At 43.6% G+C, this 60,948-nt stretch overlaps 2 protein-coding genes and 1 long non-coding RNA gene across 6 annotated transcripts; 1 reads left to right on the forward strand and 2 right to left on the reverse strand.

The window, feature by feature from the left end:
• Positions 1–7,214: 7,214 nt before the first annotated feature.
• Positions 7,215–12,422, reverse strand: LOC139411220 (serine-rich adhesin for platelets-like). The gene is made up of 5 exons (XM_071157230.1): positions 11,744–12,422; positions 11,326–11,636; positions 7,897–10,915; positions 7,633–7,714; positions 7,215–7,460 (listed from the first exon to the last, which is right to left on the reverse strand). Exons 3-5 carry the CDS (start codon positions 10,105–10,107, stop codon positions 7,342–7,344), a joined length of 2,412 nt encoding a protein of 803 aa, XP_071013331.1. The 5' UTR covers positions 10,108–10,915; positions 11,326–11,636; positions 11,744–12,422; the 3' UTR covers positions 7,215–7,341.
• Positions 12,423–46,308: 33,886 nt separating this feature from the next.
• On the reverse strand, positions 46,309–56,017 carry LOC139411223 (uncharacterized). Its single transcript, XR_011634581.1, has 6 exons — positions 55,814–56,017; positions 54,856–54,960; positions 52,796–53,434; positions 51,415–51,486; positions 50,284–50,430; positions 46,309–48,980 (listed from the first exon to the last, which is right to left on the reverse strand). It is a non-coding gene; the product is annotated as an uncharacterized lncRNA (long non-coding RNA).
• On the forward strand, positions 53,236–60,378 carry LOC139411222 (serpin peptidase inhibitor, clade D (heparin cofactor), member 1). 4 transcript variants are annotated; one of them, XM_071157232.1, is made up of 8 exons: positions 53,236–53,513; positions 55,509–55,560; positions 56,016–56,303; positions 56,501–57,144; positions 57,416–57,564; positions 57,752–57,876; positions 59,403–59,547; positions 59,644–60,378. In XM_071157232.1, exons 3-8 carry the CDS (start codon positions 56,017–56,019, stop codon positions 59,833–59,835), a joined length of 1,542 nt encoding a protein of 513 aa, XP_071013333.1. In that variant the 5' UTR covers positions 53,236–53,513; positions 55,509–55,560; position 56,016; the 3' UTR covers positions 59,836–60,378. The 4 variants fall into 4 exon arrangements, with proteins under 4 accessions (XP_071013333.1, XP_071013335.1, XP_071013334.1 ...); XM_071157234.1 differs by lacking the exon at positions 53,236–53,513 and adding an exon at positions 54,185–54,387; XM_071157233.1 differs by lacking the exon at positions 53,236–53,513 and adding an exon at positions 54,923–55,072.
• Positions 60,379–60,948: the final 570 nt, after the last annotated feature.

Below are 60,948 nucleotides of genomic sequence, written 5' to 3' on the forward strand. Positions count from 1 at the left end.
CACAGACAACTTTAGCTAATTAGCAAACTTTCAACTACTTACCACTTTTTAGCTACTTTGTAACTACTTAGCATGTTAGCTAACCCTTCCCCTAACCCTTATAGCTAACCCTTCCCCTAACTCTAACCTTAACCCTTTAACCTAACTCCTAAACTTAACTCTAACCTTAACCCTAACCCTAACCCCTAGCCTAACTAACTTTAACCAGGTAATTTGTTTTTGATGGAAGAGGGAGGTGCAGACATGGGATAGATGGTAGAAGAGCAATGATAGACGCTGCCATCGGTTTTCTGAAAAAAAGTGCCTGATTTTTATTTTTATTTTATTTCACCTTTATTTAACCAGGTAGGCTAGTTGAGAACAAGTTCTCAATTACAACTGCGACCTGGCCAAGATAAAGCATAGCAGCGTTGTTACGGATACAGGTATCCTGTGTCTGTGTGTATCCTGTGTGTGTTTCTTTTCTCTCCTTCTCCCCTCACAGGTGAAAATCAACACTCCCCAATCAGTCAACAATCAACCCATCAATCAGAAGACACACCTCCTCCTGTTTCCTACCCTATCACAGTTCCTTCCCCATGGTTTAAAAACCCCATCATTTGTTTGTTCAAGAGCTCAATCTCTTTGTAATGCCATGTTGGTAGATAGCTGTTCTATATAGATTTCAGTAGCTCAATCTTTGTAAATGCCATGTTTGTAGACCTCTGTTTTGCACGCGCTCTCTTTGTGTATTAATTAACCTCTTCTTTTGTTTGAGCACCTCCAAATCACTTTGTCATCTCCTGTGAGTATTGTTTTTGCTTATGGTGTTTGCTGATGGGAAAAGGGGAAACCAAGACAAGTCGCCCATGGGCATACACTACCCGTAGGTAAACTTTGTTATAACACACTAGTTAGAACTGGGCGGACCACCCACTGTATTTTTGGTTAGTTAGTTAGCTGTTGTTGAAATAGGCTAGTCTAGCTTAGGGGTGTTTTGAATACTTATTGTTTCTTTCCTTGGGTCCAGCTCAGCCTCTTTTTCCTGCTCCCCCCCATTACCGTGTGTTTTACAATAAACCCTGAGTTTGACGGTATTATTTCAGTTGTCCTGGTTATTACGTTCACACTTTTACTTTGTCACAATTATAATTTACATGAGTTATGTTACGCGTCTCATTACCATCCCCCCTAGACTGTCGGGCCAAAAAGGGATTCGCAACATAAGTGGAGCCTCATCCGGGATTTGTCTTTACTGACACCCATGCCGCTCATGTAGATTGTTGAAGTGGTATAGTTCAGTGTTGAGCGTCATAGCTGAAGTAGCATTAGTGTTTGCTATTTTCGTTGGCTCTTGTGAAGTAGTGTAAGATGGCTACTTTTGATTTGAAGTCCTTTTTGGATAATCCTTCGTGGGAGGTTTTTGATAAATGTCGTAGAGTTGATTTAATGACCTTGGCTGACCATTACTCAATATCGATTCCGCAGAGTGTAGTTAAGGCGGAGGTTAAACAGCTAGTGTTAAATGTATTGTTGGAAGAGCAGGTGCTTGTGTTACCGCTGCCTGAGCATACTACCACTGTAGGGGATGTTACTGCTCCTGTAAGCCCATTGGTGTCTGATAATGAGGGCGAGGCTAAAACACCAGCCACATTGTCCCATTTTGAACCACTCTCCCCACTGTCAAACGGTGATGCCAGGAGGGATGTCCGTTTAGCACAGTTACAACTAGAGGTGGAAGAGAGAGCCCAAATTAGGCGAGAGACTCTCCAGTTGGAGAGTAAAATTGAGGCAGAAAAAGAACAGCGGCATTTAGATTTGGAGATGGGTAAAATTGAGGCAGAAAAAGAACAGCGGCATTTAGATTTGAAGATGGGTAAAATTGAGGCAGAAAAAGAACAGCGGCATTTAGATTTGGAGATGTGTAAAATTGAGGCAGAAAAAGAACGAGAACGAGAACAGAGGCAGATGACGTTTAAAATGCGCCAGATGGAACTGGAGGCAGAGACAGCGAGGCTAGCCTTCGTTCCTGCTGTCACTGTTAGTGAGTCGTCCTCACCAGCTGTGTCCTCAAACACGTTTGACATTAGTAGGCAGATAGCCTTAGTACCTTTGTTCAGAGAGTCGGAGGTTGACTCCTATTTTTGTGTATTTGAGCGTATAGCCGTAGCATTGAAGTGGCCTGAAGAGGTATGGTGCCTATTACTTCAGTGTAAATTAACTGGTAAAGCCCAAGAGGTTTTGTCAGCGCTACCTCTAGAGGACAGTTTGAATTATGAAGTGGTCAAAGCTACTGTTCTTCGTGCCTATGAGCTTGTGCCTGAGGCATACCGACAGAGATTTAGGTCTCATAGAAAGTCTTCTAGTAAGACTTATGTGGAATTTGCTAGAGACAAGGGAAATCTGTTTGATAAATGGCATGCTGCTAGTAAGGTAACTGATTTCAACTCTCTCCGGGAGTTAATCTTGTTGGAAGAGTTTAAAAATTGCTTACCCGAACGCATTGTAGTTTACCTAAACGAACAGAAAGTATCCTCCCTGGCAGAAGCGTCTGTGTTGGCAGACGAGTTTGTGTTGACGCACAACAGTGTGTTTTCGGCTCAAACAGAGTAGAACCACTGAGTTTCCTACCTTTAGCCCTAGTCGACCAGCAGTAGTATATCAAGCACGGCAGAAGAATGAGCGTTCCTGTTTCTATTGTCATAAAGTGGGACATATGATTAATGATTGCTTCCTGCTTAAACGCAAACAAGGGATGCCTCTTCGTGCCAAGCCACCAACAGGTGTTGCTCTAATTCGTACGGTTGTGAGGTCTACAACAAAACAGGTGCCTCAGAGTAACTGTAGTTTGAAAGACCCAGTCCCCGACCGCAGTTATGAACCATTCATTTCCGATGGGTTTGTGTCCCTAACGAATGACGAAGCGTCTCAGCGTCCGGTTAAAATCCTTAGAGATACTGGTGCGGCGCAGTCGTTTATATTGTCTGATGTGTTGCCCTTATCTGACGATACATACTGTGGTTCCAGTGTGTTAGTGCAGGGTATTGAAATGGGTTTTGTCCCAGTGCAGTTGCACTTTGTGAAAGTACACTCTGAGTTAATCAGTGGAATATTCAGAGTGGGGGTACGTCCTAAGTTGCCAGTGAAAGGTGTGACCTTTATAATGGGTAACGATATTGCCGGAGGAAAGGTAGTACCCGTATTGGAAGTATTGGATAAAAGTGACCACTCTCTCTCGAATGAGTTGGCACAGAGTTATCCACATGTGTTCCCCGCTTGTGCTGTCACTCGTGCTCAGGCACTACAAGAGGGTGACGTGATAGATTTGTCGAACACTGTTCAGTTCAAAGAGGATGATCAAGAGGATGGATTGTGTGATACCTCTGAGAAGCTGATCACCTCTGACAAACAGCCCAGGAAAGAATCAAAGAACGTTGAACTTATTGCTGATGCAATACAGTTACCAGTCACTTGTGAGCAGCTGATTGCTAACCAAAAGGTTGACAACAAACTTGCTAAATGTTTTTCTAGTGTTGTCTCGTTAGAAGAGGTGAAGAAGAAGAATGTGGCTTACTTCATTGATGGTAATCTCCTCATGCGTAAATGGAAATCCCATGTTGACGCGGGTGGAGATTGGAATGCCGTTTACCAAATAGTGATTCCTACAGCCTTTCGACAAAATGTGTTATCCCTTGCTCATGATCACCAGTGGTCTGGTCATTTAGGAATTACAAAGACGTATGATCGGATCCTTCGACATTTCTTTTGGCCGGGTTTAAAACAAGATGTGGCGCAGTTCTGTCGGACATGCCACACCTGTCAGATAACAAGAAAACCAAATCAGGTTATTCCTCCCGCTCCTCTTTGTCCAATACCTGTCATAGGTGAACCATTTGAGCATGTGGTGGTTGATTGTGTCGGACCGTTACCGAAGACAAAATCGGGTAACCAGTTTTTGTCTTGTGTCTAATGATTTTTGTATGTTTTGCAAGGTTGTTGCTTTGTGAGTATTATTTGTAATACTGTGATCGCAATCCCCCCTAGGGTTGCTCTTTTAAGGGTGGGAGTGTTACGGATACAGGTATCCTGTGTCTGTGTGTATCCTGTGTGTGTTTCTTTTCTCTCCTTCTCCCCTCACAGGTGAAAATCATCACTCCCCAATCAGTCAACAATCAACCCATCAATCAGAAGACACACCTCCTCCTGTTTCCTACCCTATCACAGTTCCTTCCCCATGGTTTAAAAACCCCATCATTTGTTTGTTCAAGAGCTCAATCTTTGTAATGCCATGTTGGTAGATAGCTGTTCTTGGTAGATTTCAGGAGAGCTCAATCTTTGTAATGCCATGTTGGTAGATCTCTGTTCTATATAGATTTCAAGCTCAATCTCTTTGTAAATGCCATGTTTGTAGACCTCTGTTTTGCACGCGCTCTCTGTGTATTAATTAACCTCTCTTTTGTTTGAGCACCTCCATAGCACTTTGTCATCACCTGTGAGTATTGTTTTGGTTATGGTGTTTGTTTGTTGCTGGTGGGAAAAAGGGGAAACCAAGACAAGTCGCCCATGGGCATACACTACCCGTAGGAAAACTTTGTTAACACACACTAGTTAGAACTGGGCGGACCACCCACTGTATTTTGGTTAGTTAGTTAGCTGTTGTTGAAATAGGCTAGTCTAGCTTAGGGGTGTTTTGAATACTTATTGTTTCTTTCCTTGGGTCCAGCTCAGCCCCTTTTTCCTGCTCCCCCCATTACCGTGTGTTTAGAAATAAACCCTGAGTTTGACGGTTTCGGTTGTCGTGGTTATTTCGTTCACTTTTACTTTGTCACTGTTATAATTTACATGAGTTATGTTACGGGTCTCACTACCATCCCCCCTAGACTGTCGGGCCAAAAGGGATTCGTAACAAGCGTGAACAGACAACAACACAGAGTTACACATGGAGTAAACAATAAACAAGTCAATAACACAGTAGGAAAAAAAGAGTCTATATACATTGTGTGCAAAAGGCATGAGGAGGTAGGCGAATTATTACAATTTAGCAGATTAACACTGGAGTGATAAATGATCAGCTGGTCATGTGCAGGTAAAGATACTGGTGAGCAAAAGAGCAGAAAAGTAAATAAATAAAAACAGTATGAAAACAATAGAATCTCACCATACCTTCTCTGCTATGCAATCTGGTTTCAGAGCTGGTCATGGGTGCACCTCAGCCACGCTCAAGGTCCTAAACGATATCTTAACCGCCATCGATAAGAAACATTACTGTGCAGCCGTATTCATTGATCTGGCCAAGGCTTTCGACTCTGTCAATCACCACATCCTCATCGGCAGACTTGACAGCCTTGGTTTCTCAAATGATTGCCTCGCCTGGTTCACCAACTACTTCTCTGATAGAGTTCAGTGTGTCAAATCGGAGGGTCTGCTGTCCGGACCTTTGGCAGTCTCTATGGGGGTGCCACAGGGTTCAATTTTTGGACCGACTCTCTTCTCTGTATACATCAATGATGTCGCTCTTGCTGCTGGTGAGTCTCTGGCCCTTCTTTGGACACTGTGTTAACAACCCTCCAGGCAAGCTTCAATGCCATACAACTCTCCTTCCGTGGCCTCCAATTGCTCTTAAATACAAGTAAAACTAAATGCATGCTCTTCAACCGATCACTGCCTGCACCTGCCCGCCTGTCCAACATCACTACTCTGGACGGCTCTGACTTATACGTGGACAACTACAAATACCTAGGTGTCTGGTTAGACTGTAAACTCTCCTTCCAGACCCACATCAAACATCTCCAATCCAAAGTTAAATCTAGAATTGGCTTCCTATTTCGCAACAAAGCATCCTTCACTCATGCTGCCAAACATACCCTTGTAAAACTGACCATCCTACCAATCCTCGACTTTGGCGATGTCATTTACAAAATAGCCTCCAATACCCTACTCAACAAATTGGATGCAGTCTATCACAGTGCAATCCGTTTTGTCACCAAAGCCCCATATACTACCCATCATTGCGACCTGTACGCTCTCATTGGCTGGCCCTCGCTTCATACGCGTCACCAAACCCACTGGCTCCATGTCATCTACAAGACCCTGCTAGGTAAAGTCCCCCCTTATCTCAGCTCGCTGGTCACCATAGCATCACCCACCTGTAGCACGCGCTCCAGCAGGTATATCTCTCTGGTCACCCCCAAAACCAATTCTTTCTTTGGCCACCTCTCCTTCCAGTTCTCTGCTGCCAATGACTGGAACGAACTACAAAAATCTCTAAAACTGGAAACACTTATCTCCCTCACTAGCTTTAAGCACCAACTGTCAGAGCAGCTCACAGATTACTGCACCTGTACATAGCCCACCTATAATTTAGCCCAATCAACTACCTCTTTCCCTACTGTATTTATTTTATTTATTTATTTAGCTCCTTTGCACACCATTATTTTTTACTTCTACTTTGCACATTCTTCCACTGCAAATCTACCATTCCAGTGTTTTACTTGCTATATTGTATTTACTTTGCCACCATGGCCTTTTTTTGCCTTTTACCTCCCTTATCTCACCTTATTTGCTCACATCGTATATAGACTTGTTTATACTGTATTATTGACTGTATGTTTGTTTTACTCCATGTGTAACTCTGTGTCGTTGTATGTGTCGAACTGCTTTGCTTTATCTTGGCCAGGTCGCAATTGTAAATGAGAACTTGTTCTCAACTTGCCTACCTGGTTAAATAAAGGTGAAATAAAAAAAAATATTAAAAAAATATAGAAAGCATCTCAGAGGGTTGATCTAGCTGCAGATAGCTAATTCTCCTCTATGTGTTTTCCCCTTGCTGCTAATAAGCTCTTACCAATCTAACTAAATTAATAGAGAACATCTGGTTATCTGACAGTCTATGCAGCAACTATTGTATTAGAGTCAAGCTCTGGTTATTTTATTTATTTTACTAGATAAGTCAGTTAAGAACAAATTCTTATTTACAATGACAGCTTAGGAACAGTGGGTTAACTACCTTGTTCAGGAGCAGAACGACATATTTTTACATGGCCAGCTCAGGGATCTGACGCTAGCAACCTTTCAGTTACTGGCCCAACGGTCTAACCACAAGGCTACCTGACGCCCTATGTCCTGCCAACTCAAAAGCTGAACAATAAATGTGTAACCAAGGGGGAACTAGTGCATTTCTCTGAGAAAATCTGCTTCAGTATTATCAATCTTCCAAAACACTTGAAATTCTTGTAAAATCATTGGCATTTATTTGATCAAATAGACTTTGAAAGGTTAGACATGCAGAAATTCCTCTTTCCTCATGGATCTCTGATGGTGAGCTTGCTGTTACAAAAGTAGTTCTTCATGCAGCGTAACAGGTTACAGGTTCTTCTTGGTGAAGCGCCTGAACGGCTTCATCATTGCTGAAAAGACCCTGACAATCAAGGATCGTTTTTTGACAGGCTGAGATATGGAGGGAGAAACCTCTCCAACTGGAGCTAGAAACACAAGATAAATGGATTGGGTGAGAGAGAGAGAGAGAGAGAGAGAGAGATGCAGTATAGTAACGTTGAAAAATAATAGTGCTATGAGTTTGGTAGGCATTCCTATGTTTCTAACACACACCTAAACAAAACTACAAGCTATAGCAGAGCTCTAAAACATCCTTACCTATGCAATGTCCATCAGTAGAGGGAATCTCAGTCTGGTCTTGGACTGAATGGCAGTCCTTTTTGTTTCCTCTCTTGGAACGCTAACAGAAGAAAGGTAAAGAAAATGGTACAGAGAATAAATAAATGGAACACTTCTGAATCTAAGGCAACAATTTAGTGGTGAATAAAAAATATTTATTTCATGTATTTGTCTTATCATAGCCACATCAATAACATAAGCACCTAACTGGAACAAAAAACAAATGCTAACTCCCTGCTATACCTTGAAGTTGATCCTGAGTTTGGTCATTGAAAAGCAAAGGAAGCTCCTTCTTGCTTTCTGCTCAGCCCCCCTCTCAATCTCAGCCTGGTCTGATGGGTTTGTTGCAGCAGAAGCTGGTCTTGACGCCTCCTTGCATCCCTGTACCAGCTGCTGGGTCAAGGACTTTACCAGGACTCTGTCAAATGCAGGGTCCTGGGAGGACATAGCTGCTTGCAGGGTGTTATAAGAGCCAAACTCCTCCATGAGGTTTTTGTGTACACCTCTGAACACCCTTTGGATGTTCAGGTTCTGGGAATATGCCTGTGTCCTGGATAATCTGGATGCAGCACAGAACTCAGACAGGACTTGTCTGATGAGTTGCTGAGATGTTTCTGTCAGATCTGCTGCCTGTTGGGAGGGTCCATCTAGGGCTGAGGGTCTGATCTCCGATAGAAACCTTATCACCAGTATGGTGACAAAACAGATGCCATCATCTTTGCTGGAGTCCATCAAGTACTGCAGTGGGAATGCAGTGGCACTGCTGATGTCCGGGATGATTAAGAGCTCCCTCAGATGGCCAGAGCTGCTGGGGATACACACCTCCTTCTCTTCAATGTCAATCCCCTCTCCCTTTGGTACCAAAGAGGTTCCCTTGCTGGTGAAAGACGGAGTGGAGGATCGAAAAGAGACTTTAGCACTCGGTGGTCGGCTGCTGTCAGTCATTGGACTGTTACGATGCAGGGGTTCATCTGTGTGTGCCATCATCTTTGTCTTTAGGTCACTTGTAGAAATCTCTGGCATTTTAGAGTCCCTGGTGTCGATGCAGGAGCTCCTGACGATGGGGCAGGTCAGATCAAAAGGCACTTCGTCATGGATGGGACTGCCAGGGAGGTTGATCTCTAACTCACACTCTGACCTAGGACCCTTTGAAGAGCTGGACAAGGAACTACGACCATTTAAAGAAGTGGATAAAGATGAACAGGTTCGAGGGATGTCTTGGCAGACTTGTTCACTGTCATCCTCACTTTTCTCAATCTCCTTCAGCATAGTTCCTACCATATCATTGATCTGAAGGAGCTCCCTGGAATCCTTCATTCGCCCGAAGTTTGAGATTTCACTCTGGATAGCAACCAGGATTTCCCCAAGGGTCTCTTTGGAAGAAGCCTTTTCTGTCCTTTCGGATCCGGATGGCTTCAGCCCTGTGAAGAAATCCTTAAGTGTGTTCTTCATACTGACGCAGATGTTCTTAGCTGTTGACCAAAGCTTCTCCTCTGATATTTTAACACTCAATTCAGTATAATCCAGTTGGGAGCCCCCGTGGGAGCACTGTGAAACTCTCCCACTTCTTTCCAGTAGCACAGTGTCAGTGGACTCATTTTTCTGGAAAATAGTCGCCATTCCTTTGACAAAGGTTTCCACTAATCCAGAGGCTGTATTCTCAGAGGACATGGAGGACATGGATTCTGAAAGGACATGGATCTCTGATGGTGAGCTAGATGATAAGCCAGCCTGCAGACTTTTCTGAAGACCAGTATGGCTGATCTGTGTGATAAAGGAATGACTGGATCTCATCAGCACTTTACTCACTGCCTCTTCTGCCTGAGTCTGAAAGTCATTGCTAGAGAGCTTCTTAATGCTCTGAATCAGACTAGTTGAGGACTCTGTGATTCTGACACTCTCTTCTGAGCTCAGTAGATAATATTGAGTACTCACGCTCAAGTCTTCATTAGGTGAGGGTGACTGGGAAATAGTATAGTCATCAAGCTTTGAAAGGACATCAACAAACCAACAAGCCTCTAGGGACTCATCAGATGAACTGACAACGGCTAAGGATTTACTCTCCACTTTTGATAACTCTGACTTGTAGATGGAAAAAACACTGCTAAGAACTTCTTTAGTACTGGTATCCAGATTGGAGAGACAGAGAGCTGGTATTGGTTGGCTCTCTCTGGGAACTCTACTGTGTTCGGTGCTGGGTAACTGGACCACAACAGTTGAAACAGTTGCCTTTTCCAGGGTGTCTGAAGACTCCCGAAGAGAAGCATCCTTTGCCACACCTTCTTCTCGAGCGGCTAGAGTTAAAAGGTCCCTCAGCTTTGCTCGTATACGGCCATAGAGTGTGCCGGCTAGAGAGAAGGTTATCTTCTGTGAAGACCCTGTTTTGTGGTCATTTACAGGAACTGGCCAATCAACTGCTTCACATGTGTCTTCAAATGATGCTATCGTCTCCATGCCTCACACAAATGCCTTAACAATCACTGTGGCAGTGGAGGTTACAGATGTCAGGGCTGTGCAGCTGGTATTCAGCGGGGCTTCAGTAAGGCTAGGAGCAGCACTAGAAGGCCTAGAGGAAGGAGCCATGCCAGAAGAGCTGCTGACTTTCCTTGTAAGGATGGTGCTCACCGCCTTCAGGGCTTTAGACTGAAAGTCGGGGCTAGAGAGGGTCTGAATCTTTCTGGCCACCACACTGGTAGAGGATCCAGTCTCTTTGAGAAAGTGAGTGGTCCCTTCCTTCCCAGATGGACACTCAACATCTAGGTCACATTGAAGATTGGTCAGAAATTTAGACCCCAAGATTGTCATCTTCTTGGCCAGATCCAATAGGATGTTGAAGTCCTGTGCCATTTTGTCCATTGTGCCGACAATGACCTCCAGCACATCATCGGTCACAGGGTCCATGAGGGGCTCGATAAACCCTACCCACTCTGGCTCAGATGTTTGGCTCTGTAGCTCGGCCAGGATCTGAACCGAGGCTACCCGAATGACCTCCTTGCCTGCTGCTATGTCCTGACTGTCCATAGGGGGGCAACTCCCCGGGCTGGCTTGAATGGCCACTGAGAGGCCAGAGTTAAGCTGGTGTACCACCTCCCCCACGATAGCACAGCTCAACTCGGAGGAGCTGGAGGAGGTGGGGTTGGAGTGACCCTCAACCAGGGATATCAGAAGGCTCTCTTCCGTTACCCCAAAAAGAGCCTTCAGAGGCTCCTCCATGAGGGGAGCCTCTCTAGTTGCAGGCAAGCTCTGCAATGAGGTCTGGGACCTTGAAGATAAACACACAATCACCACTTAAGCCATGCAAATGTAACCAACTGTATCTAATCTGGGTCATTAGTGAGCCTGAAAACCAAATTAGAGCAATGATGGATTACTTCTCATACCACCGTAGTTCTAGAAGCCTAAAGCCAACTGACACGATTTTTTGCCTGATTTTTATGTTTGTACGACATCAGAATATGATTATTTCTGAAAGGCATGTACCTGATCTATTTATTCATAGATGACTTCATGGCTTACCCAGTTAAAAATGACTTTCACCTGGACCCACCCCCCCAGTGGCAACATTTCTGACCAGAACTTAAAACTACAAGGTGTGAATTCCAAGTTAATAATTTATGATAAGTATGGATCAGGTCTTGCAATTATTATGTTGAAATATTGCTGTGAACATACCTCTTAGGCGAACAGCATGGTGATGAGGTTCTGCGAGTGGATTTTTGGCGTCATCCTGCACTGCCATTCCTCCTCCTCTCCTTAGTCCAGTAGTTCATCTCACTGATCAGCAGCCTTTTCTCTCTCTCATCCAGACCGCCTAAGGAATCCTCAGACCCTGTCAGAGAGCACTGGGATTCTGGGGAGGTTGCCCCACTCCTCAGGTTCACCCCCATGATACGAGCTAGCGCTGGTAGGAGAATGCGGAGGGCTGTCTGGGTCACGACTTTAACAATCTTCAGACACAGCATGGAGAGCTGCTCGAATGTGAGCTATGGCCAACAAACAGAGTAATGTTTTTGTCAATCAAGCAATTCCATGACACCATTCCCTATATGGCGCACAACTTTTGACCAGAACCTTATGTGGAGAGACTTACATTATTTTTCATGCCCTGCTGAATCACTCTCCATTGGCTAGAGAAAAGAAAAGAAAGGAAACATATTTTACCTGCACACTGGTGTTGAGTTAGTGGAGTCACTGGATAGCCATGTCAGGGAAAATAAACGTGTATTTATTTAAGCAATTAGCAAGTCCATGAGATCTTTTGTTCTTGATTTACAGGAAGAGTTAGGTGTGTGGTTACAGTGATGTTAGGGTTAAGTGTAGTGTTTGAAATCCCATTTGTGGTTAGAAGGTGCACTATGATTATAAATTCAGAGTTGTTGTATGTGAGGTTGGAAAAAGACATGGGACTTGCTCATCAGTTAGACTCCTCAGGAAGGAGAGGAGGATTGGGGCACAGCATGTTCCAATCTTGAGAGAAGGCATTAGAGTCCTCTGAGCCTCCTTCTCCAGCTGCTCAATGATAGATCCCCTTTCCCGGAAACCACACCCGGGTGTCTGAGAAGACTCTGGGAAACCGCAAAGAGAAATCTAAAGTTGAATCTGAACTTGATCCCTAATTTCCTTCACCTTTAGGGATTTGATTGCACTGGACAGGTAAAAGCACATCTCTCTGCGGGCTTCCACTATATTGCTTTCACCTATATAGATACTATCTACGCAGATCGGTGCTGATGAATTTGAACACAACCTGCACCCAACATGAAGTAATCTCGGACCTGCACCAATGCTGCTGTCCTCCTCCACGGAAGTCTTCTTGGCACCGCCACTGGACTTGAATGACAACAGATGACAACAGATTATAGGTCTAATAGCAGATCTAAGGTCAGTGTAGCGTCTCCTCCTAATGCTTTAAGGCTAGGATTTAGTGATAGTAAACTAATCCCAGATCTGTGCCTAAGTAGGCAGAGCATGTGTAAAGGACAGCATATTTCTTACCTTGCCTCCTGTCCTGTTCTTGTTGGTCGCATGTGTCTCTGTTTCATCCTTCATGTTCTCCACGACTTTATTTTGGTCACCCGGGGGATCCTCCCATTTCACGCTCTGGTGGATAAATAAGAGGTCAATATCAGTCCTAGGTTGTGACTTTATGAAACAACTTATTCGCTCCTATTTTAAACAAAACGGGAATAGTGGTCAGATTTCAGGCCATGGATCAAACCAGTGAGACCTATTGCTGTGTTAGTGATCTACTATATTTTGTTAGTAATTTCTCCTCTAAACTCAAAATAGGCAAATGAACCATACCTTGCTGTCATCTGACATGTGTAGCTTATTGTTGTAGGCTGTTTAGAGGAAATACTAATACCTCCTTTGAAAAAACGTCAGTGAACCATCGGCAGACAACTGAAGTGAATATGAACGTCCTTGAATTATGCCAAAGCATTGTTGAATACTCGATTCCGATTGGCTGAAGCCAGAGCATTCTTCAAAGATGTCATACACACATGATGTCACAATTAGGCCTAAGTCTAATATCTATATGATTTGTCAATTTCATTAGAAAACAAATCAAAGCTTGTCAAAGTTCTGCCAAACGAAAATATGTCTAAGTGCACGTTTTTGCGTTTAATTTATGGTTTATCATGCATCGTCATTCGTCACCATATACAAAAACGTAACTCGCTGCCATCCATTAGCTATAATTCTGAGGTTGTAGAGCTGCAAAACTAGGGCGTGCAATAAATTATAACCACTTGCAGAATAATTTCAAATCAAAGACGTTCCGCTGCATAGAGCTGACACGGTTCTTGGCGTCAGGGGACAGTGCCATGGTGCTGAAATGGAGCAGGGCTCAGTTCTATGGATATCTCATGCGGATTTTCCTGCTAGCCTATGTATAACGATACTATAATTACATTATTTTCATCCATCCGTCAACACAAATGGCATGTCAACGTTCCCCAAATAATAATGCAATGAAGCCAAGCCGAGATGTATGGTTCTTCATCCAGAGGACGAAGCACCACTGTATCATCTAAAACCTTCAGAGAGATCCCTTAAAACTGTAGTATAAATTCTCCACGGCTGTTATGGTAGCTAGGTTAATTTAGCGAGACATGGACAAATCCAACACATAGCGTTTCTACTGAGTCCTGCTTAGAGGTGACTGACCGTCATGTTGCTAGGTGTAATGACGCTTTTAAAACAAGAATAGTTATTTGTAATTGCTCTGGGAGCTAATTATTGCAGAGCCCAGCTACACATCCTGCTCGCTGGGCTCATTATGGACAGCCAATGAGCAGTTCAGGTGAAAAAGTTAGCCAGATCTGATCCCTATAACAGACATGATACTAGGATCCTGTAGCAACCTGCCGGCCTGCACAATCCTCCATGGCACGAATGCTACACGCGCAATATGGTATGCTAACATCCCACAACAATTCCCCAATTGGAATTACTTGCCTAAACTTCCAATCATACTTATTTTCTAATATCAACCATAGTTTCTGCACTTAAGGCAGACTTGCCATTCGAACAAGATGGGATTAGGACAACTGTAAAGCTCATTAAACGTAGGCTAAAATGAACCTTACCTGGCTGTCGTCAGCCATTATGTGTAGCCCGTTAATTAAGGCTCTGCGCCTCTGATACTGCAGCTGTTCTGATAGGCTACTGTAGCTGTTCTGTAACTGTTAAACTAGTCTAATCGTATCCGTTGGAAACTGGTCAGTGAACCGTCCTCAAACACAATGAACTGATGTCAATATGGACATGAACCTTCACATAAAGATATCAAATACATGACGTCAGATATGCCTAGAGGTATTGTTGACTTATCATAGTGTCACAGTACGTGCTGTTGACAGCCTGCCCCGAAATCAAAAAGGAACATGGATTTTGTGAAATCTGTTGTGAATGTATCGGGAATGTTTTTACAATTATATAACTGCCTTCATTTTACTGGACCCCATGAAGAGTAACTGCTGCAGCTAAAGGGGATCCACAATAAATACAAACCCAATGCACCATGTATCAACTTGTTTTGACATATCACATGGGATATGACAGTTCCTGATTCTGAGATACTGTAAATCAACAGACCTTGAGAGGAGATAAAACATCATCTGTTGATCTATTTCACAGGTTTCTGGTGGTTTCTAAGCATTCTACATGTGTTGGGGAAGGAGCGTGGGATCTCTCCAGAGCATCTAATTACATCAATCATGTCTTGCCATACATGTGATATGAGATAATGTTATGCACCACATAAATATACATTGCCTAAGGCTGCAGTGCTATACTCCATGGAGACAGTGCTCAATGTTCATTTTACATGATGGATATATGCTACTCCATTTCATACAATCAATCATCAATCAATCAGTACAATTTATTTATAAAGCCCTTTTTACATCGGCAGATGTCACAAAATGCTTATTCCGACACCCAGCTTAAAACCTCAAATAGCATGCAATGCAGATTTAGAAGCACGGTGGCTAGGAAAAACTCTCTAGAAAAACAGGAACCTAGGAAGAAACCTAGAGAGGAACCAGGCTCTGAGGGGTGGCTAGTCCTCTTCTGGCTGTGCCGGTGGAGATTATAAGCGTACATGGCCAGATCGTAAGGCCAGATCGTTCTTCAAGTACTGTAGTTCAAACATTCTTCATAGATGACCAGCAGAGTCAACAAAATAATGTGGTTACAGAGGGTGCAACAGGTCAGCACCTCCGGAGTAATTGTCAGTTGGCTTTTCATAGCCGAACATTCAGAGGTCGAGACAACAGGTGTGGTAGAGAGAGAGAGGGAGAGAGAGAAGTGGGGGAGAGGGAGAGAGAGAGAGAGAGAGAGAGAGAGAGAGAGAGAGAGAGAGAGAGAGAGAGAGAGAGAGAGAGAGAGAGAGAGAGAGAGAGAGAGAGAGAGAGAGAGAGAGAGAGAGAGAGAGAGAGAGAGAGAGAGAGAGAGAGAGAGAGAGAGGTGGGGAAGAGGGAGAGAGAGAGAGCGAAGATCGAAACAGCAGGTCCATGACAAGGTATCACGTCTGGAGAACACACATGCCTCTTCATGTGATACATGATGTTTGGCTGTGCTAAGTGTTATCTTATGGGTTTGGTGATTGTTCTGTGTGAAGCCGTATTCTGCATTGCATCATGGAATGTGATGTGAAATCCCTGGGCCTATGGCTGTTGAAGATACTCCACTGCACTGCCCTTCTCCCCCGATTGCTCAGTTTGTCCTGGCGGCCAGCTCTAGGAAGAGTCTTGGTGGTTCCAGACTTCTTCCGTTTAAGAATGATGGAGGCCACTATGTCCTTGGGGACCTTCAATATTGCAGAAATGTTTTGGTACTCTTCACCAGATCTGTGTCTTGACACAATCATGTCTCTGAGCTCTATGGACAATTCCTTCGACCTCATGGCTTGGTTTTTGCTCTGACATACACTGTCAACTGTTGGACCTTATAGTTTCAACATATAGAAAACATCTCAGAGGGTTGATCTAGCTGCAGATAGCTAATTCTCCTCTATGTGTTTTCCCCTTGCTGCTAATAAGCTCTTACCAATCTAACTCAATTAATAGAGAACATCTGGTTATCTGATCAGTCTATGCAGCAACTATTGTATTAGAGTCAAGCTGTGGTTATTTTATTTATTTTCCTAGACAAGTCAGTTCAGAACAAATTCTTATTTACAATGACAGCTTAGGAACAGTGGGTTAACTACCTTGTTCAGGAGCAGAACGTCATATTTTTACATGGTTAGCTCAGGGATCTGACGCTAGCAACCTTTCAGTTACTGGCCCAATGCTCTAACCACAAGGCTACCTGCTGCCCCAAGTCCTGCCAACTCAAAAACTGCACAATAAATGTGTAACCAAGGGGGAACTAGTGCATTTCTCTGAGAAAATCTGCTTCAGTATTATCAATCTTCCAAAACACTTGAAATTCTTGTAAAATCAATGGCATTTATTTGATCAAATAGACTTTGAAAGGGTAGACATGCAGAAATTCCTCTTGTCAAAAGTCTTGCTGTTACATAAGTAGTTCTTCATGCAGCGTAACAGGTTACAGGTTCTTCTTGGTGAAGCGCCTGAATGGCTTCATCATTGCTGAAAAGACCCTGACAATCAAGGATCGTTTTTTGACAGACTGAGATATGGAGGGAGAAACCTCTCCAACTGGGGGGGAGAGAGATGCAGAATAGTAACGTTGAAAAATAACAAGTGCTATGAGTTTGGTAGGCATACCTATGTTTCTAACACACACCTAAACAAAAACTACAAGCTATAGCAGAGCTCTTAAACATCCTTACCTATGCAATGTCCATCAGTAGAGGGAATCTCAGTCTGTTCCTGGACTGAATGGCAGTCCTTTTTGTTTGCTCTCTTGGAATGCTAACAGATGAAAGGTAAAGAAAATGGTACAGAGAATAAATAAATGGAACACTTCTGAATCCAAGGCAACAATTTAGTGATGAATAAAACATTTATTTAATGTATTTGTCTTATCATAGCCACATCAATAACATCAGCACCTAACTGGAACAAAAAACAAATGCTAACTCCCTGCTATACCTTGAAGTTGAAAAGCAAAGGAAGCTCCTTCTTGCTTTCTGCTCAGCCCCCCTCTCTGTCTCAGCCTGGTCTGATGGGTTTGTTGCAGCAGAAGCTGGTCTTGACGCCTCCTTGCATCCCTGTACCAGCTGCTGGGTCAAGGACTTTACCAGGACTCTGTCAAATGCAGGGTCCTGGGAGGAAATAGCTGCTTGCAGGGTGTTATAAGAGCCAAACTCCTCCATGAGGTTTTTATGTACACCTCTGAACACCCTTTGGATGTTCAAGTTCTGGGAATATGCCTGTGTCCTGGAGAATCTGGATGCAGCACAGAACTCAGACAGCACTTGTCTGATGAGTTGCTGAGATGTTTCGGTCAGATCTGCTGCCTGTTGGGAGGGTCGATCTTGGGCTGAAGGTCTGATCTCCGATAGAAACCTTATCACCAGTATGGTGACAAAACAGATGCCATCATCTTTGCTGGAGTCCATCAAGTACTGCAGTGGGAATGCAGTGGTACTGCTGATGTCCGGGGTGATTAAGAGCTCCCTCAGATGGCCAGAGCTGCTGGGGATACACACCTCCTTCTCTTCAATGTCAATCCCATCTCCCTTTGGTACCAAAGAGGTTCCCTTGCTGGTGAAAGACGGAGTGGAGGATCAAAAAGAAGCTTTAGCACTCGGTGGTCGGGTGCTGTCAGTCATTGGACTGTTACGATGCAGGGGTTCATCTGTGTGTGCCATCATCTTTGTCTTTAGGTCACTTGTAGAAATCTCTGGCATTTTAGAGTCCCTGGTGTCGATGCAGGAGCTCCTGACGATGGGGCAGGTCAGATCAAAAGGCACTTCGTCAGGGATGGGAGTGCCAGGGAGGTTGATCTCTAACTCACACTCTGACCTAGAACCCTTTGAAGAGCTGGACAAGGAACTACGACCATTTAAAGAAGTGGATAAAGATGACCAGGTTCTAGGGATGTCTTGGCAGACTTGTTCACTGTCATCCTCACTTTTCTCAACCTCCTTCAGCATAGTTCCTACCATATCATTGATCTGAAGGAGCTCCCTGGAATCCTTCATTCGCCCGAAGTTTGAGATTTCACTCTGGATAGCAACCAGGATTTCCCCAAGGGTCTCTTTGGAAGAAGCCTTTTCTGTCCTTTCGGATCCGGATGGCTTCAGCCCTGTGAAGAAATCCTTAAGTATGTTCTTCATACTGACGCAGATGGTATTAGCTGTTAATCAAAGCTTCTCCTCTGATATTTTAACACTCAATTCAGTATAATCCAGTTGGGAGCCCCCGTGGGAGCACTGCGAAACTCTCCCACTTCTTTCCAGTAGCACAGTGTCAGTGGACTCATTTTTCTGGAAAATGGTCGCCATTCCTTTGACAAAGGTTTCCACTAATCCAGAGGCTGTATTCTCAGAGGACATGGAGGACATGGATTCTGAAAGGACATGGATATCTGATGGTGAGCTAGATGATAAGCCAGCCTGCAGACTTTTCTGAAGACCAGTATGGCTGATCTGTGTGATAAAGGAATGACTGGATCTCATCAGCACTTTACTCACTGCCTCTTCTGCCTGAGTCTGGAAGTCATTGCTAGAGAGCTTCTCAATGCTCTGAATCAGACTAGTTGAGGACTCTCTGATTCTGACACTATCTTCTGATCTCAGTTGAGAATATTGAGTACTCACGCTCAAGCCTTCATTGGGTGAGGGTGACTGGGAAATAGTATAGTCATCAAGCTTTGATAGGACACCATCAACAAACCAACAAGCCTCTAGGGACTCATCAGATGAACTGACAACGGCCAAGGATTTACTCTCCACTTTTGAGAACTCTGACTTGTAGATGGAAAAAACACTGCTAAGAACTTCTTGAGTACTGGTATCCAGATTGGAGAGACAGAGAGCTGGTATTGGTTGGCTCTCTCTGGGAACTCTACTAAGTTCGGTGCTGGGTAACTGGACCTCAACAGTTGAAACAGTTGCCTTTTCCAGGGTGTCTGAAGACTCCCGAAGAGAAGCATCCTTAGCCACACCTTCTTCTCGAGCGGATAGAGTTAAAAGGTCCCTCAGCTTTGCTCGTATACGGCCGTAGAGTGTGCGGGCTAGAGAGAGGGTTATCATCTGTGAAGATCCTGTTTAGTGGTCATTTACAGGAACTGGCCAATCAACTGCTTCACATGTGCCTTCAAATGATGCTATCGTCTCCATGCCCCCCACAAATGCCTTAACAATCACTGTGGCAGTGGAGGTTACAGATGTCAGGGCTGTGCAGCTGGTATTCATGGGGGCTTCAGTAAGGCTAGGAGCAGCACTAGAAGGCCTAGAGGAAGGAGCCATACCAGAAGAGCTGCTGACTTTCCTTGTAAGGATGGTGCTCACCGCCTTCGGGGCTTTAGACTGAAAGTCGGGGCTAGAGAGGGTCTGAATCTTTCTGGCCACCACACTGGTAGAGGATCCAGTCTCTTTGAGAAAGTGAGTGGTCCCTTCTTTCCCAGATGGATACTCAACATCAAGGTCACATTGAAGATTGGTCAGAAATTTAGACCCCAAGATTGTCATCTTCTTGGCCAGATCCAATAGGATGTTGAAGTCCTGTGCCATTTTGTCCATTGTGCCGACAATGGCATCCAGCACATCATCGGTCACAGGGTCCATGAGGGGCTCGATAAACCCTACCCACTCTGGCTCAGACGTCTGGTTCTGTAGCTCGGCCAGGATCTGCACCGAGGCAACCCGAATGACCATCTTGCCTGCTGCTATATCCTGACTGTCCATAGGTGGGCAACTCCCCGAGCTGGCCTGAATGGCCACTGAGAGGCCAGAGTTAAGCTGGTGTACTACCTCCCCCACGATAGCACAGCTCAACTCGGAGGAGCTGGGGGAGGTGGGGTTGGAGTGACCCTCAACCAGGGATATCAGGAGGCTCTCTTCCGTTACCCCAAAAAGAGCCTTCAGAGGCTCCTCCATGGGGGGAGCCTCTCTAGTTGCAGGCAAGCTCTGCAATGAGGTCTGGGACCTTGAAGATAAACACACAATCACCACTTAAGCCATGCAAATGTGACCAACTGTATCTAATCTGGGTCATTAGTGAGCCTGAAAACCAAATTAGAGCAATGATGGATTATTTCTCATACCACCGTAGTTCTAGAAGCCTAAAGCCAACTGACACAATTTTTTGCCTGATTTTTATGTTTGTATGACATTGTATTTATTCATAGATGACTTTATGTCTTACCCAGTTAAAAATGACTTTCACCTGGACCCACCCCCTCAGTGGCAACATTTCTGACCAGAACTTAAAACTACAAGGTGTGAATTCCAAGTTAATAATTTATGATAAATATGGATCAGGTCTTGCAATTATTATGTTGAAATATTGCTGTGAACATACCTCCTGAGGTCCTGCGAGTGGATTGTTGGCGGCATCCTGCACTGCCATTCCTCCTCCTCTCCTTAGTCGAGTAGTTCATCTCTCTGATCAGCAGCCTTTTCTCATCCAGACTGCCTAAGGAATCCTCAGACCCTGTCAGAGAGCACTGGGATTCTGGGGAGGTTGCCCCACTCCTCAGGTTCACCCCCATGATACGAGCTAGCGCTGGTAGGAGAATGCAGAGGGCTGTCTGGGTCACGACTTTAACAATCTTTAGACACAGCATGGAGAGCTGCTCAAATGTGAGCTATGGCCAACAAACAGAGTAATGTTTTTGTCAATCAAGTAATTCCATGACACCATTCCCTATATAGCGCACAACTTTTGACCAGAACCTTATGTGGAGAGACTTACGTTATTTTTCATGCCCTGCTGAATCACTCTCCATTGGCTAGAGAAAAGAAAAGAAAGAAAACATATTTTACCTGCACACTGGTGTTGAGTTAGTGGAGTCACTAGATAGCCATGTCAGGGAAAATAAAAGTGTATTTAATTAAGCTATTAGCAAGTACATGACACATTTTGATCTTGATTTACAGGAAGAGTTAGAGGTGTGGTTACAGTGATGTTAGGGTTAGGTGTAGTGTCCAAAATCCAATTTGTGGTTAGAAGGTGCACTATGACTATAAATTCAGAGTTGTTGTATGTGAGGTTGGAAAAAGACATGGGACTTGCTCATCAGTTAGACTCCTCAGGAAGGAGAGGAGGATTGGGGCACAGCATGTCCCAATCTTGAGAGAAGGCATTAGAGTCCTCTGAGCCTCCTTCTCCAGCTGCTCAATGATAGATCCCCTTTCCCGGAAACCACACCCGGGTGTCTGAGAAGACTCTAGGAAACCGCAAAGAGAAATCTAAAGTTGAATCTGAACATGATCCCTAATTTCCTTCACCTTTAGTGATTTGATTGCACTGGACAGGTAAAGGCACATCTCTCTGCGGGCCTCCACTATATTGCTTTCACCTATATAGTAGATACTATCTTCTCAGATCAGTGCTGATGAATTTGAACACAACCTGCACCCAACATGAAGTAATCTCGGACCTGCACCAATGCTGCTGTCCTCCTCCACGGAAGTCTTCTTGGCACAGCCACAGGACTTACGTTTAGCCTACATGACAATAGATTATAGGTCTCGTAGCAGATCTAAGGTCAGTGTAGCGTCTCCTCCTAATGCTTTGTGGCTAGGATTTATTGATAGTAAACTAATCCTAGATCTGTGCCTAAGTAGGCAGAGCATGTGTAAAGGAAAGCATATTTCTTACCTTGCCTCCTGTCCTGTTCTTGTTGGTCTCATGTGTCTCTGTTTCATCCTTCATATTCTCCACAACCTTATTTTGGTCATCCGGGGGATCCTCCCATTTCACGCTCTGGTGGATAAATGAGAGGTCAATATCAGTCCTAGGTTGTGACTTTGTGAAACAACTTATTCGCTCAAATCTTTGGAGGGAGTTGAAAGTCCGTGTTGCCCAGCAACAGCCCCAAAACATCACTGCTCTAGAGGAGATCTGCATGGAGGAATGGGCCAAAATACCAGCAACAGTGTGTGAAAACCTTGTGAAGACTTACAGAAAACGTTTGACCTCTGTCATTGCCAACAAAGGGTATATAACAAACTATTGAGATAAACTTTTGTTATTGACCAAATACTTATTTTCCACCATAATTTGCAAATAAATTAATAAAAAATCATTTTCTGGATTTTTTTCTCTCATAGTTGAAGTGTACCTATGATGAAAATTACAGGCCTCTCTCATCTTTTTAAGTGGGAGAACTTGCACAATTGGTGGCTGACTAAATACTTTTTTGGCCCACTGTACAAAATGGAGATGTATGGGTAAACCATCCAATCTTTTTGGCTCTTTTACAAAGAATAAAGAGCAAAAACATATACATGATCAAATACAAATCTTAGAATCAACTATTAAAGACTACCAGAACCCACTGGATTCTCCAATTACCTTGAATGAGTTACAGGACAAAATAAAAACACTCCAACCCAAAAAGGCCTGTGGTGTTGATGGTATCCTTAATGAAATGATCAAATATACAGACAACAAATTTCAATTGGCTATACTAAAACTCTTCAACATCATCCTTAGCTCTGGCATCTTCCCCAATATTTGGAACCAAGGACTGATCCCCCCCCAATCCGCGAAAGTGGAGACAAATTTGACCCCAATAACTACAGTGGAATATGCGTCAACAGTAACGTTGGGAAAATCCTCTGCATTATCATTAACAGCAGACTCGTACATTTCCTCAATGAAAACAATGTACTGAGCAAATGTCAAATTGGCTTTTTACCAAATTACGGTACAACATACCATGTATTCACCCTACACACCCTAATTGACAACCAAACAAACAAAAACAAAGGCAAAGTCTTCTCATGCTTTGTTGATTTCAAAAAAACCTTCGACTCAATTTGGCATGAGGGTCTGTTATACAAATTGATGGAAAGTGGTGTTGGGGGTAAAACATAAACATTATAAAATCCATGTACACAAACAACAAGTGTGCGGTTAAAATTGGCAAAAAACACATACATTTCTCCACACAGGGTCGTGGGGTGAGACAGGGGTGCAGCTAAAGCCCCACCCTCCTCAACATACACACTGCTCAAAAAAGTAAAGGGAACACTAAAATAACACATCCCAGATCTGAATGAATTAAATATTCTTATTAAATACTTTTTTCTTTACATAGTTGAATGTGCTGACAACAAAATCACACAAAAATTATCAATGAAAATCAAATTTATCAACCCATGGAGGTCTGGATTTGGAGTCACACTCAAAATGAAAGTGGAAAACCACACCACAGGCTGATCCAACTTTGATGTAATGTCCTTAAAACAAGTCAAAATGAGGCTCAGTAGTGTGTGTGGCTTCCACGTGCCTGTATGACCTCCCTACAACGCCTGGGCATGCTCCTGATGAGGTGGCGGATGGTCTCCTGAGGGATCTCCTCCCAGACCTGGACTAAAGCATCTGCCAACTCCTGGACAGTCTGTGGTGCAACGTGGCGTTGGTGGATGGAGCGAGACATGATGTCCCAGATGTGCTCAATTGGATTCAGGTCTGGGGAACGGGCGGGCCAGTCCATAGCATCAATGCCTTCCTCTTGCAGGAACTGCTGACACACTCCAGCCACATGAGGTCTAGCATTGTCTTGCATTAGGAGGAACCCAGGGCCAACCGCACCAGCATATGGTCTCACAAGGGGTCTGAGGATCTCTTCTCGGTACCTAATGGCAGTCAGGCTGTCTCTGAAAAACATCCATACAGCATGATGCTGCCACCACCATTCTTCACCGTAGGGATGGTGCCAGGTGTCCTCCAGACGTGACACTTCACATTCAGGTCAAATATTTCAATCTTGGTTTCATCAGACCAGATAATCTTGTTTCTCATGATGTGAGTCTTTAGATGCCTTTTGGCAAACTTCAAGTGGGCTGTCATGTGCTTTAACTGAGGAGTTGCTTCTGTCTGACCATTCTATCATAGAGGCCTGATTGGTGGAGTGCTGCAGAGATGGTTGTCCTTCTGGAAGGTTCTCCCATCTCCACAGAGGAATTGTAGAGCTCTGTCAGAGTGACCATCGTCGTTTGTCAGGCCAGCCAGCTCTAGGAAGAGTCTTGGTGGTTCCAAACTTCTTCCATTTGAAAATGATGGAGGCCACTGTGTTCTTGGGGAAAATCAATGCTGCAGAAATGTTTTGGTACCCTTCCCCAGATCTGTGACTCAACGCAATCCTGTCTCAGATCTCTATGGAAAATTCCTTCGACCTCATGACTTGTTTTTTTCTCTGACATAGGTGTGTACCATTCAACCCAAAAAATAATAATACATTTAAGGCCGTAACGTCACAAAATGTGGAAAAAGTCAAGGGGTCAATTCTTAATGCACTGTATACATTTAAATAACATCAAAATAAAACTGCTTTGTTTAGGTATTAAAATTACGTAAATAAAACTCTCCTCACCGTTTAATTGTGGGAGGCCAGGCTCAAGTTCAGAGAAAAATATGAGTGCTCTCGTTTAAACCATCCGTGTGCAAAAAAATATGTTTTCACATTTTGTTGCATTACAAGGTGGTATTGAAATAGATTTCATTGTCATTTTTTTCTCAAATTTTTTGGGTCATAATGTCAAAGTGAAAATAAACGTATACACATTTGTACTAATTAATAAAATGTAATAACTTAAATATACGTAGTTGTTGCATAAGTATTCAGCCCCTTTGTCTAGGCAAGCCTAAATTAGTTCAAGAGTACAATTGGGCGTAACAAATCACATAATAAGTTACATGGACTTACTCTGTGAAATAACATACAGTGCCTTGCGAAAGTATTCGGCCCCCTTGAACTTTGCGACCTTTTGCCACATTTCATGCTTCAAACATAAAGATATAAAACTGTATTTTTTTGTGAAGAATCAACAACAAGTGGGACACAATCATGAAGTGGAACGACATTTATTGGATATTTCAAACTTTTTTAACAAATCAAAAACTGAAAAATTGGGCGTGCAAAATTATTCAGCCCCCCTGATTAAATCCATTTTAATCCCACGTTGTAATGCAATAAAATGTCACAAATCAAAATGTCAAATCAAATCAAATCAAATGTTATTTTTCACATACACATGGTTAGCAGATGTTAATGCGAGTGTAGCGAAATGCTTGTGCTTCTAGTTCCGACAATGCAGTAATAACTAACAAGTAATCTAACCTAACAATTCCACAACTACTACCTTATACACACAAGTGTAAAGGGATAAAGAATATGTACATAAAGATATATGAATGAGTGATGGTAAAGAACGGCATAAGCAAGATGCAGTAGATGGTATCTAGTACAGTATATACATATGAGATGAGTAATGTAGGGTATGTAAACATAAAAGTGGCATAGTTTAAACCTCTTGGGGATAGGGGGCAGAATTTTCACTTTTGGATTTCAACTTCCTGCTACTCATGCCAAGAATATAAGATATGCATTTTATTCATATATTTGGATAGAAAACTGTCATGCGTAGGTGTAATAGGTGGCAGGGAAGTCAGGCGCAGACGAGTCAAATGGAGTGTAAAATGGAGTCTTTTAATAAAGTCCACGGAGTATGCTCCATAACACTAAATGTACATAAACACACAAACATGGGTACGAGGACCCGACGCGCACCTATACAACAATCACACTACACTGACAATAAAACTATCTCTGGCAAAGACATGAGGGGAAACAGAGGGTTAAATACACAACAGGTAATGAATGGGATTGAAAACAGGTGTGTGGGAAGACAAGACAAAACCAATGGAAAATGAAAAAAGGATCAATGATGGCTAGAAGACCGGTGACGTCGAACGCCGAGCACCGCCCGAACAAGGAGAGGCAACGACTTCGGCAGAAGTCGTGACAGTACCCCCCCCCCCCCCTGACGCGCGGCTCCAGCTGCGCGTCGACACCGGCCTCGGGGACGACCCGGAAGGCGAGGTGCAGGGCGATCCGGATGGAGACGGTGGAATTCTGATAACATGGAAGGATCTAACACGTCCTCCACCGGAACCCAGCATCTCTCCTCCGGCCCGTACCCCTCCCAGTCCACGAGGTACTGAAGGCCCCTCACCCGACGTCTCGAATCCAAAATGGATCGAACAGAGTACGCCGGAACCCCCTCGATGTCTAGAGGAGGCGGAGGAACATTACGCACTTCAGCCTCCTGGAGCGGGCCAGCCACCATCGGCCTGGGGAGAGACACATGGAACGAGGGGTTAATACGGTAATGAGTGGGTAGTTGTAACCTATAACATACCTCGTTCACTCTCCTCAGGACTTTAAACAAACCGCGGACCCAGCTTCCGGCAGAGCAGGCGAAGGGGCAGGTTTCGGGTCGAGAGCCAGACCCTGTCCCCTGGTGCGAACACTGGGGCCTCACTGCGGCGACGGTCTGCGCCAATTTTCTGGCGCCTTATGGCACGCTGAAGGTGGACGTGGGCTGCCTCCCAGGTCTCCTCAGCGCGCCGAAACCAATTGTCCACCGCAGGGGCCTCGGTCTGGCTCTGATGCCAAGGAGCCAGAACCGGCTGATACCCTAATACACATTGAAAGGGAGTAAGGTTAGTGGAGGAGTGACGTAGCGAGTTCTGAGCCATCTCTGCCCAGGGCACGAACTTCGCCCACTCCCCCGGCCGATCCTGGCAATAAGACCGCAGAAACCTACCCACATCCTGGTTAACTCTCTCCACCTGCCCATTACTCTCGTGGTGAAAACCTGAGGTAAGACTAACCGAGATCCCAGACGCTCCATGAACGCCTTCCAGACCCTTGATGTGAACTGGGGTCCCTGATCAGACACGATATCCTCAGGCACCCCATAGTGCCGGAAAACGTGTGTAAACAGGGCCTCTGTAGTTTGTAAGGCCGTAGGGAGACCGGGCAAAGGGAGGAGACGACAGGACTTAGAAAACCGATCCACAACGACCAGGATCGTGGTGTAACCCTGTGTAGGTGGAAGATCAGTCAAAAAATCCACCGACAGGTGCGACCACGGCCGTTGAGGAACGGGTAGAGGTTGTAGCTTACCACTGGGCAGGTGTCTAGGAGCCTTGCACTGGGCGCACACGAGCAGGAAGAAACATAAATCCTCACGTCCTTAGCTAAAGTGGGCCACCAGTATCTCCCGTCAAGACAGTGCATCGTCCGACCTATCCCAGGATGACCAGAGGAGGGTGACGTGTGAGCCCAATATATCAATCGGTCGCGGACAGCAGACGGAACGTACAGACGACCAGCTGGACACTCAGGGGGAGAAGGCTCTGCACGTGACGCCCGCTCAATGTCCGCGTCCAGCTCCCACACTACTGGCGCCACCAAACACGAAGCTGAGAGTATGGGAGTGGGATCCATGAACCGCTCCTCTGTGTCATACAGCCGAGACAATGCGTCTGCCTTAACGTTCTGGGAGCCTGGTCTGTAAGAAAGAGTAAACACAAAACGAGTGAAAAACATGGCCCACCTTGCCTGGCGAGGATTCAATCTCTTCGCCTGCCGGATATACTCCAGATTGCGGTGGTCAGTCCAGATGAGAAAAGGGTGTTTAGCCCTCTCAAGCCAATGCCTCCACACCTTCAAAGCTTCTACGACAGCTAACAGCTCTCGGTTCCCCACATCATAGTTTCGCTCCGCCGGGCTGAGCTTCTTTGAAAAGAAAGCACAGGGGCGAAGCTTCAGTGGCGTACCCGAACGCTGAGAGAGCACTGCTCCTATCCCAGCTTCGGATGTGTCCACCTCCACTATGAATGGCAAAGAGGGATCCGGATGAGCCAGCACAGGCACCGAGGTAAACAGAGTCTTCAGGTGCTCAAAAGCCCTGTTCGCCTCAGCCGACCACTGCAAGCGCACCGGGCCCCCCTTTAGCAGTGAGGTAATGGGATCTGCCACCTGACCAAAACCCCGGATAAACCTCCGGTAGTAATTGGAAAACCCCAAAAAACGCTGCAACTCCTTTACCGTGGTTGGAGTCGGCCAATTACGCACGGCTGTAATGCGGTCGCTCTCCATCTCCACTCCTGAAGTGGAAATCCGATGCCCTAGGAAGGAGATGGATTGTTGGAAAAACAAGCATTTCTCAGACTTGACATATAGATCATGCTCCAACAGGCGACCAAGCACCCTGCGCACCAGGGACACATGCTCGGCGCGTGTAGCAGAGTATATCAGAATATCATCGATATACACCACTACACCCTGCCCGTGCAGGTCCCTGAAGATCTCATCTACAAATGATTGGAAAACTGATGGAGCATTCATCAACCCATATGGCATGACCAGGTACTCATAATGACCTGAGGTGGTGCTAAATGCCGTCTTCCACTCATCACCCTTCTTAATACGCACCAGATTGTACGCACTCCTGAGATCCAATTTTGTGAAAAAACGTGCCCCGTGCATTAACTCAATAATCGTATTGATCAAAGGTAGCGGGTAACTATATTTCACTGTGATTTTATTAAGACCTCGATAATCAACGCACGGGCGTAAACCGCCATCCTTTTTTTTTCACAAAAAAGAAACTCGAAGAGACGGGTGAAATGGATGGCTGAATGAACCCCTGATGCAGGGATTCAGAGACATATGTCTCCATAGCCTCCGTCTCCGCTTGCGACAGGGGATACACGTGACTCTTGGGATATGCAGCGTCTACCAGGAGATCTATCGCACAATCCCCCCGTCGATGGGGTGGTAATTGAGTCAACAATCACACTACACTGACAATAAAACAATCTCTGACAAAGACATGAGGGGAAACAGAGGGTTAAATACACAACAGGTAATGAATGGGATTGAAAACAGGTGTGTGGGAAGACAAGACAAAACCAATGGAAAATGAGAAAAGGATCAATGATGGCTAGAAGACCGGTGACGTCGAACGGCGAGCACCGCCCGAACAAGGAGAGGCAAAAACACTCAAAAACACTCTGAAGTTTCTAAAACTGTTTGAATCATGTCTGTGAGTATAACAGAACTTATGTAGCAGGCAAAACCCCGAGGACTAACTGTTCAGAATCCCCCCCCCCCCCTCTGTTCCCTGAATTGTCTTTGCCAAAGGATATTTCATAAGAACCTATTTTCAGTTCCTACCGCTTCCACTGGATGTCACCAGTCTTTGGAATTTGGTTATTCCTTTGTGCAATGAAGAAGTAGGCCAACTCGGAACTTTTTGATCGCTTATTAACGTTTAAAAATACCTAAAGTTGTATTACAAAGGTAGTTTGAAATATTTTGGCAAAGTTTATAGGCAACTTTTGAAATATTTTGTAGTGACGTTGCGTTTTTTGTAAACTGTTTTTTCTGGATCAAACGCGCTTTATAAATGGACATTTTGGATATACATGGACGGAATTAATCAAACAAAAGGACCAATTGTGATATTTATGGGACATATTGGAGTGCCAGCAAAAGAAGCTTGTCAAAGGTAATGCATGTTTTATATTTTATTTCAGCGTTTTGTGTAGCGCCTGCAGGGTTGAAATATGCTAGCTCCTTTGTTCACTGCTGGTGCAGATGGTGCAGGCTATCAGATAATAGCTTCTTATGCTTTCGCCGAAAAGCATTTTTAAAATCTGACATGTTGGCTGGATTCACAACGAGTGTAGCTTTAATTGAGTATCTTACATGTGTGATTTAATGAAAGTTTGAATTTTTAGTTTAAAGTGGCTAGTAGATGGTATAGAGTACTATATTTATATATGAGGTAGTTTGCCCCCGGTGATGCGTTGTGCAGACCTCACTACCCTCTGGAGAGCCCTACGGTTATGGGCGGAGCAGTTGCCGTACCAGGCGGTGATACAGCCCGACAGGATGATCTCGATTGTGCATATGTAAAGGTTTGCGAGTGCTTTTGGTGACAAGCTGAATTTCTTCAGCCTCCTGAGGTTGAAGAGGCGTTGCTGTGCCTTCTTCACAACACTGTCTGTGTGGGTGGACCAATTCAGTTTGTCCGTGATGTGTACGCCGAGGAACTTAAAACTTACTACCCTCTCCACTACTGTCCCGTTGGTGTGGGTAGGGGGGTGCTCCCTCTGCTGTTTCCTGAAGTCCACGATCATCTCCTTTGTTTTGTTGACGTTGAGTGTGAAGTTATTTTCCTGACACCACACTCCGAGGGCCCTCACCTCCTCCCTGTAGGCGGTCTCGTCGTTATTGATAATCAAGCCTACCACTGTAGTGTTGTCCGCAAACTTGATGATTGAGTTGGAGGCGTGCATGGCCACACAGTCTTGGGTGAACAGGGAGTACAGGAGAGGGCTCAGAACGCACCCTTGTGGAGCCCCAGTGTTGAGGATCAGAGGGGTGGAGATGTTGTTACTTACCCTCACCACCTGGGGGGCCCGTCAGGAAGTCCCGTACCCAGTTGCACTGGGCGGGGTCGAGACCCAGAGCCTCGAGCTTGTTGACGAGTTTGGAGGGTACTATGGTGTTAGCTTCTTTGGGGAAGGGGGCAGTATTGGGTAGCTTGGATGAAAAACGTGCCCAAATTAAGCTGCCTGTCACTCAGCCGTAAAAGCTAGAGTATGCATATACTTAGTACATTTGGATAGAAAACACTCTGAAGTTTCGATAACTGTTTGAATGATGTCTGTGAGTATAACAGAACTCATATGGCAGGCAAAAAACCTGAGAACAAATAGAATTAAAGAATGTTGCTCACTCTTGAGTGAAGGACACATGGAAATTAAGACATCTACAGGTTAGTCATTTGAAGTAAGTCACATTATTAATATGAAAGTTAATGACATATTTATTGGAAATGTTGAGATGGAAACAACAGAAATTAGAAAAGGCATGAGGTAGTTGACTTACCCTGATGTGCAGATGGGACTTAATAGCTGGACTTCTAGGTTAAAATCAGTGTCATCTTTTGCTATAATGACTTAACATTGTATGCTGAATCTAAAAACTGAAGAACAGGTCGTGTGTGGAGTGTAGTGTTTAATTGCTAAAGAAATTCAGATATGCCAATGTAGTGGAGAATTAAGTTTAATGATTGAATGATTTTATTTCCTGTAATGTTTTCTGGGCTCTATAAGTCCATGTGAAACAGTGCTTTTGTCTGACAGGCTTCACTTTCACTGCTGGCTGTGGTTGGCTATGCCTGCCTCTGTACCTTTTATTTTCTTCCTTATGAAGAAATACTGTACATCCTGGCTTCCTTTCATGCCTGGCTGGCTATTCTTCCTTAAATGTGCCTGGGGAAATCATAGTAATTCATTCAATATTGTTAAATTGGTTGGTTTATTGTACGAGTCAGGACAGGCTAGCTAAATTAACTAGCTAGACGCAAGCAAATGTTGGTTCACCCACCATTGGACTCAAAGCAGGCGTGCTAGCCGGCTAGCTTACGAACAGTAGTTTGCCTACCACCATATGCACCAAGTTAGATTTCAGCAGCAGCATCATGCCAATCGAGAAATACTGCGATAAAAGCAGAGAGCTGAGAAAGATGAACCTCCAAGATACACAATTAAGACGACCTCAAAAAGAGAAACACTTCTGAGAAATTGATTCAAATAATGCTTCTGTTTGAAGAAATCTGAGTGTGTTTGAATTTTATAGATATTTACCACGTGCTTCCTGTTTCAGTAATAATGAAATCAGACCTTCTTGTTGAGTATCTGATAATCTACCATTTTAAAGGTGTGGTTAAAACATGCGGACAATGGTCCTCTGAGTACATCAAAAAAGTTTGGTATACCTCCACTGGTATACCATCCAGCCCAGTTTCTCCTATGTAATTTGGTCTTCACATGAGTCTTTCTGTACAGCTGTTGATTTTACAATAATAATACAATAAAATTCTTACAATGAACTTCTGTTAGTGGAGGTGGAGGAGACTGAAACAAAAATATATGCTTAAAGTTCTTTGCTTCCTCGTTCAAAATACTTTTTGCTGAATCACGGTTGTCTCCATCATTTGTAAAAATGTTCAGTAAAATATTTTCTATTCCAAGAAAATCTAAAACGAAACCCTCGGGAAAATATGGCGCTGTACAACGTGACGGGATTAGGCTACAGTACTAAGAGCATAACATTTCCACACCGTAATTGTAGTCTAACCAACACTCAAACAGAGATTCAGAGAAAAACAAAAATCTCATTGATTTATCAAGACCAGTCCCCATGCTTGTCTGTGAGCGGCGTGAAATGATGCTGAAATAGTTGACCATACGCGGGTAGGCTATGCCTTCAAATCCTATTGCTTCTAACTTCAATATGCTTTTTAAATAAGGCCTAAACCACTTTAACAGCACACTACTCAACAGAAGTGAGACTCATGTCGCCTACGGTGTATCAAAAAATATGTTTTTCAATGACGTGGCTCTCTGCCAATAATTACATTTAGAGTATTAGAGTATTCTAAATCAATATCTAAAGGGCATTTTTCATTAGGGCAAATCTGATCTGTGAGAATATCTAAGGGGCTTTTATATACAGTTGAAGTCGGAAGTTTACATATCCCTTAGCCAAATACATTTAACTTTGTGATGCACCCATCCCGTTACCGGGATCATTTTCGTCAACATCTGCTGAATTGCAGAGCGCCAAATTCTAATTAAATTACTAAAAATATTACATTTTCATGAAATCACAAGTGCAATATAGCAAAACACAGCTTAGCTTGCTGTTAATCCACCTGGCATGTCAGATTTCAAAAAAGCTTTTCGGCGAAAGCATACCAAGCGTTTATGTAAGGACATCTCTCTCAGCAGACAAAACATTACAAACAGCTAGCAGCCAAGTAGATTGGTCACGAAAGTTAGAAAAGCAATCAAATGAATTGCTTACCTTTGATGATCTTCGGATGTTTGCACTCACGAGACTCCCAGTTACACAATAAATGTTCCTTTTGTTCCATAAAGATTATATTTATATCCAAAATACCTCCATTTGGTTGGCGCGTTATGTTCTGAAATCCACAAGCTCGAGTGGTCACGACCGGACAGACGAAAATTCCAAATAGTATCCGTAAAGTTCGTAGAAAAATGTCAAACGTTTTTTATAATCAATCCTCAGGTTGTGTTTACAATAAACAATTGATAATATTTCAACAGGACTGTACCTTCTTCAATAGGAGAGAGAGAGATTAAATGTCTGCTCCAAGCTGTTGCGCATGCAAACCGCTGCTGGCATCCAGCCATACAATGACGCGGTGTGATCTTTCTTGCTCATTATTCAAAATAAAAGCCTGAAACTATGTCTAAAGACTGTTCACACCATGGGGAAGCCATAGGAAATGGAATCTGATTGATATCCCTTTAAATGGAGCGAAGGCAGGCAATGGAACAGAGAGTTTTCAGGAAAAACAGCAATTCCAGGTTGGATTTTCCTCAGGTTTTCGCCTGCAATATCAGTTCTGTTAAACTCATAGACAATATTTAGACAGTTTTGGAAACTTTAGAGTGTTTTCTATCCTAATCTGACAATTCTATGCATATTCTAGATTCTGGGCCTGAGAAATTGGCATAGGTTTCATTTGGGTATGTTTTTCATCCAAACAACAAAATACTGCCCCCACCAATTTTGAAAGTATGCTTGCAGTCATTGTCCATTTGGAAGACCCATTTGCAACCAAGCGTCAACTTCCTGTCGCAAGAATTTTCAATCCCAATGATAATAACTAACAATCAATAGCTCTGACCAATCCCCGAGGTTTGTAAGACCATGGGTATAATAATAATTAGTCCGTTTATGCAAAAGAAAAGACTCAGCTTATGCAAAAGGTTAGTACAGTTAATTCAGTTTTAATGAATTTTACTCGTTTTACTGTGGATATAGATACTTTATAGATACTCTTCACAAGGTCCTTTGCTGTTATTCTGGCATTGATTTGCACTTTTCGCACCAAAGTACGTTAATTTCTAGGAGACAGAACGAACGCGTCTCCTTCCTGAGCGGTATAATGGCTGTGTGGTCCCATGGTGTTAATACTTGCATACTGTTGTTTGTACAGATCAACATGGTACCTTCAGGGGTTTGGAAATTGCTCCCAAAGATGAACTTGTAAAGGTGTGCAAATGTTTTTCTGAGGTCTTGGGGTTTTGATTTTCCTATGTTGTCAAGCAAAGAGGCACTGAGTTTGAAGGTAGGCCTTGAAATACATCCACAGGTACACTTCCATTTGACTCGAATTATGTCCATTAGCCTATCAGAAGCTTCTAAAGCCATGACATCATTTTCTGGAACTTTCCAAGCTGTTTAAAGGCACAGTCAACTTAGTGTATGTAAACTTCTGACCCACTGGAATTGTGATACAGTGAATTGTAAGTGAAATAATTTGTCTGTTAACAATTGTTGGAAAAATTACTTGTGTCATGCACAAAGTAGATGTCCTAACCGACTTACCAAAACTATAATTAGTCACCTTCTTCATCCTCATCTTTCAGTTAATTAAAATTCAATTAAAATGTCATAATGAAATCATATTACTATGGAGTAAGCTACTTTTACCAAATCTGTTTTGCAAGACCTGGGCCTTCACCAGTGCAACTCAGATACAGTGCCTGCTCATTTTCTTTTACATGGACCAGCAGAAACATGTAAGCACAGGTAAGCCCCCATTCACATCCACCAGACATTTGTAGACTACTTCAAAAGCATAGAGAAAGAGGGAGAGTGCAAGAGTGAGAGAGCATTGTTTTCTGTCTGGTTTCTTGTTAGGTTTAACAGATGCAACTTCATGGCTTTTCCCCCTCCTTTTAGCGCTCTAAGTCGAGACCTAATAAATCCAGCTAATGTTTGAAGAATCATTCTGATATCCTTTTGCAGCACCACTCTAGTCTCACATATCAACAGACCATTTTTACTTGAAAAAGTGTTTATTCATTTATTTGTATCGCTGATTCAGCATGTCCTTCTTTTAGTGTAGTGTTTGTGTGCCTGAGACCATAGGGTCTCTCTCTGAGAATGGTGATACAGTATGTTGTGGTGTGTGCTGCCACCTGCTGGTGAAAACGTGAATTCATCTCATGTTTCATCTGGGCAGTTTTAAAATTCTGTTTTGACCCACCAAGAGTGGTCTTTTAAGGACAGCTAATCAGCCGTGTCAATGATCCCCAGACGGGGTGATGAAAGCAGTGTATGATGATTTGATGATTTGAAAAAAGTAACCTGATGGTCCTACTTAAATTCACTTTCTTAGATACAGTACTTAGAACAGCTACTCAACCGTAACCTTGATTGTTAGAGGCTCCTTTGTCTTCTTTAACCGTGTGTTTCAGGGTCGTGACCAATGTAGACCTAGCTGCAGCTCGTGGTCCTTCTAGTCTAGTATGTTAATTCTTAACTCAATCTTTTATACCCTTGGGTAAAAAGGGCCGTTTACGTCATGCTGACATGTTCTCTGTGCTCCCTAGGGCATGGCTAGTTAAGAGGCAAATAATCATCATTACTATGATCTCGTTAGAGAACTAAAATCACATTTCTATCTTAACAGAAATATTCAGTTCTTCCTTGATGTTCAGAGTGTGAAAGTTCAAGTTACAATGTTCTCGTTATAACATCTTTATACCCGTTTTAATGACATCACAAAATAGACATTAATTTCCCATATTCCATCTCATCATTCCCAACATTCGGATGTTGAAATATATTGTTCTAGTGTTCCCTTTTGGATGTTTTTTGGGGCGGCAAAATCTTCTGGAGACAAAGGGATATTTCTTTCCCAGTACTGAGGAGCAGTACAATTTACCATCAATGTGAAGTGTCATAAAACCCCCACATGAATCCCACCCACCTCTGCGGGTGAGAGGGCTCTGTAGATGCTGATCCACTGTAACCTGATCTTTGGATCCACACAGTCAGTTATGACAGTCCCCATCTGGTGGGTTCAACCTTGGAAGTTGCAACCCACCATAAGAATGACCATCGGATTTCCTGGTTTGTGGATCATCGTAGCAGTGCCCCTCTGGTGGTTTAACCTGGTAAGATTTCTGCAAGCTAAAGACCACCACCAGAATGGACAGGGGAGGTCCGGATTGTGGCTCGCCATTCCAGACCTGTCATCTGGTTGTCCAGGCTAATGGATCTAGGAAGTAATTTAGGCAGACTTTAATCCCACCACAGTGTCCGTTTTCAAATAGGCTTTACAGCGAATGCACCACCAACGATTATGTTAGGTCACCACCAACTCACAGAATGACACAGCCATTTTTCCAGCCAAAGAGAGGAGTCACAAAAAGCACAAATAGAGAGAAAATGAATCACTAACCTTTGATGATCTTCATCAGATAGGACATCATAGAACTTCATGTTACACAATACATGTATGTTTTGTTTGATAAAGTTAATATTTATATAAAAAAAATCTCAGTATACATTGGCACGTTACGTTCACTAGTTTCAAAAATATCCACTGATATTGCAGAGAGCCACATCATTTTACAGAAATACTCATTATAAAAGTGTCACGAATCCTGTTTCCTGAGTCTGTTTTTGCCTATGTTCTGTCCTGGAGAGTTTTTCCGGCGTCCTGGAACGCACCCTGTCTGGTTGCAGGGCAATGTAGCCAGTTGGGGTTTCTGATTACCCGCACCTGTATCCCATCAGCTATCTGCACACCTGGTCCTGATCATCATCTCTCCTCTTTATAAGCCCGTACCTGACATCCATTCCCTGCCGGATCGTTAGCCATGAACAGTATGTTGTGCCAGAGTATCAGCCTCAAGTTGGGTAGAAGTTGTTTTGTTGTTTGTTACGTATTGCTTGCCTTGAACTTACCTCTGTTTGTTCTGTCTTCAGTTACTCACCCGGATCATTTACCCCATTCCCGCCTGGTCGTCAGAAGATTCCGCTTCCCCATTGGATCCACCTATTTACTCCCATCAACTCATCACTGCTACCCGCTAGACCACCTGGATATATCTACCCATTCACTTGTAAATAAATACTCACCTTTTTCCTACTCTCCTTGTCCTGGTCTGCTTCTGGGTTCGACTTTGAAGAAACGTGACAGAACGATCCGGCCAAGAATGAACCCAGCGGACCTGGATTCCGTTTGCCATGCCATTACCCAGCAGGGGAAGACATTGGGACAACACAAGACGGAGCTACAGGAGATAGCGGTTGCAATCCAGAAATTATCTGCTAGCTTGACACAGATCCAGGATCAGCTCAGTTTGCTGGCGATTCATTCACCACCTGTTTCACCCATCTCACCTGCCGTGCCTGATGCGTTTTCCTTCCGTGAACCCAAGGTACCGACGCCTGATAACTATGAAGGGGATTTGGGAAGATGCCGTTCGTTTCTTATGCAGTGTGGGTTAGTGTTTGATCTGCAGCCCCATTCTTACGCCACTGACAAGGCTAGGATAGCCTTTGTTATTTAACTGCTGCGTGGAAGAGCTCTGGAATGGGCTTTAGCCGTTTGGGAACGACAGGGGACCTGCATGTCTTCATACCAGGAATTCACGGGAGAGCTGAGAAGGCTTTTTGATCATCCAGTCCGAGGTAAGGACGCAGCTAAACGTTTGTTCACTCTTCGCCAAGGAGCTCGCAGTGTGGCAGACTTTATGATCGAGTTCAGGACATTGTCTGTGGAGAGTGGTTGGAATGAGGAGTCACTACAAGCGGCTTTTTACCAGGGGTTGTCGGAGCAACTCAAGGACGAGCTGATATCCTATCCAGAGCCTAGTGATCTAGACAGCTTGGTCACTTTATCTATTCGGGTAGATAATAGAGTCCGAGAGAGAAGGAGGGAGAAGCAGTGGGGCCCATCCAATCAATCATCAACTCGGTTACCATTCGGTTCAGGAAGTGAACCAGAACGTATTGATCGTTATTCCCCACACGGGATTAGTGGAGGGGTCTTGCCACCAGATCCTGAACCAATGCAAGTGGGGCGACACGGGCTAACTAAGGAGGAGCGCCAACGTAGACGTGAGACCAACAGCTGTTTCTACTGTGGTAGCTCAGGACATTACATCTCCACTTGTCCACAGCGCTCGTTAAACTGCCCGGCTCGCTAGTTTTGGGAGGAATTTTAGCGAGCCAGATTCAACCTCTCCAGAATCCTGTCAGACCCCGTTTTCCTGCGACCCTTATGAATAAGGATCAGAGCTTAGAGATGAACGCTCTTATCGATTCAGGTGCCGATGGCAGCTTTATTGATGCCGACTTGGTGGAACAGCTGGGGCTTTCTAAGGAGCAATTGCCGGAAGCCATTGAAGCAACCACTCTGAACGGCAGTAGTCTGGCACGGATCACTATGAGGACTGAACCGGTTAAGATGTTGTTGTCGGGGAATCATTCAGAGTTTATCTCCTTCTTCATTCTGTCCTCACCCCATGTTCCTCTGGTTCTTGGTTACCCCTGGCTGAAGGAACACAATCCCTCGTTTGATTGGGTGACGGGTAAGGTAACTAGTTGGAGCATTGATTGTCATGCTAACTGTCTTAGGACTGCCTGTTCTCCTGCCATTTCCAGTCAGGTCAGTGACTCTGTTCCTCCTGATTTGTCCCTGGTTCCAGAAACATATCACGAGTTGGGTGAAGTATTCAGTAAACAGAAGGCTCAGTCCCTTCCTCCCCACCGACCTTATGACTGTGCGATTAATCTGTTTCCTGGAGCCTCCTTACCCAAGGGACGGTTATACAGTATCTCTCGACCTGAACGTGAGGCCTTGGAGACCTACATCAAGGAGTCTCTAGCTGCAGGTCTCATTCGGCCCTCGTCATCACCTCTGGGAGCAGGATTTTTTTTTGTGAGCAAGAAGGATGGCTCTCTTCGACCGTGTATTGATTATCGGGGTTTGAATGATATTACGGTCAATAACAAGTATCCCCTGCCCTTGATGAGCTCGGCTTTCGATTCTTTACAGGGTGCTACGGTTTTTACGAAGCTGGATTTACGTAATGCTTATCATTTGGTTCGGATCAAGGAGGGAGACGAGTGGTTGACTGGGTTCAATACTCCGATGGGACATTTCGAGTACCAGGTGATGCCGTTTGGACTGACCAACGCTCCTGCTGTGTTCCAAAGTATGGTGAATGACGTTCTGAGAGATATGATTGGTATTTTTGTGTTTGTTTACCTGGATGATATCCTCATCTTCTCGAAGGAGCTTTCTAGCCACGTTCAGCATGTCAAGCAGGTCCTGCAGCGGTTATTGGAGAACCGTCTGTTCGTGAAGGCTGAGAAGTGTGATTTTCACGCCCACACGACGTCCTTCCTCGGTTACATCATCTCCAGGGGAGAGATCAAGATGGACCAGGAGAAGGTTCGGGCGGTTCGGGATTGGGTCCAGCCCGGTTCGAGATTGCAGCTCCAGAGATTCCTGGGGTTTGCAAATTTTTATCGGAGGTTTATCCGTGATTACAGCCGGGTGGCCGCCCCTTTAACTGTACTGACGTCTTGCACCAGAAAGTTCTGTTGGTCTCCTGAGGCAGATCGAGCATTTCTAGATTTGAAGAGCCGATTCACCAACGCCCCGATTCTCTCTCAACCTGACACTTCCCGTCAGTTCGTTGTGGAGGTGGATGCGTCTGATGTGGGGGTGGGCGCCATCCTGTCCCAGCGTAGCTCCACTGACGGTAAACTCCATCCCTGCGCCTTCTACTCTTGTCGTCTTTCTCCAGCTGAAAGAAACTACGATGTGGGTAACCGGGAGCTTCTCGCTGTGAAGCTTGCCTTGGAGGAGTGGCGTCACTGGTTGGAGGGAGCGGAGCAACCGTTTGTGGTCTGGACTGACCACAAGAATCTGGCTTACGTGCAATCGGCTAAACGTCTCAACTCTCGTCAGGCCCGGTGGGCTTTGTTTTTTGGACGCTTCAATTTTTCCCTGACGTTCCGACCTGGGTCGAAGAACGGGAAGGCGGACGCCCTGTCCCGGATGTTCTCCAAGACGGAGGAGAGTGAGGCCAAGACTGAGACGATTCTTCCCCAGAACGTTGTCGTGGGAGCCGTTACATGGAGGATTGAGGAGGAGGTGATGGCGGCTCTTCGGACACAGCCCGGGCCCGGTAACGGTCCATCCGGTCGGTTGTTCGTGCCTGAGTCGGTTCGTTCTGCTGTCCTTCAGTGGTCCCACGCCAGCAAGATAGCTTGTCACCCTGCTGTTGCTCGGACTATGGCGCTACTGCGCAGACGATTTTGGTGGCCTGCCATGGGAGAAGATACCCGGAGGTTTGTTGCCGCTTGTCCTGTTTGTGCGCAGAATAAGAGTACCAATCGGGCCAGCTCTGGGCTTCTTCACCCCCTACCTATTCCCCGACGACCTTGGTCGCATCTGGCCCTGGATTTTGTCACGGGGTTGCCCTCTTCTGTTGGTAACACGGTTATTCTGACCATTGTGGATAGATTCAGCAAGTTTGCCCACTTTGTTCCCCTCTCCAAGCTGCCTTCTGCCACTGAGATGTCCGAGATACTGGTTAGGGAGGTGTTCAGGGTCCACGGGTTGCCCTGTGACATTGTTTCTGACCGTGGTCCTCAGTTTACCTCTGCTGTCTGGAAATCCTTCTGTTTGGCCATTGGAGCTACAGTCAGTCTCACATCTGGATTTCACCCCCAATCTAATGGTCAGGCGGAGAGAGCCAACCAGAAGATGGAGTCCACGCTGCGTTGTATTGTCTCCTCTGATCCCACCTCTTGGTCATCTCAATTACCCTGGGTCGAGTATGCCCATAATACCCTTCCTTCATCTGCCACTGGGATGTCCCCCTTCCAATGCCTGTACGGATACCAACCTCCCTTGTTTCCTTCTCAGGAGAGGGATCTTTCGGTCCCTTCTGTCCAGGCCCACATTCGTCGTTGCCACCGGACCTGGCATCGGGCCAGGAAGGTTCTCCTTAGAGTTTCTGACAAGTATCAGATCCAGGCGAATCGTCGCCGTATTCCTGCTCCCGCTTATACCATCGGAGATAAGGTGTGGTTGGCTACACGGGATCTTCCTCTACGGACTGAGTCGAGGAAACTGTCACCAAAGTTCATTGGTCCGTTCGTGGTGGAGAGAATCATTAACCCTGCTGTGGTCCGACTAAAATTGCCGGCAACGCTTCGAGTACACCCCACCTTTCATGTCTCCTGCCTCAAGCCGGTTCACCTCAGTCCTCTGTTGCCCCCTCCTCCTCGTCCTCCTCCTCCTCGGATGATCGGAGGTGGTCCTGTCTACACGGTGCGCCGCATCATGGACTCCAGACGGCGGGGTCGAGGATTCCAGTATTTAGTGGATTGGGAAGGATATGGTCCTGAGGAGAGGAGTTGGATTCCTCGGCGTCAGATCCTTGACGATGACCTGCTTCGTGACTTTTACCGCCTCCACCCTGGTGCTCCGGGTAGTCCGCCCGGTGGCGTTCGTCGGAGGGGGGGTACTGTCACGAATCCCGTTTCCTGAGTCTGTTTTTGCCTATGTTCTGTCCTGGAGAGTTTTTCCGGCGTCCTGGAACGCACCCTGTCTGGTTGCCGGGCAATGTAGCCAGTTGGGGTTTCTGATTACCCGCACCTGTATCCCATCAGCTATCTGCACACCTGGTCCTGATCATCATCTCTCCTCTTTATAAGCCCGGACCTGACATCCATTCCCTGCCGGATCGTTAGCCATGAACAGTATGTTGTGCCAGAGTATCAGCCTCAAGTTGGATAGAAGTTGTTTTGTTGTTTGTTACGTATTGCTTGCCTTGAACTTACCTCTGTTTGTTCTGTCTTCAGTTACTCACCCGGATCATTTACCCCATTCCCGCCTGGTCGTCAGAAGATTCCGCTTCCCCATTGGATCCACCTATTTACTCCCATCAACTCATCACCGCTACCCGCTACACCACCTGGATATATCTACCCATTCACTTGTAAATAAATACTCACCTTTTTCCTACTCTCCTTGTCCTGGTCTGCTTCTGGGTTCGACTTTGAAGAAACGTGACAAAAAGTCGATGAAAATACAATTGTTAGACATGGAAATATAGATATACCTCTCCTTAATGCAACTGCTGTGTCAGATTTCATAAAAACTTTACAGAAAAAGCAAACCATGCAATAATCTGAGAACGGCGCTCAGAAAAAAAATACAATTATCCGCCATGTTGGAGTGTTAGAGGAATTCTAAATTCCTATGTTTTATAGCCAAAATCAAATTCGCACCCTCTCTAGTTCATTAATGAGTTGTAAATTCATTAATTATGCATGAAGTAGATCGAGACCAGTCTTAAAAACCAGGTAACAGCGTTTATTGCAAGAGAGTACTAACCACATACACATATTTCCTCAGGTTATAAACTGAAAATGACATCATCAGTTTCCCACACTCTCTCCGATTCCCACAATAGCCCAGTGTTTTCAGGTCCGGAGATGTTTTTTACTCCTCTCATAAACCAGACATTCCAATCTGTCTAAAAGATATCTTCTCCTCCACAAATGGTACATCAAGGACCATTCTTATCTGTCGGAAAAGATACGTCATCCCTCTCCCTTAAACTTCCCGCAAAGTACAGACAATTAATTAGTTTTCCTTACATTTTCAGTAACAGCTTAACCAAGAGCCCATACATTTCATATCATAACATAATAGTATTAAAATAGATGGTTCTAATTTAAATGTATACATAATTAATCATTTCAACCATAATTTCCTCCAACATGGAGTCAACAGAAATCATAAATAACATTATAAATATTCCCTTACCTTTTATGATCTTCATCGGAATGCACTCCCAGGAATCCTAGTTCCACAATAAATGTTTGATTTGTTCGATAATGTCCATTATTTATGTCCAAGTAGCTACTTTTGTTAGGGCGTTTAGTACACAAATCCAAACACTCGTGCAGGTCCAGCCGAATGTCGGACGAAAACTTCAAAAAGTTATATTACAGGTCATAGAAACATTTCAAACTAAGCATAGAATCAATCTTTATGGTGTTTTTATCATAAATCTTCAATAACGTTCCAACCGGAGAATTTCATTGTCTGTAGAAAAGCCATGGAACGCAGGTCGCTATCATGTGAAATGCGCATGACCAGGACCTGGCTCTCTGCCAGACCACTGACTCAAAGAGCTCTCATCTGGCCCCACATCACAGTACAAGCCTCATTCAAGTTTCTAAAGACGGTTGACATCTAGTGGAAGCCTTAACATGCAATATAACCAATATCCCACTGTGTATTCAATAGGGGCTGGGTTGAAAATCGACCAACCTCAGATTTCCCACTTCCTGTATGGATCTCTTCTCAGGTTTTTGCCTGCCATATGAGTTCTGTTATACTCACAGACATCATTCAAACAGTTTGAGAAACTTCAGAGTGTTTTCTATCCAATACTAATAATAATATGCATATATTAGCAACTGGGACTGAGGAGCAGGCCGTTTACTCTGGGCACCTTTCATCCAAGCTACTCAATACTGCTCCGGCAGCCATAAGACGTTTTAAACAATTCCCGCAACTGATGTCGTTCAGTGTCATTGTCAAGTGCGTCTGCCACCGACAGTAGCTGTACATGGAAACCAGGACATGGTTCGGCGACATCGTGCATGTCTTCATCAGGTGGTGACGACATGTCAATGGTTGGGGAATCATCGGCTGTTACCTCATCCGTTTTTACCTCACATGCAGAAGGAGATGCGGTATCATCCTCAGTGACGATGGAGTATATCAACAGCTCGTTGTCAGAATCGACATCCAGCCTGAACGTTGATGTGTCATCAAGTTGCAATACGGGAGTTATGGCGATTGCCTTTGACGGACAATTAAAAAGCGTCCCTCCATCACCACATAGGTCTACGGAGGAAGGAAGAGGCCCAATCACGGGAACAACAAGTTCAAAATCATGGATGGAGTAATCAATCAATGTTCCTAACTGAGTGTGCCGAGGAATTGAAATATCTGCTTGAGTTAGATTCTGCACCAAGAGGTAAGTGAATCTAGCGTTTAGCGCCAACAGTGTGTAACCATTGATAATTAGCCCCAAGTTGAATAGTCATGGAGAGGGTTGGATGGTCTCAGTGGTGCCTTCCATCCGGTAGTGGGGCGCCAGGTTCAGTCTTACAGAAACCTCCATGGTACTTGCGGGTATCACCACGGCGGACTCAGTTATCACTTTAGAAGATTCAGGAATAGCCTGCCCGGATGCCATTCGCCCTGGATCGAAAGGCAAGGCGTGTTGGGCTGGCTGAGCCAAAGACCAAAGAACTTGGTGTATGGTATCAAGTTTAACACCCAAACTTACCAAAATGTCCGCTCCCACATAGACTGTCTGTTGGACGTTATCGACAACCAGTAGGTAGTGAGATATTTCCTTGGTTCCAATGTGGAGTGAAGCGGGGAGTGTCACCCTGAAGCGGTGAAGGGAGTCGTTCCCAGTGGGAATCTGAATGTTTTCAGAAGGGGTGGCAGTTAGCCGCTTTCGAAATGTCCAAACTGATTGCAGATTTTTCGGACCAGGTTGCAAATATGGCACCGTTTAGGCACATGCTACTTATCAGTGGAGGGCGGTATGTGTCAGCTGGTGATTCACCCAAGCCACACAGGAAAACCTCATGTTTGGTTAATTTCCAAGTTGAACTTGGCGGACTCATTACCAAGTTCAACAGGGGTACGTCGGTTGATGACGTCGAACCCTCTTCCGTTGCATAATGTAATTATATGCATATTCTAGTTTCTGGGGCTGAGAAATAGGCAGTTTCAAATGGGTACGTTTTTTAGCCAAAAACTAAAATACTGCCCCCTACACGCAAAAGGTTAAATTCACTTTCGTAGATACAGTACTTAGAACAGCTACTCAACTGTAACCTTGATTGTTAGAGGCACCTGTCGTGTCTGATTATGATTAAATTATATGATATGCTATTTTATCAAATCGATTGCCTAACGTTTAATTGGTTGTGAATGAATTAAACCAATAATAACCGCGGCACAATGGAAGCATTAATTTATATAAAGCGGTTATCTTCCAAATCCACTCTCTTAAATATCTGAAGATCTCTTATATCAATAGCAGTCTCATTCTGATTGTCGTAAGTACTTGGTTATCTGCATGAACCCTAGCTAATAAGTTGAATCAGCAATAGACAAATTGTCCTAATTATTTATTTACTAAATACCTAAATAATCACAAAGAATTACATATATTCACAGGATAGATCACACATCGATTACTAATCATGTCATGAAAAGCCACTAGTGGGCTGAGCCAAAATGACGGCTGGTTACACAAAGAAAGGAGTTGTATTTGAATGAAAGAGCGGGAAGACTGAGGGACAAAGGGATTGGGTCTCCATCGGACCTTGAGAAGCTATGTTGCCGTAAATATAGAATCTTATGCATTCTAATAACCTCCCATTAGGAAAAGGAAAATGCAAGATATATTTACTCTGAGCTGCGCTTCGATAGATGGGATGAATACGTTCAAGTACCCTGTCGTTCTTCGGAGATTGTCTGTCCTTTCCTAGGCCACATACGTTTACAGCTGCAGCTGATAACTCGACGTCTAGGATGTATCACTTCTTTAGTGAATAATCATTCAAAGTTCATACTAAGTTGCCATAATCAGCTTGTGCTGTATTCTGGCTGGTCTTGTTGAAATTCACCATTCCAGCGTGGTGATCGTCACCTCCACGTTGAAATTTGCCCTTTTAAATGTTAGGACAGCAGTCCTAACATTCCTCGAACTAAATGGTGTATTCGCTAACGTAATGTATTCGTTAACACTCAGACGAGAATGCTCTGAAATCGGAGTAGATAGCTAGAGCAAATTTACCAGCTACGTCTATCGATAGTTGTCGCAGTGACATCATAAATATTCACTTGATTATACACATAACATTAGTTGGCTGGCCAGCCAGCTAACATTAGCTAGCTAGGAAGCAGTACACTTTAACTTGAAATGAAAACGACTTTCTGACTTAATTTGAAGCATGTAATATCTGAAAATGTACAGTGCATTCGGAAAGTATTCAGACCTACGTGATATCATTCAAAAAAGCTGCGCTAGAAATGATTACCTACACATACTGAAAAGATACTGTACTGTAATAGAAAATGACTCAAGTAAAAGTGAAAGTCACCCTGTAATATACTATATGTTTTTGGTTTTAAAAGTAAATGTAATTGCTCAAATGCATTTAAGTGTCAAAAATAAAAGTGAAATAATTTAAAATGTCTTACATTAAGTAAGCCATATAGAACCATTTTTAAAAGTTTTTTATTTATTTACAGATAGCCAGGGGCACACTCCAACACTCAGACGTCATTTACAAATGAAGCTTTTATGTTTAGTGAATCTGCCAGATCAGAGGCTATAGGGATTACCAGGGATGTTCTCTTGATAAATTAGTGAATAGGACCATTTTCCTGTCCTGCTAAGTATTCAAAATGTAATGAGAACTTTTGGTTGAGAAGAAAAATGTATGTAGTAGAAAGTACATTATTTTCTTTAGGAATGTAGTGAAATAAAAGTAAAAGTTGTAAGATACCCCCAAAAACTCTCTTCTTTCACAGATTTTTTTTTCTTTCACGTCAATTGTTTCACTTTCAATAATCCATGTTTGCATACACAACCATGTTAATCTGAGAGGAAGACACTTTAGTATGAACTTCACAAATGGCACCCGGTCACATTTATAATGTGACGTCAGTTTCATTTCACAGATGCAGGCTTCGTCCATGTAAGAATGTGTCCTTAACGGACGTGCCTAGTTAAATAAAGGTTAAATAAAAAATATATATGTATTTAATAGAGTGGGACGCGGCAGAGCGCTTGCAATGCAATGGGAAGGCCACGGTACGAGCAAGCACAGTGCCACAAAGCCAGTGACATAATGACAATCTTCTCCCGTATTTCCAACATTGAGTACGTCCACAATCATCAATCCACATCAAATCCACAGTAGGTAATACATTCGACACTCCACCTGAATCACAATGAATGCACAACTCCACCACAATTCACCACTTCCGCAATCAACCAATTCCAGAGTCCTCATTCCTTCACGGCAATCCAAGCAAAGCAATTAATTTCACTTTCAATGACACCATTCCCGTATCAGATAGTTTTCAACTTTTGTTATGGCTTCGGTTCCACAAGTTTTAATTAACCAATTCTATTAAATACCAAAATACAGGAAGGTTCCAACCCATATTTTCCAATAAACATCTTGAGATTTATTGATTGCAGTCCAGTTTGTGACACATTTCCAAGGTTTAGATAATTAAAGCATTGATTGTTTACCAGGTTATTTGAACAGATTCCAAATGATAATGATGGTAAAAGCTAACTTTAAAAAGTATAAAAAGATCAACAAAAAAACGGTAAATGAAAGGATATGAAAGAAAAGGACACTGTAGCTCTTTGTAACATCTATAACAGCTAGTTCACCTGTTGTAAATGACTAGCTGGTGCCATCTTGCCAGGTAACCCCTTACACGGTTCTAGAGTATGAAACATTAATTGGCCAACAGGTGGCACAATAACCTAAATAAAAGGGTTTTTCTATAAACAAACATCCTTTTCCTAAACAAAACTCAACACTACAGTTTGATACACAATTCTTAAACAATTTATTTTATGTAAAAAATTACTCTACAGTTAACACATCTTTTCTTAGTTAATACCATTCAAATACCACCTTAAAATATTTCAAAACCAAAGCAACATTTGGTATTAACCTTTTCACATGGAGAAACAAACAGGTGTGATCGCTCTACAACGTACGCTCAAACCGCTGTGATTAGAGCGCTTATTTAGAACATCCAGTTTCGATTGACGCAACAGTCAGCATTTAACACTGTTTAGGGATGTGTCGGCAGTCAATCACATAACCTCTGACTCCCACTCTGAGCCATTCAGTGTTGTTGTTTATGTAGTTAGTAGGCTAAGCTGTAGCATTAGCAATCTCCTTCACAAATGGGGAAATTATGGAGATTTTTTATCAATTCTGACAGTGAGTCTGAAAGTCAGGAATCAGATTCTGACAGTGACAGTGACAGTGACAGTGAGGAGCTGCCCCCCAACCTTGTAGCCATTGAGAACCCTGAATCTGAGGACCCCTTGTCCACTGACGAGTGCTTCAAGCTGTTTCTGACAGAGAAGCTGGTGGGAGACATAGTAGAGGAGACCAATCGCTATGCCTTGGAGCTACAGGAGAAGAGAGAGCCAGGAGTGGCTGGGACAAACACAATTAGTGAAATGTATACCTTCCTGGTGACAGTCCTTGTCATGGGAATAGTAAAGAAGAACTCCCTAAGAGAATACTGGAGCACAGATCCTGTTTGCAACTCCCTTCTTTGCCACCATCTTTTCCAAAGACCACTTCCTAGTTCTGCTGCGATGCCTGCATTTCGATCAACAATGCTACTGCCAACCTAAATGACCCGTCACACAAAATAAGTCCCTGATGTTATGGAAGGGTAGGCTGGTGTTCCGTCCATGTATTTCCTCCAAAAGGCACAGGTTTGGGGTCAAGTTCTTTGTCATGTGCGACGTGAAGACAGGATTTGTCCAGGACATTATAGTCTATACAGGGTCCACCACTGACATCCAACATTATGAGGGGCCTGTGGTGTCCAGGTACCTGGTGATGACCATGCTGGCTCCTCATCTCAGCAAGGGACACACTTTGTATGTAGACAGTTGGTACAGCAGTCTCACACTCTTCCAGCATCTGCTCTCCAACAGCACAGGGGCCTGTGGCACAGTCAGGTCGAACAGGAAGGGGATGCCGGCATTCGGATGCAGCAGAGGGGTGGCAGGGGTTCCAGGAGAACGGTCAACAGCTAGCAGTAAAGTGGCATGACAAACGAGACGTCCGTGTCCTCTCCACTGTCCATACAGCAACCATGTTGGCCAACCAAGGTGGACCACCTGAGGGGGGAGAGAAACATCAAACCAGACTGTGCGTTTGACTATAACCTCAAAATGGGGGCAGTGGATAAAACGGACATGATAAACAGCTTTGTGGAATGCGCTCGGAAAACTACCAAGAAGATAATTTTCCATCTGATCGACACTGCTGCCCTCGATGGCCACACAGTTCATCGCCAACTAACAGGTGAGATGATTACTGAACAAGGTAATTTAAAAAAAAATGAACGTACAGTTCACACACATCACATACAGTTCCATTTTGCAATTATAGTGTCAATATCTCACCCACCTATCCACTGCCTCATCATCCTCCCTCTCCCCCACAGGTAAAGTAAGTTACCTTCCAAGTACAGCGAGAACTCATGAGAGAGCTGCTGGAGGAGCACCACACCTCTCGGCACCCATCCACTGGGGGTCACCCTGCTGCGGACAATCCCCTACGCCTCACTGCACTGTATTTCCCTGCAAAGTCCCTCAATCTGCTGCTCAAGGTAGTCACACACGGAGGCACTGCAAAGTCTGCCTGGCTGCCACCATTAGAAGGAAGCAGAGGAGGTTGCCAAAGTATACGTGTTGAGCTTGTGACACACCTCTGTGTTTCACCATGCTTTGGGGAGTATCATATGCTTAAGCTGTCACACCCTGATCTGTTGCACCTGTCCTTGTGCTTGTCTCCAAACCCCTCCAGGTGTCGCTTATTATCCCTGGTGTATTTATCCCTGTGTTTCCTGTCTCTCTGTGCCAGTTCGTCTTGTTTTCCAAGTCAACCAGTGTTTTTCCTTGCTCCTATTTTCCCCAGTCTCTGCTTGTTCCTAGCCCTCCTGATTTTGACCCTTGCCTGTCCAGATGCCGAACCCGCCTGCCTGACCACTCTCCCTGTCCTGACCTCGAACCTGCCTATCCCCTGGTACTGTTTGGACTCTAACCTGGTTATGAACTCTTGCCTATCCCCGACCTGCCTTTTGCCTACCCCTTTTGTTATAATAAATATCGGAGCTCAACCATCTGGCTCCCGTGTCTGCATTTGGGTCTCGCCTTGTGCCCTTATAAAGCATTATTGAGCACATCTGCAGCAATTACCGACTGACTTGACAGGTGACTTGAACAGTAATCTGCCATGATACTATGCTTAGAGGTGTGGGGGGGGGGGGGTGGAAATGCAGTTGTTGTTCAATCACTGCATGAATATGAATTATCGGTTATGCATATTCATAAGTTGTCAGTCTTTTCTTGCAGTTTTTTTCCATTAGTAAAACTTGTTGTTGTTCACCAATAGTTTAATAAAATAGATGACTATTACATATTGGCCTATGTGTTTTCTTGCTGTGTTTTCATCCAGTACAACTGTTAAGGAGTGTACACGTTAGCATATAAAAGCTGTCCTCATTCTTCAGCTCCAAAGATGTCCAGCTCCAGTTATGATATTGGCAAATACTGTTTGTGGTTTCTGAAAGTACAGAATAAAGAGGATTTATTCATTAGAATACAACTTCAGGATATAGCAATAAAACTATATTTGAAAGAGGTAACATAATAACACTGCCATAAAAATAATGTATTGCATTGACAAAATCACAAATGAGTTATAACAGTAAGAAACAGTAACTGTTGAGCTTCACAAGGGGGCAGAACAGAGCTATGCTAAACAGGCCAAATGAAACAAGCCATGGTCATAAGGCCAGGGTAGTTTCAAAATACAACACAAGATAATATTTCCCTGCCGCAAATAGCATTGTTTTACAGAGCTAATCGAAGAATGTAAGCTACATAAGCGCGACTGAGTATTACACCGTAAATGTTACGAAGTTAGTAATGTTACCTTGCGTGTCCGCGGTTACAAGGAATACACACAAATATATTATGCTCAACACATACAGTGAGCAACAGTAGAAATGACATACAGAAACTATTATAACGTAATAAGGCATCTACTTTGATAGAAACGCACACATCTCCAAAGTTATTATCATGTAGTAATGAAAACAACAATGAAGGCGAATCGGGCACCAGCCGGAAAATGTGAAAAAGTTTATGCAGGTTCTGATCTGACAGGAGATACGCAAATCTCTGCTTACTTGATCTGCGTAAACAATGGCGAAGTGCTTGGGGAAGTTTTTCAGGCTCAGTAATGCCCCCCAAAATGTATTGTCCACAAAAGTGAAATGGCCTACTTTTATGTGAATTAATGAGGAGGCGGAACACACCTCAATTCAAACTGTTGTTAGAAAATACAACTTGAAATTGACAATATGAAACAGCCTATAAATAAAAAGCAGGCAGAGTGCCTTAGTTTGAGGGCAGCTAACTGTCCTGTTGAGTGACAATCACATGTTGGAATAGTGAGCGCATCACGTATAAAAAAAAACTCACGCTGGGACGACCCTTAGAGATATTTGTAACTCACATGTGAAAAGGTTAAGAGCACACCTACCTTTTTCAGCCATAATTTTGAGGAAGACATCGAAGATTTTATCAGCAACACAGATCACACACTGCATCGAACCTAATGATACATTGAATCAGAAACAGAAAAAAAACCTGGTCATCTACCTCACGAGGAGCAAAAAAGTATATACAATCAAGATAAAACATTATAACACAGATAACAGTGTAGCTGTTTAGACCCCTTGCTTTTTTCAATCTTTACTAACGGCATGCCACTGACTTTGTGTAAAAGGTAAAGAGTTTATATGTACGCGGATGACTCAACACTATACACGTCAGCTACTACAGCGACTGAAATGACTGCAACACTAAAAGCGCTGCAGTTAGTTTCAGAGTGGGTGGCAGAGAATAAGTTAGCCCTAAATATTTCTAAAACAAAAAGCATTATATTTGGAACAAAACGCTGACTAAATCTTAAATGTCAACTAAATCTTGTAATAAATGACGTGAAAAATGTAGCAAATTGAGATGACTAAACTGCTTGGAGTAACACTAGATTGTAAACTGTCATGGTCAAAACATATTGATGCAGTAGTAGCTAAGATGGGGAGAAGTCTGTTTATAATAAAGAGATTCTCTGCCTTCTTAACAACACTATCAACAAGGCAGGTCCTACAGGCCCTAGTTTTGTACTACCTTGACTACTGCTCAGTCCCATGGCCAGGTGCCACAAAAAAAAAAGACTTCTGGTCCATGGATGTACACAGAGATCTAATATTAATAATATGCATGTCATTCTCTCCTGGCTGAAAGTGGAGGAGAGATTGACTTCATCACTACTTTTATTCATGAGAGGTATTAATATCTTGAATGCTCCTAGCTGTCTGTCTAAACTACTGGCACACAGCTCAGACACCCATGCATACCCCACAAGACATGCCGCAAGAGGTCTTTTCACAGTCCCCAAGTCCAGAACAGACTATGGGAGGCACACAGTACTACATAGATCCCTTGACTACATTGAACTCTTTTACACATCAAGTAACTGATGCAAGCATTAAAATTATATTGAAAAAAACTGATAAAAAACACCTTATGGAACAGCGGGACTGTGAAGCAACACAAACATTGGCACAGACACATGCATACACAACACGCACACACACGCACACGCACACACACACAAACATGCACACGCACTATACATTCACATGGATTTAATAATATAGATATGTGGTAGTGGTGGAGTAGGGGCCTGAGGGCACACAGGGTGTGTTGTGAAATCTGTGAATGTATTGTAATGTTTTAAAATGGTATAAATTGCCTTAATTTTGCTGGATCCCAGGAAGAGTAGCTGCGATCAATAATAGATGGAGTAATAATAATAGATGGAGTAGCTGGGATCCATAATAGTAAATTACACCCACCCGATTTGTCCTTCTGGATGGCTTTGTCCTCAAAGTACCGGAACATCACCTCATGTACTCTAGCCAGTAAACAGACAGTAGGTACGTTGACATGGCGAAGTCTAGTTTGTTGATCAGAGCAGATCCTTCAGGGGAGGGGTCTAACAAGTTGATGATGGTGGATTGTAGGTCACTAAGCTCGGCCTTGGTGATAGACAGGTAGTTATACTCACAGAAAGGAGACAGGTAAAGTTAAGACTTCGAAAGGGACAAGTAGAGTTCCAATAAACATACAGGTGCCATCATTTAGGGTAGGTGACTTGACCACCTGACTGTGCTGGTCTTTGTGTGTGTGTCTGGCAGAGTTGTACTCTCAGAGTGGAGCGGTTCACCGCTGGGGAAGATCAGGAGAGGAGACTTGGTGGCGATCTCACACACTCCCTCATACCACTCCTCTGGCCACAGACCCAAGCCCTCGACAGCAAAGGCCATGACAACAACGGAGATGCAAACTAGTAACCTTTCGGCAAAATGAGTCATTTTGAATCCAAAATAGGTGACCTACATGATTCGTATAGATCCGATGAGAAGTTTGGAGCAATACTGGCTGTATCCAAGGGTCAGCCAATCATTCTCATAACAACAGAATGCATCACATGACTGAAGAGAGAAGAGACAGGTGATGAAGTGTACTTCATGAGCTGTAATCGAAAAACAACTAGCATTTGGAAAGTTTGAGGTGAGGGAGAAAGTGTGGTGGAACAAGTATTGTTATCATTGTTAAGTATTGTAATGAAACAGCAGGGAGCAGGTCTCGAACCCTCGACCTTCGAGCCCGAGGTCCGGCGCGCTATCGACTGTGTCGCAAAAGCATGCTCGAACGACAGAGTCGATTTCCGCGTTTATAAACCCAGGGTCGTTACAGTATCTTGCTAGCTGGATCGAATTCTCCGTTAGCTAGCCAGAGAAATGTTGAGCAACATTAGCCAACTTAACTGATCAAATAATTCAGTTTATGGTGTGAAAATTTGCTGGTTAAGAAATTCAGATATCTAACGTTAGCTAGCTAAGGTTACAACATCAGATGAACTAACGTTAGTAACCTAACCAATTCGCTATAGTATTAACTGGTTTCTGACTCCTTGCCATTCCTCAAGTTATAACGTGTTAGTTGCTTACTGGACCCTGGCAATCTGTGTGAAATGTTAACTAGTTAACTAGCTAATGAACTAACTACTATCTGTGAACTACTACACTATGTGGTTAATTTTCAGAATGAGAGAATGAGGTGAAAATTAGACTTTGCTTATTAAACAAGTGGATTCAGGGATCAAGTGTAGCTGGAGCTGGGCCTGGCTTAAGCTGGATGCCACTATAGAGGTGAAAGGAACCCCACACACTTTCCCTCTTTCTCACTTTTTCAATACAGTGGATGAAAAGGGGTATGCCAGGTGTACTCTCTGCCTGAAAGAGATCAATTATGCCAACAAAGGGTATCATGCTCTGCTGGCACATTGTAGAACAGATGTCCACAGGCAGAAAGTGTACAATGTAATCATGTGCAGTGTAGCCCGAAGATATTTATTTTGTTGTATTGAACTTGACACTTGTGTGTGAGTGAGGGGGGATTATTTAATGTTTTACTCAGTGAACGTTATTTTTGCACACATGTAGCCTTGTGCACTTGATCGATTGTCTACTATATTGGGCCACTATAATAGAGCAAAAATAGAATGTCTGTTTTTTTCATTCTATTTCTACTTTAAGATGTTTTTTTCCCCCAAGTGCAATATTTAGATGTGTGTGGTCACAAGTGTTCTATTATAAAGGCCGTCATGGCTAACTGCAATATTAGTGTATTGTTTTTTCTCAAGACTTGTGTGTCATTTGCAGTAAAGTCTAGGCATCAAATAACATTGGATTTGCTTTCTTTACATTTTTTTTAGCTGTGAGTTAGTTTTACATTAACTACTATTTTAAACACAGAGACTGATCATGTAGATCATTTTCTTTGTTGTATAATTAGTTCAAACCTGCATTTCCCCCTAGCAGGGATGTTTTTTTTTGCATGTTTCAGTCACCTTTTTGGGGCCTCAACAGTTTGCATCCCTGCAACAGAGTACAGCCAAAAGTCCCTGAAGAGCTTCTGAAGGAGTGGATTAGCCTCAATGATTGGCAGCAGCCATCTGGTCAGCAGTAAAGGAAGAGAAAAGGGAGATGGATAGAGATATATATATTTTTTTAAACAAAGGGGAGACAGGCTGGGAGCGTTACCGCTAGCCCACAGGCTTTGCACAGGTATAGATGGATGACAGAGGGAGAGACAGAGATTGAATGTCACTGAGGAGAACTCAGTGGTCCACAGTGCCATTTTTCCAATGAAGGCCAGTGAATCTGGATTGCAATGGCATTGTAAAATCTAGAGTAACAATGTATGGGCATATCATTAACATGTAAAACTTTTTTTCTTCACAAAATAGCACATTTTTACTGATATGTAAAACTGTGTAATCTCCAATAATTGCCGTCAACGTATCCATTAAAGTTACCAGTTAAATGGACAAAATTCGGACAAAAAATACAGATACTGTATTAAGTGATCAAGCGACTGGGGCAGAGTTAAAGATTTCAGACGGATCCAGCACTTTGTACACTTTGTTGTTTGATCTGAGCTATTTGTTCAGGGTAAGAGGACATCAAAGTTCAGTTTGGGCTTTCTGCTCTTTCTTCACAGTGTTGCAAACAGACCAAACAGACCAGTTCCCGCCATCACAGAGAAAGCACAGGTAAGCCATTTTAGAGTACTTGACTGACTGCCGTCAAATACGTGAATCCTAATAAGATAAAGACTATCACTGTCGCGTTCGTACATAACTCCTATTTATTAACTGAAAAGTTCCTCTGAAATGAAGCAGAAATGTTTGCAAGTTTTGAACAACTGCTGAATGCTTTTTTGGATGTTCTTTAGTGTGTATGCCTTCAACCAAAAGAAGGCTAAGCATGTTGCTATTGATATTGATCATGGTTCTTGATAAATACCTTAGGTCAGTGTTTCTCAAATGGTGGGTCGTGACTCATTCCTTTGCTGAAGACTTAGACTAGAAACACTGGTTTTAGGTTATTTTGAGTCACAATAGAAAAGTTTGATCAATCTCCTCGGGCTCTGTCTGTCGTGATGTTGACGGTGGTTTGTTCTAGATTAATAAATGCCTTCTATATCTGTCTGCTGTGTCCGTGTCAGGATGTGGGTTGTCACGGTCATCGCTGTGTCCTGTGTCCTTGTCGGCCCCTCTCTCGCCGGGGTCAAGGACCTGGCCTCTCACTTCAGCTTCTATGACCAGAGTCCAACCCCAAACACTGAGCCGGACCCACGAGGCCTCGGCCAGGGTGGAGCTCTGGACATGGAGAACATTCCTCTGGAGTTCCACAAAGAGAACACTGTGACCAATGATCTGCCCCTGGAAGGCTTTGAGGACGAAGACTACATCGACTTTGACAAAATCCTGGCTGAGGGAGGGGACGACTACAGGTGGGTGATACACACTTACTAATCCTTTAACGATGTCAAGGGATTTAAGCACTGGGACGCTCAATAGACACAAAATCCATTGGTTGCAGTGTTTGGAGCATGGTGCATGCTTGTGGGTTTGATTGACTGTGTAAATCATTTTGGATTAAACACTTCTGCTAAATGACCATATTTTCATAATATTTATATTATTACAGTGAGGGGGATGAGATTGATGAGATCGCAACTCCCGCTCCGTATATCGACATCTTCGCTGAGCCCTCAGATCCAAAGACGCGGCGCGCCCGACTCCTGAGCCTATTTCACGACCGCTCACGCCTCCAACGAATCAACGTGGTCAACGCCCACTTTGGCTTCAACCTCTACCGCAGCCTTCGGAACAACGTCAACCAGACCCACAACATTCTGCTGGCGCCCGCCGGAATCTCCATCGCCATGGGCATGATGTCACTGGGAGCGGGGCCTGGAACACATTCTCAGCTCTACCGGGTGCTGGGATTCGCCAATTTCGTCAACGCCAGCAATCACTACGACAACGCCACGGTGCACAAGCTGTTCCGGAAGCTCACACACAGACTCTTCCGACGCAATTTCGGGTACACGCTGCGATCCGTTAATGACCTGTACGTGAAAAAGGAGGTGGCGGTGGAACCGAGTTTCCGGGCAGACACCAAGGCATACTACTTTGCAGAGCCCCAATCGGTGGACTTCAGGGACAAGGCGTTTCTGGTCAAGGCTAACCGGCGCATCTCGAAGCTGACCAAAGGACTGATCAGAGAACCACTAAAAAATGTGGACCCCAATATGGTGCTGATGCTACTCAACTACCTCTACTTTAAAGGTAAAGACAACATCAGAGCAATAAGCCTCAACTATGCCATTTCTATGAACCAAGCACCAAGTATCTGTCTGTCTCTGATTATATTTTGTCAACATTAAGTCAAATCTTTTAAAGTGATACATTATGGTCTATATTACATTTCCATTAGGCCTAGATTTGAACAACAAACTTAAAATCCTCTCTTTGTAAGAAAATTGTAGAAACATTTTATTAACACAAGCCAAACAATATCTCACCCACACAAACAACAAATCCCCACGCACACAAACAGGTACGTGGGAGCAGAAATTCCCAAAGGAGATGACTCACTACCGGAACTTCCGTGTGAATGAGAAGATAAACGTGCGAGTGCCAATGATGCAGAACAAAGGGAACTACCTGGCGGCTGCAGACCACGAACTGCAGTGTGACATCCTACAGGTGGGTGGTAGACATTTAGTTCAGGGAAGTGAGCTATATCTAAAAAAAAAAATAAGATTCAGTGCAGTGCAATATAGGCCTACAGTACAGGGCTGGCACAATTACCGTATAAATGTGTAACCGACGGTTATGGATGAAGACCATCACAAAAAAGATTGTCATATCATTATCGTCATGATTATTCTAGCTCCCCTATGTGGGGAACATCAGCATGCTCATCACCCTGCCCAGGAAGTTCTCCGGCATGAGGAAGCTGGAGCAAGAGATCTCCCCCACAGTGGTCAACAAATGGCTCAGCAACATGACTAACAGGTGAGAACATATGACCACACCTGGTCACATCTGACCAATAGGTAAGAACCTGACTGACCGACAGGCATACACGATAAAAGAGAACAGCACACATGACCATACAAGACAACAGGTGGCCATTCCAGACAAAACTTGACCAACATCTGAGCAGACCTGGCTCAAGGTGAACAGACCTGGCCCAAGGTGAACAGACCTGGCCCAATGTGAACAGACCTGGCCCAAGGTGAACAGACCTGGCCCAAGGTGAACAGACCTGGCCCAAGGTGAGCAGGAATAAGCACCGTAACGGTATGAACAAAAGATGACCACTAGGTTAGAGTATAGGGCCAGAACGACCACATTATGGAAGCTATGGGATAAGAGACACAGTGCCTTCAGAAAGTATTCACACCCCTTCACTTTTTCCAGATTTTGTTGTGTTACAGCGTGAATTTAACATTTATTAAATGGAGATGTTTTCGGTCCTACACAAAATACCCCATAATGTCAAAGTAGAATTAATGTTTATTTTTTATTTTTTACAAATTTATAAAAAGTGAAAAGCTCAAATGTCAATAAGTATTTATTGACCCCTTTATGGCAAGCCTAAATAAGTTAATGACTGAAAATGTGCTTAACAAGTAACATAAAACGTTTTTTGGACTCTGTACACAATTGTGTTTAAAATTATTTTTGAATGACTACCACATCTCTGTACCCAACACATAAAATTATCTCTAAGGTCCCTCAGTCGAGCAGTGAATTTCAAACACAGATTAGTAGATTAAAAAATTTAAAATAAAAAAACAGACATTGAATATCCCTTTGAGAATGGTGAAGTTCTAAATTACACTTTGGATCATGTATCAATACAACCAGTCACTAGAAATATATTGGCGTTCCTCCTAACTCAGTTACCGGAGAGGAAGGTGACAGCTCAGGGATTTTCACCATGAGGCCAATGTTGACTTTAAAACAGTTACAGAGCTGTGGCTGTGATAGGAGAAAACCAAGGATGGCTCAACAACATTATAGTTACTCCACAATACTAACCTAGTTAACAGAGTGAAAAGAATAAAGCCTGTACAGAATACAAATCTGAATACAAAGTGCTATGGGCAAATCCACTTACTGAGTAGCACTCTCCATTTTTTCAAGCATAGACATAATGGAGCTAAGCACAGGCAGAATCCTAGAGGAAAACCTAGTTCTGCGTGAAGATTAAAAAAAAAAAAAATTAAAAGTGTAAATGTTGCACATTTCAGGTGTAGAAAGGTTGTAGAGAGTTACCCAGAAAGACTCACAGCTGTAATCACTGCCAAAAGTGCATCTACAAACTATTGACTCAGGGGTGTGAATACTTATGTAAATTCAATATTTCTGTATTTCATTTCCAATACATTTCTTTAAAAAAATAATCCCTTTGTCATTATGGGGTATTGTGTGTAGATGGGTGAGATAATGTAGAGTAAGTCAAGGAATATTAATAATTTCTGAAACCACTCTATGGGTCTAAAGAGCATATTCTGTATTGGTCTCTACCCAAGGACGCGTGAGGTGGTCTTCCCCAGGTTTAAGCTGGAGCAGAGTTATGACCTGATAGACAACCTTAAGGAGATGGGCCTCACAGACCTCTTTGAGGAGAGGGGTGACTTCACTGGGATGACTTCAGAGAAGATCGCAATTAACTGGGTAAACAAACCTCCACGAGAGCAAACACTATCTAACAATGTTAGATAAGATAAGCATTGGGTCATAACTCGATTCTCTCTCTTCTCTCCCCACCAGTTGAAGCACCAGGGGACGATCACGGTGAACGAGGAGGGGACGGAGGCTGCGGCCCTGACCCAGGTGGGCTTCATGCCCCTCTCCTCACAGATACGATTCGTTATAGACCGGCCATTCCTCTTCCTCATCTACGAGCACCGCACAGACTGCCTCGTCTTCATGGGCCGCGTGGTCGACCCCTCACAGAGCTAAACGCTTGGTAACTCTGTAATTCATTCTATCAAGAAAAATGTACCTACTAACATTAATACTTTTTTTAGGATTGTATTAACAGTGGACTAATTAACAAAATATTTGTTTTTATTTTTATGAACTATCTTTTTAAATGTCCTTTTCAGCTAGCATTCACCCAAAGTAGGAAGGCGTTTCAAAAATATTGGCCTGGTAACCAATTCTGCTGATCCTACAATGGGACTACTAGCTGTCATGGCGAACTGTATGAACTTGTGTCTGAGAGAGGTTAGTCAGGAGTGTTGTTATTTGCTGTCTGTTAATGTTCCATCTCTCTATACATCTACAGTGGAAGTTGTTCGACTAGAAACACTAAGTTTTGGCTATTCAATAAATGTTTTAGGGGAAAACAACATAGTCAATTTGACCATGACTTTCTTGTTTAGTTTTTTTTTTATGTTTGATGTTTGGATTTTCTGAAAAGTGTTTCGCTACTGTGTATGTAAAGTTCTGTCTAGAATGTTAGATAAAATAATAAACAAAATCATTTGAGACTGTTGAAAATGCTTTTGTGTTGTATGACAAACATTTAAAGGCTTTACAAGTTAAAATACAGGTGCAACATTTTTTTTCTCTAGTACATTTTCAGCAATACAAAAAAATGACCTAATTCAAAATTGTCCGGTCTGGCTCAGTTGGTAGCGCTTGCAATGCCAGGATTGTTGGTTCGATTCTAGTAGCCACCCATATGTAAAATGTATGACTAAGTCGCTTTGGATAAAATCATCGGTTAAAATGACATATATTATGTTAAAATAAAGAAAACTTACAAATACAGTAAGCTTTCCAATAAAGGGTGAAAACAAAAGCTCCAAGATAAAAACCCAGTTACATATTTAGCAAAGAGTAAATATTTGTCGGCTGAATTAAACTCTAATTAGATAGAGCTCAGATCTTTTTGGGTTGGTATGTAATGGCACCATCAGATCCATCTCACATACACAAAATATTCTATATTTTACATTCTTCAAAGTAGCCACCCTTTGCCTTGATGACAGCGTCAATGACAGCGTCAACCTCAACCAGCTTCACCTGGAATGCTTTTCCAATGGTCTTGAAGGAGTTTCCACATAT

The sequence above is a fragment of the Oncorhynchus clarkii genome, chromosome 6 (genome assembly GCF_045791955.1).
Source record: "Oncorhynchus clarkii lewisi isolate Uvic-CL-2024 chromosome 6, UVic_Ocla_1.0, whole genome shotgun sequence".
NCBI classification, from domain to species: Eukaryota; Metazoa; Chordata; class Actinopteri; order Salmoniformes; family Salmonidae; genus Oncorhynchus; species Oncorhynchus clarkii.

What these genes read in the sequence shown, in the direction of transcription:
- LOC139411222 (XM_071157232.1), top strand. Translation starts at nt 56,017, where the DNA reads ATGTGGGTTGTCACGGTCATCGCTGTGTCCTGTGTCCTTGTCGGCCCC. An exon ending in GAGGGAGGGGACGACTACAG is followed by an intron (nt 56,304 to 56,500) that starts GTGGGTGATACA and finishes ATATTATTACAG; the next exon opens with TGAGGGGGATGAGATTGATG. An exon ending in CTCAGCAACATGACTAACAG is followed by an intron (nt 57,877 to 59,402) that starts GTGAGAACATAT and finishes TCTCTACCCAAG; the next exon opens with GACGCGTGAGGTGGTCTTCC.
- LOC139411220 (XM_071157230.1), bottom strand. Translation starts at nt 10,107, where the DNA reads ATGGAGACGATAGCATCATTTGAAGACACATGTGAAGCAGTTGATTGG. An exon ending in AACTCAGGATCAACTTCAAG is followed by an intron (nt 7,715 to 7,896) that starts GTATAGCAGGGA and finishes TTCTTCTGTTAG; the next exon opens with CGTTCCAAGAGAGGAAACAA. An exon ending in TACTGATGGACATTGCATAG is followed by an intron (nt 7,461 to 7,632) that starts GTAAGGATGTTT and finishes TTGTGTTTCTAG; the next exon opens with CTCCAGTTGGAGAGGTTTCT.